Source organism: Myotis yumanensis, unplaced genomic scaffold (genome assembly GCF_028538775.1).
Source record: "Myotis yumanensis isolate MYYU_CA2020_CCGP unplaced genomic scaffold, mMyoYum1.0.hap1 SCAF_2, whole genome shotgun sequence".
NCBI classification, from domain to species: domain Eukaryota; kingdom Metazoa; phylum Chordata; class Mammalia; order Chiroptera; family Vespertilionidae; genus Myotis; species Myotis yumanensis.
In genome coordinates, this window is record NW_027223753.1 from 216645677 (window position 1) to 216716273 (window position 70597).

General features: G+C 49.9%; 4 protein-coding genes across 4 annotated transcripts; 3 read left to right on the plus strand and 1 right to left on the minus strand.

Annotated features, from left to right (window-relative positions):
* The first annotated feature begins 3853 nt into the window (after positions 1–3853).
* Positions 3854–10274, plus strand: LOC139002729 (keratin-associated protein 19-8-like). The gene is made up of 2 exons (XM_070403801.1): positions 3854–3959; positions 10039–10274. Exons 1-2 carry the CDS (start codon positions 3854–3856, stop codon positions 10272–10274), a joined length of 342 nt encoding a protein of 113 aa, XP_070259902.1.
* A 10075-nt stretch (positions 10275–20349) lies between these two features.
* Positions 20350–24865, plus strand: LOC139002730 (keratin-associated protein 16-3-like). The gene is made up of 3 exons (XM_070403802.1): positions 20350–20491; positions 21385–21407; positions 24647–24865. The coding sequence occupies exons 1-3, from the start codon at positions 20350–20352 to the stop codon at positions 24863–24865; spliced, it is 384 nt and encodes a 127-aa protein (XP_070259903.1).
* Positions 24866–40612: 15747 nt separating this feature from the next.
* Positions 40613–45790, plus strand: LOC139002731 (keratin-associated protein 19-3-like). The gene is made up of 2 exons (XM_070403803.1): positions 40613–40766; positions 45564–45790. The coding sequence occupies exons 1-2, from the start codon at positions 40613–40615 to the stop codon at positions 45788–45790; spliced, it is 381 nt and encodes a 126-aa protein (XP_070259904.1).
* Positions 45791–64454: 18664 nt separating this feature from the next.
* LOC139002362 (keratin-associated protein 13-1-like) lies at positions 64455–65012 on the minus strand. Its single transcript, XM_070403702.1, has 2 exons — positions 64892–65012; positions 64455–64786 (listed from the first exon to the last, which is right to left on the minus strand). Exons 1-2 carry the CDS (start codon positions 65010–65012, stop codon positions 64455–64457), a joined length of 453 nt encoding a protein of 150 aa, XP_070259803.1.
* Positions 65013–70597: the final 5585 nt, after the last annotated feature.

Here is a 70597-nt window from a genome sequence, read left to right on the forward strand (position 1 = left end):
GTGGCGTGTCTGCGCGGACACAGCTGCCGTGGAGTTCAGTGACCGCCGCCCATGCACCCCCTCGGGTGGTTCTGATTGTTAAATGTCCTGCTGGAGGCTCCTGAGCGGCCCTTTCCTGATTGGGCTGCACTTTGTAGAAATAACTAGTGAACAGCGCTAAACCCAAACCCTATTAGAAGTTACGATGCGTAGGAAAGTCTCTGGTTCACTGAGCACAGGCACTGACTTGCTGAACGGGATCTTAGTACCATGCCTCTCAGTGCCTTGGGAGGGAGAGGGGCTCGAGCCTCATAGTGACAAACGAGAGAGTGCAGGGCCCTGGCCGGTGTGGTTCAGTGGATAGAGCATCGGCCTGCAGACTGAAGGGTCCCAAGTTCGATTTCGGACAGTACCTGGGTTGCGGGCTCGATTCCCAGTAGGGGGCATGCAGGAGGCAGCCGATCAATGATTCTCTCTCATCATTGATGTTTCTCTCTCTCTCCCTTCCTCTCTGAAATCAATAAAAACATATTTAAAAATAAAAAAATACAATCAATGGGGAAAACCCTTGGGTGAGGATTAACAAAACAAAAAGGAAGTGCGGCCCCTTTCTGTGCCCCCCGGGGCGGGGGGGCTGCACCCCAGGGCGCCTCAGAGACGTGTGCACACAACGCCTCCGCCCGCCAACCGTCTCCTGAAGGGCCTGGGGGACCTCCTGGGGGACCTCCTGGGGGCGGGTCTCCGTGCAAATGCGTCCCATGGTGGCTGGTTGGTTTTCCATCCTGGACTTGCTTGGAAACAGACGGTGCACCGAGAGCATCCCTCTGTATCCATGGAAACCTGTCCGTGTGGGGTCCGTGGGTTCAAGCTTCCCAGGAGCGGGCTGAGCTCTGCAGGCGCCTGTGCTGAGCCCGCTGAGCCCCTTCCCGGGGCCTCCCTCCCTCCCCAAGGGCTCTGTGTCCCTGTCTCAGGCCGGCCCCTCAGGGCCAGCTCCTCAGGGACAGGCTCCGGCCCCTCCTCCTGTCCTCCCTGCCCACCCGCCTGCCCGGGGCTGCCTCTCAGCCACAGCCTCGCCGATGCCCCTGACTCCTCTCCTGGCACCTTCTTTGAAGTCACGGGCAGAGCCTCGCAGGCCTTCGTCTGAGCCACCTGTGCACGCGTGGTGACATCACCCGAGCCCAGCAGCGTCCCGATACCGTCCCACACGCCGTGTCTCTCGGAGTCGTCCTCGCTGCAGCCACAGCCTGGCCCTGGCCTCCCGGCTAGTGGGCCTTAAAGCGCAGGAGCTCCCGAGGCCGTGGCCGTGGCTGGGCCAGGGAGGCGGGGCTAGAGGAGAAGCCTTGCTTTCATATAACGAGGAGGAGCCCCAACGCCAGGAGGGAGCCTGGGAGCACGAGCAACAGCAAGCAACATCTTTGTTTTCTTTTTACTATTTTTATGGATTTGAGAGAGAGAGAGAGAGAGAGAGAGAGAGAGAGAGAATGAAGGGGAATCATTGATCAGCTGCCTCCTGCACACCCCCCACTGGGGATGGAGCCTGCAACCCAGGCCTGTGCCCTGACCGGGAATCGAACCGTGACCTCCTGGCTCACAGGTCGCCGCTCACCCACTGAGCCGCGCCGGCCGGGCGGAGTGATGGCTCCTTAACCGCCTCAGCTGCCCAAGGCCAGCAGTAGGTCCCGCACGGCCGTGGGGGTCAGGCTGTCCTCTCAGCCTCACAGACGAGGGGTGCTGTGGCCGCGGCCGTCATGGAGCCGGGAGGGATGCGTGTAGGGTCTGGTGATGCCGGCCCTTCTCGCATCTCTGTCAGCCTCACGGCTTCCTCGCGGCAGGTCCTTCCACAGCCTCCGCCCTGGTCCTCATTCAGGACGCCCGCTGTGGGGGCAGGGCCGGGCCCGCCCGCCGAGCAAGAGCATCACCGACGTCCGACCTTCCTGCCCTTGGTCCCTTTCCGTTTGGCTTCCGGGTCCATCACTCGGGGGGCGGGGGGGAGGGGGGGGTCTCTTACCGGCACCGTGAGCAGCGGGTTCTGCACGCTCAGCGGACGTGAGGAGAAAACAAGACGAGATGAAAGGAGGCTCAGGAGAGATGACGCGATGGAGGGATGCAGTGACAGAGGTGTCCGACCCAGGCCGCTGCCCGCGCCTCACGGCGGACTGAACGTAACCACCGAAGAGCCGGGGGAGGATTAGTGCTGGCAGGAGTTTGGGGGCAGAGGGAAGAGCAGGTGGAGGATAGGGGGTTTTTAGGGCAGTGAGATTATTCTGCATGACATGTTTTCGTGGTCACATGACACGCATTTGCCCAAACCCACAGAACAGGACAACACAAGAGCGAGCTCCCATGTACACCGTGGGCTTTGATTCCTAACAGTGTGTCCAAGTGGGCTCATTCATTATGACTCCTGTGCCGTACGTGTTTCATACGCTCAACAACAGGGGAAAGGTGCCTATGTGTGGGTGTGCAGGAACTCCCTACTTCCTGCTAATTTTCTCTGTGATCTTTAAACTGCTCTAAAAATGAAACCTATTTATGTAAAAGAGGAGACCGCATAGCATGTGAGAGACACGGTGGAGAAGGGGAGGAGTGGTGAGTGGAGGGACAGAGGAGGGTGTAACGGCCTTTAGGAAGCACCTTGGAGCGACTCATCCCAGAGGAGAGGAGCCGATGAGAGAGGATGAGCTTTGATCAGCCTTTAAAGCCCTCGGGAGGCAGGCCTTGGTGGCTGTCATTCTCTCTGAGTTTCAGACCAATGTTATCCCACACTCGCCAACGCCCACAGGACAACACAAAGACTAAAGAGTACACAACCGCCTGGCTGGTGTGGCTCAGTGGTTGAGCACTGACCTATGAACCAGGAGGTCAGGGTCCAATTCCGGTCAGGGCACAGGCCTGGGATGCAGGCTCCATCCCCAGTGGGGGGCGTGCAGGAGGCAGCCATTCAGTGATTCTCTCTCATCATTGATGCTTCTATCTCTCTCTCCTTCTCCTTTCCTCACTGAAATCAATAAAAATATATTTAAAAGAAATAATAAACAACGGATTTACTTAATAATTATATACCAATATTGGCTATCAATTGTAACAAGCAATAACGGTTTCCATGTGGCACAGTAGAATGAAAGGTGGGAAGTGAGCCCGTTCCAACGGTCACTGTTCTCAGAGGAAAGGAAGCAGATCTTTGGATCCTTCCTCGCGCTCCGCATGGTGCTCACGGGAGCTGGTTCTCCCGGCCTCTCCAGCGTCTGCTCCCCTCTATCTGGACGAGATGTAACTCACTTTACAAAAGGCGGGGAAGACACTATAAAAGGAGCTGGTAACGTGCAGAGCCCTGCATTCGACCTGTTTCTTTGAAATAATTTGTAAGCGAACTACAGCAACTAGAGAAAGTACAGCAACGAAGGCAACCAGGTTGAAGAAGCATTTAATGAGGAACGCGATCCGATGGGGTTGGTATGCGGGGCGTGAAGAATGTCGCTGGCGTCTGGCACGCCCGGATTTGAAAACATGGATTCCTTCTCGGGCCCTGAAGCAACGGCTTCCCCACGGCTCCCCGGAGGCGCGAGGGACACTAAGGTCACATGTATGTGAAGTGCGGGCCGTGATGCGCTGATAAAGTGATAAAACGGCCTTGAAGGCCACTCCCCCTAAACCACAAAGACATTTCGGGCATTTTAATGAGTGGGCGGGCCTCTCCCTGAGTCAGGGAACGAAGAATTAATGACGTAGTTATGTAGATGCAATAATAATAAAAATAACACAAAATGGGCTACACGTGATTGAGCACCTGCTGGCCCAGGTATATAAGCTCCCTCCCCACTCGCTGACACACTCAGGATCTCCTCTTGAACAGAAACACACTCCCCCTGACACCATGAGCTACTATGGCAGCTACTACGGAGGCCGCGGCTACGGCTGGGGCGGCTTCGGGGGCCTGGGCTGTGGCTATGGCTACAGAAGCTATGGCTGTGGCTGCTGGCGCCCGTCCTGCTGGGGGGGATACGGATACTCTGGCTTCTACTGAAATCCTGCCCAGCAGCTCAGCCTCTGAACTTACAAGGGACTTCCTTCCACATTTGATCTAAGTAACCGGACAGCAAACCTCATGCTGGGTTATTGGCAGAAAAGCCTTTAGCTCCTCAGGATTATGGGTAGATTTTCAACTGTGCCTGCATCTCCCTCATAGACCAGGATCCTCTACGTTTGCTGTCAGAACTGATTGGATCATCTGTTCACCTTCCAATAAAGCATTGAATTTGAAAATAAAGTTTGGTTGTTGGTTTGTTCATGAAACGCAATTATGAGGAGGTGGTTCTGGGCACGTCTACTATCTTCTTGGCTAACAGTCATTTTTCTTTCACACACTCACAAGCATGCACAGAGGTAGAAAAATAGATATAAAATTAATAATTCTACTCTGAAATTAAAAACATTGTTTTGAAATGTTAGTGGTTTTATATTTATCAATATCTTGCTTCTATTTGGATAGTATTCAGATTTAAGTCAACAAGAAAAAGCAACGACAATGTAACATATCAATATATTTTCTTATCCAATATGTGTTTTATTTAACTACTATTTCTCAACTCGCTCCTTCCATTTGTTCGAGTGGTAACGGACCGGAGTGCATCATGGGCTGATGGTGGAAGTCAGCCATCTGCACACGACTCTGATTCTACACAGTCTCACCCGGTGTGTCGGGCTCCGAGCACATGATCTAGTCAACTTTGTCATCGAGCAGCTGACCCAGCAGCCAGCCATGGATTGGGGGAAATTCCTTTCATATGAGGCCATTGAACTCAAACATTTCAACTGAACGTTTCTGTTCACTTTCCTCTGCTCTCACGGTACCTCACATACATCCTTCCTCACCACCATCACCACACCGAGGAATTAGCTTCCATCCAATCAGGGAAAGAAACAAGGCATAATTGTGAGCTTGTTTATGGCTTAGCTGAGACTGATGACAAACGCAGCTAAGTCCAAAAAAGTCTCTTAGAAATCTGGATTCCAGTGAAATCTGAATCCCCCTGATAAAATGGGCAGGAACAGACATTTATTGATACAATCTATATATATAAAAGGCTAATATGCTAAGTGTCCCCTTGGGAGTGCGACCGGGAGACCAGGAGTTCGATTGCTCGCTATGATGTGTGCTGACCACTAGGGGGCGGCACTGAATGAAGGAAGGCCCTGATTGCTGGCCAGGCCTAGGGACCCGACCCGTGCACAAATTTCATGCACCAGGCCTCTAGTTTTTTATAAATGTAAAGAAATACCAATGGTGTTTTTTAAAAATCAAATGATATATTCAGGTAATAATATAAAATTAAGATATTTTGTCTAAGTTGGTGAAACTTGGTCAAATACGTTGATTGATTGCGATGTCCGATCACAGACGCGGCGCGGGAGGCGCGGAGCAGCGGTGCCTGCGGCTCACTCCGCAGAAAGGCCCAGGGTCTGGCCTCTGTGGCCTGCGTTGGCCGTGGTGACAGGGTGAGAAGCGGAGCCTGACTTTGACTCTCAGGGTGTTTTCTCGCTTCGTGCAGCCAAACAGAGAGCCTGTCTCCGAAGTCCGCTCAGCTCCCGGACGTAACTGATCCCGGGAGACACGGCAGGACTTCCTCTCCCAGGTGGAACCGCCGCGTCCCTGACCTTTCCTGGGGGATGCATGTCATCACATCGTACTTCATGGTTTTATTCGTTTTTGTCTCAGTAAAGAAGGGAAACGATGAATTTATAGCAGAAGTGCCCTCATTCCACAAAAAGCTGTCATTGGGCCAAAAGAAAAATATATGTTCATTAGTTCACGCACCAACAGAGGATCTGAATGCCATCAGCAACTTACTATTTTCTTGTAGAAAGCGCTCAAAAACAGAATGACAAAGAAAGAATTGTCGAAATCTTTCAGCTCATTGAATTAAGAGTAAAAAGAAATATTCATTTCTTAGTTTCCAAAAATAAGGAGTATCTAAAAGATATTACAGCCCTAACCGGTTTGGCTCAGTGGACTGAGCGTCAGCCTGCGGACTGAAGGGGCCCAGGTCCGATTCCGGCCAAGGGCATGTACCTTGGCTGGGGGCACATTCCCAGTAGGGAGTGTGCAGGAGGCAGCTGGTCGATGTTTCTCTCTCATCGATGTTTCTGGCTCTCTGTCCCTCTCCCTTCCTCTCTGTAAAAAACCAATAAGATATATATATATAAAAAGAGAGAATGCTGTGGCTGGTTTGATCTTCTATCCAGACCCTAAAAACTTAAAAAAATAATAAAATAAATAAAAGATATTACAATTGTTTTAATTTTTGATGAAAAAATAATAAAAATATTAAGTTCGTATTTTTGACAACTTTTTGTTCTTAATCTCATATATCTGTTTATTTTCTATGCAGGTATATGTGTATATGTATGTTTCTATATGTGGATTTATATCAGAGTGATATGTATGTATTTGTGTGTGTATATATCTCACTGTGATACATAGATTACTATTTTTTGTCTTTGAAAATACATACATAATCATGGTATATTTCACTATTGGGCTTCAAAAATTATTTTTAATCTGTTGGTTTCTGTTTCACGTGGACACAGCTATTTGCATCAGAAACAATAATATAAATCATCACAGTCAAGCAATCTAGCAAATTGACTGAACTGCTTATGAGATTCTTAAATTTGTTAGACTTATTTGTGATCGATTAGCTCCAAAGTGACTCATTGGGAATGAAAGCTTTTGCCTTGTTTTTCTTTTGCCGAATGAGAAGTGAAGATGGGCTACATTTTCATGAGGGAGAATTGAGATTTAACAAAGGATTAAATATTCTTTACGCCTTGAGAGCCTTTTAGCCCCAAATCTACCTTAGAGACTTCCTACACGTTGGGGAAGAATTCACTTTTTCTTTCATTCAACAAATACGTTTTGGGCAGAGGAACGTGAACACATTCAGATGGGAAATGTATCATCAAAAACACATTATGTATAAACCTCGAAACAAAACAAACCGCCCTCAACAAGCAAACAGAACCTCAGCTCCACGTGAACGTCACGGAACTGAACAAAAGGGTGAAGGGCCAGGGCAGCTGCCAGCACGGTCCAGCCGGGCTCACTCGGGGTCTCCTTACTCTCCCCGCAGAGCGAGCGGAGGGGATTCGCAGGGCTGAGCGCCGGCCTCCTGCCCTCTCCCGCCTGCGTCTCCGCGCATTTATTTGTGAGGCTGTTAAGGCAGGAGGAAGCCCTGAGACTGTCACAGACATAGCGCCTTAGGCGTGTGGAGATATTTTAAAATGTAAACCTTGGTAAGTAAGTAACAGCTTATTAAAAATGTTTGCTGGGTGCCTGAGAGGAAATAGGGGGTAGAATACACAGAATTGGAAAAGAACAGAAGGGCAAAGCTATCCGGCTACAATTTCACAACCTGATGGTATCGAAAACCATGAGTAGTGGGATGAGATACGGACTGGAAGGTGGGTGAGAGCCAGTCCTGGGGGGGAGACAGTGGGGGGATGATGCGGAGGGGAGGCGCAGGGAGGTGGGGGCGCACAGGGAGGTGGGGGCACAGGGAGGTGGGGGCGCACAGGGAGGTGGGGGCACAGGGAGGTGGGGGCGCACAGGGAGGTGGGGGCACACAGGGAGGTGGGGCGCACAGGGAGGTGGGGCGCACAGGGAGGTGAGGGCGCACAGGGAGGTGGGGCGCACAGGGAGGTGAGGGCGCACAGGGAGGTGGGGCGCACAGGGAGGTGGGGGCGCACAGGGAGGTGAGGGCGCACAGGGAGGTGGGGCGCACAGGGAGGTGAGGGCGCACAGGGAGGTGGGGCGCACAGGGAGGTGGGGGCGCACAGGGAGGTGGGGGCACAGGGAGGTGAGGGCGCACAGGGAGGTGAGGGCGCACAGGGAGGTGGGGCGCACAGGGAGGTGGAGGTACAGGGAGGTGAGGGCGCACAGGGAGGTGAGGGCGCACAGGGAGGTGGGGCGCACAGGGAGGTGGGGCGCACAGGGAGGTGGAGGTACAGGGAGGTGAGGGCGCACAGGGAGGTGAGGGCGCACAGGGAGGTGGGGCGCACAGGGAGGTGGGGGCGCACAGGGAGGTGAGGGCGCACAGGGAGGTGGGGCGCACAGGGAGGTGGGGCCGCACAGGGAGGTGGGGGCGCACAGGGAGGTGAGGGCGCACAGGGAGGTGGGGCGCACAGGGAGGTGAGGGCGCACAGGGAGGTGAGGGCGCACAGGGAGGTGGAGGTACAGGGAGGTGGGGCGCACAGGGAGATGGGGCGCACAGGGAGGTGGGGGCGCACAGGGAGGTGGGGCGCACAGGGAGGTGGGGGCGCACAGGGAGGTGAGGGCGCACAGGGAGGTGGGGCGCACAGGGAGGTGGGGGCGCACAGGGAGGTGGGGCCGCACAGGGAGGTGGGGGCGCACAGGGAGGTGAGGGCGCACAGGGAGGTGGGGCGCACAGGGAGGTGAGGGCGCACAGGGAGGTGAGGGCGCACAGGGAGGTGGAGGTACAGGGAGGTGGGGCGCACAGGGAGATGGGGCGCACAGGGAGGTGGGGGCGCACAGGGAGGTGGGGGCGCACAGGGAGGTGAGGGCGCACAGGGAGGTGGAGGTACAGGGAGGTGGGGGCGCACAGGGAGATGGGGCGCACAGGGAGGTGGGGGCGCACAGGGAGGTGGGGGCACACAGGGAGGTGGGGCGCACAGGGAGGTGGGGGCGCACAGGGAGGTGAGGGCGCACAGGGAGGTGGAGGTACGGGGAGGTGGGGGCGCACAGGGAGATGGGGCGCACAGGGAGGTGGGGGCGCACAGGGAGGTGGGGCGCACAGGGAGGTGGGGCGCACAGGGAGGTGGGGGCACAGGGAGGTGGGGGCGCACTGGGAGGTGGGGGCGCACAGGGAGGTGGGGGCACACGGAGGTGGGGGCGCACTGGGAGGTGGGGGCGCACAGGGAGGTGGGGTGCACAGGGAGGTGGGGCGCACAGAATCCTAGAAGAAGACAAGGCGGCAAGATCCCCGACGCCTCTTGCAGCCGCGCTTGCCGATGCGCCTCCTGGGGCCGGAAACGTAGGAAAAAACAGAACCAACAGGGACGACATCAAACTGAAAAGCTCCGCGGCAAAGGGAGCCGCCGGCCAACGGAGACGGGACCCACTGAGGGGAGACGTCCGCCAAAGACGCGTCTGATCAGGGTCTGAGTCCCAAAACCTATAAAGAGCTCATACACTCAGCGCCAGGAAGACGGGTTACAACCCAGCTAAGGGGATGGCGGGGGGCCTGCCTGGACGCTTCTCCAGAGAGGACGTGCGGACGCCGGGGGACGGATGGAAGAGGCTCAGGGTCACCAGCCATCGGACATGCCACTCACCACAGGGAGGGACCGCCTCCCCTGCCGGGGCTGCCCTCACCTGTGCTTTTAGATTAGGCTCTTATTCTGGAAGAGGTGGGATCAGCACAAAGAAAACATGTTTCAGATGTGTTCAGGCTGGCGTACATGCTGGAGCTTGTTCTCTGGTTAGAGCCTCCGCTTCTGAGATAACTTTTACTACGTTGTAAACCAAAAGGGCATTTCACAAGAGGATACATCACACTGAATAGTTTACGTGCGTGTGTGTGTGTGTTTTCTACTTGAGAAGTAAATTTGACACAGAACTGGACACAGTAAAGAATGTGAAACTTGATTGGTGGATGTGACCCCAGAAGGAGTCAGACACAATCATCCAAAGAACGGCATGCAAACGAGAAATGACAGCACCCTCACACCACCCGGTTGTGATGATGCGATCGCTTCCCAATGAAAAATCCTATTTAGGGAATTTTTATTCTGTGACGTGGAAGGCAGATATGCTTCTCCTTAGAAACAGAGACTGTCATGGGTCCCAGGGGCCCTAACCAGGCAGCTGTGCCGGCTCCCATTTTTGATAAATATGAGCATCTCTGGCGTCAGCAACCAGATTAACGAGCTGCCTCAGGGCCATGAATCTTTGGGAATGACACCCAGGAATGGTCACGTGACTCAGCACCTGCTGGCTCAGGTATATAAGCTCCCTCCCCACTCGCTGACACTCACTCTCAGGACCTCGTCTTGAACAGAAACACACTCCCCCTGACACCATGAGCTACTATGGCAGCTACTACGGAGGCCGCGGCTACGGCTGGGGCGGCTTCGGGGGCCTGGGCTGTGGCTATGGCTCCGGCTGGGGCTGGGGAGGCCTTGGGGGCCTGGGCTGTGGCTATGGCTACAGAAGCTATGGCTGTGGCTGCTGGCGGCCGTCCTGCTGGGGGGGATACGGATACTCTGGCTTCTACTGAAATCCTGCCCAGCAGCTCAGCCTCTGAACTTACAAGGGACTTCCTTCCACGTTTGATCTAAGTAATTGGACAGCAAACCTCATGCTGGGTTATTGGCACAAAAGCCTTTAGCTCCTCAGGATTATGGGTAGATTTTCAACTGTGCCTGCATCTCCCTCATAGACCAGGATCCTCCACGTTTGCTGTCAGAACTGATTGGATGTCTGTTCACCTTCCAATAAAGCATTGACCTTGGACACAGAGAACGGTTTTGTTTTGTTCATGAAGCGCATTATGAGGAGGTGGTTCTGGCACATCCACTCCACTGTCCAAGGGGAGGCGATCGGGACCATCCAGTTTCCGGGCTTCGTCTCCTGCGAGGCCGACTCATCGAGAAAGGCCCCCCCTCCCCCCCCATGCTCCGTCCTCCTGCCTCAGCGCCCAGCCTGCTCTGTGGGCGCCTGGTCCTGACCGTGATGTGGAGGGAACTCGGGGGGCTGAGTGGGTGATGGGAGGGGGCTCTGCAGGGACCCACGTCCGTGTGGGAGGGACGCTCATCGCCTCCCGCACAGCCGGGCTCTCAGCTCTGGGTCTAAGATAAACTCTCTCTGACACAGTGAATGGGTGTGAGCCTCACTCCTCCCTCACGGTCTTCGCTGTGAAGCGTGGATCCATCAGCAGCCGCAGTGCGTTCTCCCATGTCTAAGACATGTACCCACACGTCTATTCCATGGGCCTGTCGTCCTCCTCCCCCTCACTTTCTTCTCTCCTTTCCCTTCTTCCTCCCCCCTCTCTCCCCTTCATCTACCTCCCCCTCCCTCCTCCTCCTCCTCCTCCTCCTCCCCCTTCTTCCCCTCCTCTTCCTCCTCCTCCTCCTCCTCCTCCTCCTTCTTCCCCTCCTCTTCCTCCTCCTACTCCTCCCCCTTCTTCCCCTCCTCCTCCTCCTCACTGATATCTCTCCTTTCTTCCCACCCAGACACAGGGATCCTAGGTCTGAAGAGTATGGGCTCTGTGATGAAATCAATCTTCAGAACGTGTTATTCCTTGGAAATCATATTGTTAATTTCAAAGTAAGAAGAAGAAACTTTAAATTATTTTCGAACACTCAAGAAAATAAATATGAAAGAATTATATAAAAATATTAACAATTATGAATTCTAGGGAATAGGTGTGCGATGTTCACTGTAATATTTAGTCTTTCTTTGTTTGGATGTGTTTAAAATATCTCATGAAATGAAAATCCTATATAATAAAGATGTAATATGCAAATGGTTGTTACGTAATGATCAACCATGTAACGAGTGGATCATGGATCAGCAGGAGGGTGGGGCAGTGAGCTACAAGCGGGTGGCTGAGCTACAGGGGGGGCCAGGGCAGCAAGCTATTCGGGAGGTGGAGGGTAGGGGGGCCAGGGGAGCTACAGGAGGGCGCTGCAGCAGGTGGAGAGATACAGAAAGGTGGCAGTGAGCTACTGGGGCACAGATTCATGCACAGAGCTACTAGTATCTAAAATAAAAGCAAAAACTATGTATCCTGTCCTCAAACATATATTATCACTAGTGGCCCAGTGCATGGATTCATGCACATTGAAAGGAAATTAATTAGAAGGTGGCCGGTGTGGCGGGACTGGGTGAGATGTGCCAGATACGCCCTGGAGCCAACCTCCCTTGGTCCCTCCCCGGTGTCTGTGGAGTGAGTGGGGTTCCTCTGTCAGGTGGGGTCCCTCGATCTGCTCTGTGGGGATCAGGCTGAAACCGGCTCTCCGACATCCCCCGAGGGGTCCTGGAGTGCGGGGGCACTCTGCAAATTTGCTGTCGTACAGGGAGTGGAACGCAAACACAAGTGAGCAGTAACCAGATTCGGGGCTGACAGCGCCCCAGCAACAACATAACCCACGGCCGAAGGTGGAATCACATAGCCCCGCAAGGAATCAGGCTCCCTTCTCTTTGGTTTCGGGGTGCGTCACCCGAGAACCACCGCTGCCGTGCGCTCACTCCTGCGGTGAGCGTCTGCCCCCTGGTGGTATGTGAGCATCATAGCAACCAGTCGTATGGTCATACACTTAGCACATTAGCCTTTTATATATATAGATATTGCATTTATGACACCTGCCCCGAGAAGAAAACATCGAAATAGTTTTGTATCTCATATAGAAATTAAATCCATGATAAAAAATCTCACCAAAAATACCCGTTTAAGGACAGATGGTTTCACTGGTGAATTCTAAACACATTCTGCTCCAGAGAATAATAGGATCACTTCTATATTACTTTGCAATATCTCAGAAAAAAAATATAATGTCATCAGCAGGAAGATTTACACGCCAGTGTGCCTCATGAACATGCACATGCAAGATTCCTAAGAACATCTGAACACATTCCATCTAGCCATGTCCGATACAGATCTTACATCATGACCGAGGGAGCTTTATTTGAGGAGTGCAAGAAAAGCTCACCATCAGGAAACCTTAAACGTGAGTCAACATATTAACTGAGTAGATGCAGCAAATAGAACATGTCCCACGTGATCTCCAGTTCTCAGCCTGCTGACTCCCGGTCCTCGTCCTCCCCGAGGCCGGCTCTGACGTGTGTGTCCGAGTGCTTTCTCATGCCTTTGGCACGTCCTGCACGTATGGGTAGGGCAGCTGTTGCAGGTCAGGTAAGTCTTTTCATTGGGTCCTGGGGGCTGAGGCAGGAGCCTGCGCGAGAGTTTCTGCTCATCTTGTCAGGAGAGCTGGGGGGGTGGGGGGGTGGATTCCGTGGCTTCTACTGAAACGCGCTCCCGGGGCCCATCATTGGGGGCTGGGTGACGAGGAGCCAAGTCATCCAAAGAGTGAACCAAACAAGACCAGCGGACAAGCCCAGATCAGAGGGTTAGCCTCTCGGGTTTAAGGGTCCCCAGCATCTACATGGCCTGGCAAGGCCTCCCCGTGCCCGCCCTGTCCTCTCACCACTGTGAGTTCCCTCTTCTGCGCCATGGATTATCCTTGTGTGAAACGGCTCACGTGGCTCTCACTGCGTCTCATTCAGGGACATTGTGACTGTCCCTTTCACGGTATTTCCCTCTGGAGCTCTTCCCAGGAAACTGTCCTGCCATCCTGGCTGTATGTCCCGCACGGACAGCAACAAGGACACAGAGTCACAGCCACTGGCCCACTTTCCACACCCGTCACCCCTTCCGCTCACTCACACTGTTCATATATGTACACACACATATATACAAATATGTTCTAATTGACTTCAGAGTGGAAGGGAGAGAGACCTAGAAACATCCATGATGAGAGAGAATCATTGACCAGCTGCCTCCTGCACCCCCCACACTGGGGATCAAGCCTGCAACCCCGGCATGTGCCCTGACAGGGAATTGAACTGTGACCTCCTAGTTCATAGGTCAACGCTCAACCACTGAGCCATGCCGGCCGGGGAGCAGTGTTAGTTTTGATTTAGAATCTTAATCTGTTAATTCCTAGTTTAGCTGGATCTGAAAACAGCAGATGAGTAAACCATATTCCAATTCACTGTCGCTGACATGGTGGGATGGATTGTGAAGACTTGGGCTTGTTGGCGAAACATGAGAACACATGTGCTCAGAGACGAGGAAGACCTGCCCTTGCGCCAATGTGGTCGCAGTAGCTTAGCTTTGCGATCACTTGGTCAGAGAGGTAAGAGCCCCCCTCCCCCCAACGGGACAGCGACAGGGGTGGCAGAGGGGCTTCCAGCTGTGAGCACGCGAGACGCAGCTTCCTCCCGCACCATCACTGACTCTCAGGGCGTCACTCATCCTCATCACCAACCTCCTGGGCCCACCCAGATTCAGACAGAACCCGACAGCACTCTTCTATTTTTAATAGTTAATAGCATTTCTCCACAATGTGAGGAAAGGCCCCAAGAAGAAGAATCGTGATAACCACCTGGGTCTGTGTTTGACGCGCCTCCTGTGAGGTGGGGTGACCGTAGCATGAGGAGGTGAAGGGACTGCGCTTTGCAGCGCTGCTGGGTACAGGGACCTGCTCATCATGTCTGCATCCCTGAGAAAGCTGTCTGCTGTCCTGGGGAGAGCACGTCCCAGCGGGCCCCCCCGGCCTCAGGTGCCCGCCCGGTGGGGGATTGGCGGAGGGGTGTCCTGGCACCGCCTGGCGAGGGAATTGCCTTACTTGCAATCGCCCGTCTGCAGCCAGACTCAGGAGACTAAACACTCAGAGGGTCACCTCTCCTGCTTTTAGATCGTGGCCCCTTCAAAGGGAACGAGTGCTGAAGAAAGGAGACCACCCCAAGTAAATGATAAAGGGGGGAGGCAGGAAAATATGTCTGAACCGGAACCAACGCTTACAGAAGGCGGAGGCGCGGAAGTCGGATGTCACATGACAACGTTCTCTTCACAGACGGACACCATTTCAAAGCAAAACATACCAAACCGAGCACCCGGGCAACTATTTTCATGACGTGAATCTGACCAAACACCAGCACCCAAACGCGCAGAGAGCTGCTGCCAGTCAACAACAACAACAATAATAATACCGATTAACAAGCCGGGTGAGCGGACAGCACAGTGGGCGGAACAGGCACTTCAGAAAGGAACGTCATAGGCTGAGCGTCAACCTATGAACCAGGAGGTCACAGTTCGATCCCGGTCTGGGCACAGGCCCAGGTTGCGGGCTCCATCCCCAGCGGGGGGCGTGCAGGAGGCAGCCGATCCATGATTCTCTCTGATCATCGGTGTCTCTCTCTCTCCCTCTCCCTTCCTCTCTGACATCAATAAGTATCATTTAAAAAGGGAAGGACATCTAAGGGGACTGTGAACATTGGGAAAGGTGCCCAATGCCACTGCCCAACCCCATCATCAGCCGTCAGGAGTCCCCGCAAGGGGACCGGGTCTGAGCGTGGCCGTGGGGGAGCACGAGGAGCCGCCACAGCCTCGGGGCTGCAGTGAGCAGGGGGCTGGACACTGCGTGGCGGGACCTGCTGAGGCTATAGCTGCCACTCACGCCCTAGGAGTCATGTACGACCACGAGAACGGATGTCCAGGTAAACAGAAAGGTCAGCATCGATAGGTACACATCAGCTTTATTCCGACATGTTAGCCAGGAAACAGAAAGAAAAAAAGGGAAGAAGAAATAAAGAAAGAAGAGAAACTGCCCCAAATCCAGTCTGAGTGGAGCAGCCTCCTTCTAGGCGATGGAAACGACACGGGCGCTCCGTGCCGCACGGGGGGCGCCTCCCGAGGCCACGGCGTGCAGCGGGGAGAGCGCGCTGGCCGCACAGGATCCGCGTGTGAGTCAGAACAGGGACCCTCCGAGGGAGCCACACTGGTTGGCGGCGTCAGGAGAAAAATGTGGGCGATCGGAGGGGGATGGCTCAAGGGGTCTGTGGACTCTTGCGCTTGAGATGTAGGCGTTTTCCAATATGCGCTGAACAACAAATACATGAAACCGTGGGGCATGGGCTCTGTTTTCCTAAAGCAGTAAGGCTCCTGGAGCGAGTTCCTCCTCGACACTCTCAGAGCATCCCGTCGTCATGGCCACGAGACCATCCTCATCCACTCGGCAGTGATGGACTGAGCGGCAGGGGCGAGCGCTCACCCGGGAGCAGCCAGCAAGTCCACCCGGGGGCCCGCCTCCCACCGTCTCTCAGAAACGCAACAGAAGGTGAACAGTGTGTGTGAGGTCATCGAAGGTGAACAGGAACTGAGCCGCTGGTGCAAGATGGGAGCCTGTCTTCAGAGTTCACCAGGGGAGGGGCAGCCGGGGTGGGGTTAGCCTGGTGGAAGCCGAAGGGCTTTTTGTCTCAGAAAGTACTTTTCCCCACCTTGCCTTTTTACATTATACGCACCTGGTGTTTATTATTATTATTAATTATTATTATTATTATTATTATTTAATCCCCCCCGAGGATATTTTCCCATTGATTGTAGGGAGAGTGGAAGAGAAGGAAAGACAGAGAGAAGCATCGATGTGAGAGAGACACATCGATGGGTTGCCTCCTGCACGTGCCCCAACCAGGGCCTGGGCTGGGGAGGAGCCTGCAACTGAGGTACGTGCCCTTGACCAGCATCGAACCCGGGACCATTTGGTCCGCAGGCCGACACTCTATCCAAATCGGCTAGGGCGACACATACGTGTTTTTATTATACTGAAAATATCTTCAGTGTTAACAGCCTCTTACTAAATTTTCCAGGTTCTTTGGAGATGGCATAGAATTCACTATCAAAGATATTCATGAATATTTAATTAGAGACTAATGAACACACAACTGGTAAAGAGAATACAAAACTGAAAAATATTGTGGTAAAAGGGAAGGCATATCTGAGAGTATTTAGGTGAGGATTGCACAGGAATGCATGGGGGCCAAGAGAAATGGTCTATATTTCACGGTTTAACCTGGTCCCAGACCCTGTGGGACTGGGAGGATCTGAGTGACAGGTGGGAGTGAGGCTGGAGAATAGCTTAAATGAGGGGGCAGGTGCATGGGTTCGAGGGGTAGGAACTGGGGTCTGGAACGACAGGCAGGCGGCTGGGAATGTGGTTCTGGTAGCGCTGGGAGTCAGGATGGGACGGGGGCTTTGAACAGATGGTTGGCTACTGTGATTCACCTCCTGGGTATGAACAATATTTCCCCGTGTTACTGATCCAAATGCTTTTTATTTTCCAAACTGGTATGCAAAGCAGAAAGGAGAATATGCTTCCTGAGAGCCAAGGTCATGAAACGACAGGGGGAGGGCGGCTCCCTCTCGACCCTTCTGTCTGAAGGTCCATGCGGTGCCCATGGCACAGGAACGGGATCCAGGCGTTCAGAGGTGTCCTAAGCCCGACCAGCGACCTCACTAGGAAGCACAGGATGCCTTTGAAAGCTCAGGGTTATTCTAGACCTGATTGGATAGATTTCTTCTAATCGTCAGCGAAGCATAATAATCCAGGGCGAGCCTGCTATGAAGCAACACTGAATTCTAAACATGCCGCCGTCCAACGAGTTACGCAACGTGCTCGCTCTGAAGGACTGTGCTCAGTCTGGTATGTCCCGGCTTTGAAGATGCAGCAATTTCTTCTCATAAAAGAGACGCGAGGTGTGTAAGGGGCACCTTGACTTGGCAACAAGGCAGGCGAGACACTTTGATGAGCAGGCGGCCCCTTCAGAGGTTGGCGTTGTGTCAACGAGGGGTGACACGATGACACAAAACAGGTGGCATGTGACTCAGCACCTGCTGGCCCAGGTATATAAGCTCCCTCCCCACTCGCTGACACTCACTCTCAGGACCTCGTCTTGAACAGAAACACACTCCCCCTGACACCATGAGCTACTATGGCAGCTACTACGGAGGCCGCGGCTACGGCTGGGGCAGCTTCGGGGGCCTGGGCTGTGGCTATGGCTCCGGCTGGGGCTGGGGAGGCCTTGGCGGCCTGGGCTGTGGCTATGGCTACAGAAGCTATGGCTGTGGCTGCTGGCGGCCGTCCTGCTGGGGGGGATACGGATACTCTGGCTTCTACTGAAATCCTGCCCAGCAGCTCAGCCTCTGAACTTACAAGGGACTTCCTTCCACGTTTGATCTAAGGAACTGGACAGCAAACCTCATGCTGGGTTATTGGCACAAAAGCCTTTAGCTCCTCAGGATTATGGGTAGATTTTCAACTGTGCCTGCGTCTCCATCATATTCCCAGGATCCTCTGCGTTTGCTGTCAGAACTGATTGGATGTCTGTTCACTTTCCAATAAAGCATTGACCTTGAAAATAAAGTATGGTTGTTGGTTTGTTCGTGAAACGCAATTATGAGGAAGTGGTTCTGGTCACGTCTACTCCACTGTCCAAGGGAGAAGCGATCTTCTTGGCTAACAACTTTCCTTTCATTCACACACCGCACACGCATGCAGAGGGGCAGGAAATAGATGTAAAGATTAATAACTCTACACTGAAATGAAAATTTTTTTTTGAAAATCCAGAGATTTAAATCTTTAAATCTGTTGATTTAATTCATAAAACATTCAGACTTAAGTCAACAACAAATAGCAATGAATATTGAACATATCTACCCATTTATTTATCAACATATGGATTTTACTTAACTAACATTTCCCAATTCAATCCTTCAGTTCATTCAAAATTGCTTTATGTTTTTAATTTTTCTTTTAATTCCAGAGAGCAAGGAGGAGGGCGAGGGAGATAGAAGCATCATGGATGAGAGAGAATCAATCATTGATTGGTTGCTTCCTGCATGCCCCCCTCTGGTGATTGAGCCTGCAACCTGGACATGTGCCTTTGGCCAGAATCAAACTCAGGACCCTTCAGTCCAAGACTGATCTTCTATCCACTGAGCCAAACAGGCAAAGGGAAACTCAAAACATTTTTAACTAAACGTGTCTGTTCCCTTTCCTCTGCTCTCACTGTATCTCACTTCATCCGTCTTCACCACCATCACCACACTGAGGATTTATCTTCAATCCAATCAGGGAAAGAAACGACAAGACATAATCGTGAACCAATTATTATTGAGCTGAAGCTGAAACCAAAGAGCTTTCTTGTAAATCTAAATTTTAGTAAAATCTGAATTTATCCTGATAAAAATGGGGCAACAGGGGGCATATATTTTTCATGAAACTAAAAAAACAACGGTTGGACTAAAACAGTGGTCGCCAAACTTTCGGACCTCACCGACCAGAGAGGTCCCTGAACCACCAGTTGGTGACCACGGGGCTGAAATACCAACGATTTCCTAGAATCCAATAATATAGTCAGAGAATAATATAAGATGACGATATTTTGTTTAAATTGGTATAACTTGGTCAAATATGTGTGCTTGAGCCTATGCTGTTGGATACTCCCTACAGCTGTGCAGTCAGAATTTAATCTTCCAGTCACTCAGCAACTATGTTTTGTTTGAAAATGAATTAATACATTCAGATGGGAGGGAAATGTATTATCAAAAATGTTACATATGCTCGGCTTGCATGCCTCAGTGGTTGAGCATCAACCTATGAACCAGGAGGTCACGGTTCAGTCTGATTCCTGGTCAGGGCACACGCCTGGTTGCAGGCTTGATCCCCAATGTGGGGAGTGCATGAGGCAGCCAATCAATGATTTTCCTCTCATTATAAATGTTCCTATCTCTCTCTCAATCTCCCTTCCTCTCTGAAATCAATACAAGCAAATAAATAAAAAAAGAACATAAGGAAAAACACAGGCTAAAAGTACAAACCTGAGTGGAGGGATGAAGTACTGATGGGAAAACCGGATCAGAGTGGAAGCCCTGGTGGTGTGAGCGTGTGGGACTGAGTGGGAATGACGACTTCAGGAGCGGCTGGAAGAGACAGAGGATGTGTGGGAACCAGGAGGAACAGAGAGAGGAAATAAAGAGCAACTGCAAACAGAAACACCGTCACCTATGTTTCCGGATGATCCGCTTCTATGTGAAAAAGAGGGTGATGTTTACAGAGAACTTTGTGACCAGGTGCTCAGCCTGGGGGGACACGTGTGAGATTGTTCTATGGTCAGATCCCCAGCTTCTGAAATGCATTTCACTGTGTGGAGAAGCCAAAAGGGTATTTCACAAGAGGATACATCACACTAAATAGTTTAAGTGCGTGTGTGTGTGTGTGCGTGTGTGTGTGTGTGTGTGTTTTCTACTTGAGAAGTAAATTTGACACAGAACTGTACACAGTAAAGAATGTGAAACTTGATTGGTGGATGTGACCCCAGAAGGAGTCAGACACAATCATCCAAAGAACGGCATGCAAATGAGAAATGACAGCACCCTCACACCACCCGGTTGTGATGATGTGATCGCTTCCCAATGAAAAATTCTATTCAGAGAATTTTTATTCTGTGACGTGGAAGACAGATATGCTTCTCATTAGAAACAAGAATGTCATGGGTTCCAGGGGCCCTAACCAGGCAGCTGTGCTGGCTCCACATTTTACTAAATATGAGCATCTCTGGCGTCAGCAACCAGATTAACGAGCTGCCTCAGGGCCATGAATCTTTGGGAATGACACCCAGGAATGGTCACGTGATTCAGCACCTGCTGGCTCAGGTATATAAGCTCCCTCCCCACTCGCTGACACTCACTCTCAGGACCTCGTCTTGAACAGAAACACACTCCCCCTGACACCATGAGCTACTATGGCAGCTACTACGGAGGCCGCGGCTACGGCTGGGGCGGCTTCGGGGGCCTGGGCTGTGGCTATGGCTCCGGCTGGGGCTGGGGAGGCCTTGGGGGCCTGGGCTGTGGCTATGGCTACAGAAGCTATGGCTGTGGCTGCTGGCGTCCATCCTGCTGGGGGGGATACGGATACTCTGGCTTCTACTGAAATCCTGCCCAGCAGCTCAGCCTCTGAACTTACAAGGGACTTCCTTCCACGTTTGATCTAAGTAACCGGACAGCAAACCTCATGCTGGGTTATTGGCACAAAAGCCTTTAGCTCCTCAGGATTATGGGTAGATTTTCAACTGTGCCTGCATCTCCATCATAACCCCAGGATCCTCTACTTTTGCTTTCATAACTGATTGGACTGTCTGTTCACCTTCCAATAAAGTATTAAATTCCAAAATAAAGTATGGTTGTTGGTTTGTTCATGAAACACAATTATGAGGAGGTGGTTCTGGGCACATCTACTCCACTGTCCAAGGGAGAAGCCATCTTCTTGGCTAACAATCTTTCTTTTCGTTCACATACTCTCAAGCATGCAGAGGGACAGGAAATAGATATAAATATTAATAATTCTACACTGAAATGAAAAACAATGTTTTAAAAGGGCTAGTGATTTAAATCTTTCAATCTCTTGATTTTATTTATAAAATACTCAGACTTAAGTCTACAACAAACAGCAATGAATATTTGAAAGCTCTATATTTATTTACCAACATATGGATTTTATTGAATTCAACTAACATTCCTCATTTTAATCCTTCGATTCATTCAACATTTGTTTATTTGGTTTTATTATTATTGTAAGCACAAGCAAATGGTAATAGATTGTGGCATAAAGATAGGGGGACTTATAATCTGATAGACTGAGCACCTGAATTAATCTGAGAAGTAATCATATTCTTTAAAATCTTAGAACACACATACATGTATGTGTGTAGGGGGTTAAGTTTCTCATATGTGAACAGGGGGTTAAGTTTGTCTTACGTTTCCTTTCAAGGCCTGTGCGAAGCGATGGAGGAGGTGACTCAGCTGTGAATCCAGCAAGAAGAACCCATAGGCAGCAAGAAGAACCCATAGGCCCACCCAACAGGAGTCAAACCATCATCTCATCCACCTCATCTCCTCACCATCATCTCCTCACCATCATCTCCTCACCATCATCTCATCAACTGAAGGCTAAGGACAATAGCTGACAACTGAGGGCCCCCAGGGCTGCATGTAGCTGCATTCAGTCCCCGGCCCCTTCTCCTTTATAGTCCTGTCCCCGGCACCTGCTCAAAGACAGGATTTGATGCCTGTAAGCGCCCGTCCTCTTGGTGCGCTGGCCTCCTCAATAACGCCTGATGGGATGCCACCTGCCTTCGTGATGGGACACAGTGACAGGCAGCCTGAGCCCACCCAGACGTTTCCTGGAAACAATATAACCGGCTTATGATGAAAGTAAATCAACTTAAAGACTCTTATTCTGTACAATCTCACCCGGTGTATCCGGCTCTGAGTACATGATCTCATTTGACACTGTCATCAAGCAGCCGGCCCAGCAGCCAGCCACGGATTGGGGTAAATTCCTTTCATATGAGGCCATTGAACTCAAACATTTCAACTGAACGATTCTGTTCGCCTTCCTCTGCTCTCACTGTGTCTCACATGCATCCTTCCTCACCACCATCACCACACCGAGGAATTAGCCTCAATCCAATCAGGGAAAGAAACAAAAGACATACTAGAAATTGTGAATGAACTTAGCTGAAGCTGAAACCAAAGAGCTCTCTTAAAAAATGAAATATCAGCAAAATCTGAAATTTTCCTCATAGAAATGGGCGACATGATGCATATATTTTTGATGGAATAAAAAACAGATGCAGTAAAATACCAACGTTTTCCTAGAATCAAATAATATAGCCAGATAACAATATAAAATGAATATATTTTGTTTAGGTTGGTCATATTTGGTCAAATATGTGTGATTGAGTCTATACACTATATTAGGTACTCCCTAAAGCTGTGGCAGGCAGAATTTATTCTTGGCAATATGTTTTGTTTGAAAGATCAGTGAATACAGTCAGATGGGAAATGTATTAACAAACATGTATTAACAAAAATGTATTACTTATGTAGGACTCTGTCTAGAGCACGCTGATGTGCAAGGCCACTCTGAGCGTGGGAATCTTAATCAAAGTGTTCAAGGTTGAGTTGTTATACGCAGGCGCAAGGCAAGGACACAGCCAGCCATACCCTGCTACCACGTGCCTTTCTGTAGCCAAAATACTGATGTTACTATTTGGGAAAAAGCCTCTTTTCTTGAGCGTGTTTGGGCATGTGTGTAAGGTGCCACTGACCGCCTGCGGTGGCTGCTGGTGTGTGTAACAAAGCAGGTCCCATCTGCCTGCTGGTACCCGTGTGTCCCTCTGATTCCCCTCACCCAGCGAGTCAAGTTCCTCATTGAGGAGCTTTCTTCTAACACTTACAAACCTCAAAATGGAACAAAAACCCCAGCACCACCTACAAACCAAAGCCCTGGTACATGTTAAAGTCTGTGAAGCACACACAATGGTAAAGACCAAGCCCCAGGCGCGGGCACTCCAGTAGGGCTTCACCTGGAACCGAGGGCTCACACTCGGGTTCCTTACGAGCCGAGGAAATTCGCTGAAGGCTGGCAGCTAACCTCTATGATATTTCTGTTTTTGTCTCAGTCACATTGTCACTGCACATTTATTTTTTGCAGCATTTCCAGGCATCAAGATTTCAGGAGACCTTGATTGAAATATTATATAATCTCAGGAGTACAGAAGTCTTTTTAATTTAAAACCATGAAGAATTAGAATATCTTATTGGAAAGGTTTGGGGGTTGAGTGACAAGGGAAAGGGGCATGGAGTCGGTGATGCTGTGACAAGTTTGCACAGTGACAGGTGATTGCAGGTCTTTACAGGGGGAGGCCATTGTGAGGTACAAACATGCTGAGTCATTCTATTGTGCATCTGGAACTAATACAACCAATGTAAGATGGCATGCCAAATATTCTAAAATAAAATAAAAAAAGTGTTACCTGGTTGCTGAAGGAAAAATAAGGGGCAAGACACAGAGAATTGGAAAAGAATATAAGGACACACCCATTAGGTATGACTCAGTACTTGTTCATCGACCTATGAACCAAGAGGTCATGGTTCAGTTTGATCCCAGGTCAGGGCACATGCCCGGGTTGCAGGCTTGACCCCCAGTATAGGAAGTGCAGAAGGCAACCAATTAATGATTTTTTATTTCATCATTGATGTTTCTATCTCTCTCTCCCTCCCCTTCCCCTATGAAATAAATAAAAACAAATTATAAAAAAGAAAATAAAACAACTGAGGAAGAAAAATTAGATTAAAATTCCAAACCTGAGTGGAGGGATGAAGTACTGATGGGAAAACCGGATCAGAGTGGAAGCCCTGGTGGTGTGAGCGTGTGGGACTGAGCGGGAATGACCACTTCAGGAGCGGCTGGAAGAGACAGAGGATGTGTGGGAACCAGGAAGAACAGAGAGAGAAAATAAAGAGCAACTGCAAACAGAAGACACCGTCACCTATGTTTCTGGATGATCCACTTCTATGTGAAAAAGAGGGTGATGTTTACAGAGAACTTTGTGACCAGGTGCTCAGCTTGGGGGGACACGTGTGAGATTGTTCTGTGGTCAGAGCCTCAGCTTCTGAAATGCATTTCACCGTGTGGAGAAGCCAAAAGGGTATTTTGCAAGAAGATACATAAGATTAACATGGTTTTCTCATGTGCGTGTTCAACTTGAGAGAAATAGATTTGACAATTAAGGAATTTCATAGCTGTAAGGATCTTACATTGGATAAGGGTATTTGAACTGAGATGAAAGTAAGATAGAAAAATCCAAAGAATGATATGCAAAATAAAATGACACAACATTTAATGAGAACACGCCAACAAATATGACGAATGCCACACGCTTAGGAATGGAAAATTGTGTTTAGTGAGGTTTTATTCTGTGACGTGGAAGACAGATATGCTTCTACTTAGAAACAAAGACTGTCATGGGTTCCAGGGGCCCTAACCAGGCAGCTGTGCCGGCTCCAAATTTTAATAAATATGAGCATCTCTGGCGTCAGCAACCAGATTAACGAGCTGCCTCAGGGCCATGAATCTTTGGGAATGACACCCAGGAATGGTCACGTGACTCAGCACCTGCTGGCTCAGGTATATAAGCTCCCTCCCCACTCGCTGACACTCACTCTCAGGATCTTGTCTTGAACAGAAACACACTCCCCCTGACACCATGAGCTACTATGGCAGCTACTACGGAGGCCGCGGCTACGGCTGGGGCGGCTTCGGGGGCCTGGGCTGTGGCTATGGCTCCGGCTGGGGCTGGGGAGGCCTTGGGGGCCTGGGCTGTGGCTATGGCTACAGAAGCTATGGCTGTGGCTGCTGGCGCCCGTCCTGCTGCGGGGGATACGGATACTCTGGCTTCTACTGAAATCCTGCCCAGCAGCTCAGCCTCTGAACTTACAACGGACTTCCTCCCACGTGTGATCTAAGTAACTGGACAGCAAACCTCATGCTGGGTTATTGGCAAAAAAGTCTTTAGCTTCTCAGAATTATTGGTATATTTTCAACTGTGCCTGCATCTCCCTCATAGACCAGGATGCTCTACGTTTGCTGTCATAACTGATTGGAGTATCTGTTCACCTTCCAATAAAGCATTGAATTTGAAAATAAAGTATGGTTTTTGGTTTGTTCTTGAAACGCAATTATGAGGAAGTGGTTCTGGGCACATCCTCTCCACTGTCCAAGGGAGAAGCCATCTTCTTGGCTAACAATCTTCCTTTTCGTGCACACACCGCACAAGCATGCAGAGGGGCAGGAATAGAGATAAAGATGAATAACTCTACACTGAAATGAAAAAAAATGTTTCAAAAAGGCCCGTGATTTAAATCTTTCAGTCTCTTGATTTTATTCATAAAATATTCAGACTTAAGTCAACAACAAAGAGCAATAATATTGAATATATCTATTTATTTATCAACAAATAGAATTTAATTAACTCAACTAACATTTTCCATTTCAATATTTCCATTCATTTAAAATTGGTTTATGTTTTTAATTTTTTTTTTTTTTAATTTCAGAGGGCAACGAGGAGGGAGAGAGAGATGGAAACATCACCAAAGAGAGAGTCATTCATTGATTAGTTGCCTCCTGCATGCCCTCCTCTGGTGGTTGAGCCTGCAACCTGGGCATGTGCCCTTGAAAGATTTAAATCACTAGCTCTTTTAAAACATTGTTTTTCATTTCAGTGTAGAATTATTAATCTTTTAAATCTATTTCCTGCCTCTCTGCATGCTTGAGAGTATGTGAAAGAAGAAAGATTGTTAGCCAGGAAGATAAGATGGCTTCTTCCTTGGACAAGCAGCTGACCCAGAAGCCAGCCATGGATTGGGGAAAAAGATCAGGAGACTTTGATTGAAATATTATATAATCTCAGGAGTACAAGAACTTGGGACCCTTCAGTCCACAGGCCGATCCTCTACCCACTTAGCCAAACCGGCCAGGGCAACTCAAAACATTCTTTTTTTTTTTTTTTTAAATATATTTTATTGAATTTTTACAGAGAGGAAGGGAGAGAGATAGAGAGTTAGAAACATCGATGAGAGAGAAACATCAATCAACTGCCTCCTGCACATCTCCCACTGGGGATGTGCCGGCAACCCAGGTACATGCCCTTGACCGGAAACGAACCTGGGACCCTTGAGTCTGCAGGCCGACGCTCTATCCACTGAGCCAAACCGGTTTTGGCAAAACATTCTTAACTAAACGTGTCTGTTCCCTTTCCTCTCCTCTCACTGTGTCTCACTGGCATCCGTCTTCACCACCATTACCACACCGAGGAATTAGCTTCCATCCGATCAGGGAAAGAAACAAGGCATCATTTTGAACCAATAAGTATTTAGCTGAAGCTGAAACCAAAGAGCTTTCTTATAAATCTAAATTTCAGCAAGATCTGAATTTCCCCTCATAAAAAAGGGCAACACAGGGCATACATTTTTGAGAAATATAAAAACGGAAGGACTGAAATACCAATGTTTTCAGGAATCAAATAATATGGTCAGATAATATTAAAAGATGAAGAATTTTTTTTAAATTGCTATAATTTGCTCAAAATGTGTGCTTGAGTCTATGCTGTTAAATACTCCCTACAGTTATGCAGTCAGAATTTAATCTTTCAGTCACTCAGCATATATATTTTGTTTGAAAAAGAGTGAATACGTTCAGATGGGAGAGAAATGTATTATCAAAACTATGACTTATGCCCAGCTTGTGGGCCTCAGTGGTTGAGCGTCGACCTATGACCCAGGATTCATCGTTTAGTGTGTTTCCTGGTCAGGGCACACACCCAGGTTGTAGGCATGAACCCCGGTGTGGGGCGTGCAGGAGGCAGCCGATCCATTATTTTTCGCTCATCCCTGATGTTTCTATCTCTCTCCCTCCCCCTTCCTCTCTGAAAACAATAAAAACATATTTAGAAAATACATATTAGGAAAGTAAATCAGGCTAAAAGGACAAACCTGAGTGGGGGGATGAAGTACTGATGGGAAAACCGGATCAGAGTGGAAGCCCTGGTGGTGTGAGCGTGTGGGACTGAGCGGGAATGACGACTTCAGGAGTGGCTGGAAGAGACAGAGGATGTGTGGGAACCAGGAGGAACAGAGAGAGAAAATAAAGAGCAACTGCAAACAGAAACACCGTCACCTATGTTTCCGGATGATCCGCTTCTATGTGAAAAAGAGGGTGATGTTTACAGAGAACTTTGTGACCAGGTGCTCAGCCTGGGGGGACACGTGTGAGATTGTTCTGTGGTCAGATCCCCAGCTTCTGAAATGCATTTCACCGTGTGGAGAAGCCAAAAGGGTATTTTGCAAGAAGACACATAAGATTAACATGGTTTTCTCATGTGCGTGTTCAACTTGAGAGAAATACGTTAGACAATTAAGGAATTTCATAGCTGTAAGGATCTTTCATTGGATCACTGTATTTGAACTGTGATGAAAGTAAGATAGGAAAATCCAAAGAATGATATGCAAATTAAAATGACACAATATTTAATGAGAACACGCCAACAAATATGACGAATGCCACAAGCTGAGGAATGGAGAATTGTGTTTAGTGAGTTTTTATTCTGTGACTAGGAAGACAGATATGCTTCTACTTAAAAACAAGAATGTCATGGGTCCCAGGGTGTTCTAACCAGGAAGCTGTGCCAGCTCCAAATGTTAATAAATATGAGCATCTCTGGCGTCAGCAACCAGATTAACGAGCTGCCTCAGAGCCATGAATCTTTGGGAATGAAACCCAGGATTGGTCACGTGATTCAGCACCTGCTGGCTCAGGTATATAAGCTCCCTCCCCACTCGCTGACACTCACTCTCAGGACCTCGTCTTGAACAGAAACACACTCCCCCTGACACCATGAGCTACTATGGCAGCTACTACGGAGGCCGCGGCTACGGCTGGGGCGGCTTCGGGGGCCTGGGCTGTGGCTATGGCTCCGGCTGGGGCTGGGGAGGCCTTGGGGGCCTGGGCTGTGGCTATGGCTACAGAAGCTATGGCTGTGGCTGCTGGCGGCCGTCCTGCTGGGGGGGATACGGATACTCTGGCTTCTACTGAAATCCTGCCCAGCAGCTCAGCCTCTGAACTTACAAGGGACTTCCTTCCACGTTTGATCTAAGGAACTGGACAGCAAACCTCATGCTGGGTTATTGGCACAAAAGCCTTTAGCTCCTCAGGATTATGGGTAGATTTTCAACTGTGCCTGCATCTCCCTCATAGACCAGGATGCTCTACGTTTGCTGTCAGAACTGATTGGACTGTCTGTTCACCTTCTAATAAAGCACTGAATTTGAAAATAAAGTTTGGTTGTTGGTTTGTTCATGAAACGCAATTATGAGGAAGTGGTTCTGGGCACATCCTCTCCACTGTCCAAGGGAGAAGCCATCTTCTTGGCTAACAATCTTTCCTTTCATTCACACACCGCACAAGCATGCAGAGGCGCAGGAAATAGATGTAAAGATTAATAACTCTACACTGAAATGAAAAAAAAAGTTGTGAAAGGTCCAGTGATTTAAATATTTTAATCTCTTGATTTTATTCATAAAATATTCAGACTTGTGAACTGCAAATCGCAATGAATATTTAACATACCTGTCTCTTTATTTATCAACATATAGATTTTACTTAACTCACATTTCCCCATTCAATCATTGCATTCATTCAATATTTGTTTATGTTTTTAATTTTTCTTTAATTTCAGAGATGAGGAGGAGGGAGAGAGATAGAATCATTAAGGATGAGAGAGAATCATTCATTGATTGGTTGCCTCCTGCATGCCCCCCTCTGGTGATTGAGCCTGCAACCTGGGCATGTGCCCTTGGCCAGAATCGAACTCAGGACCGTTCAGTCCACAAGCTGATGCTCTAGCCACTGAGCCAAACCGGCGAGGGCAACTCATAATATTCTTAACTCAATGTTTCTGTTCCCTTTCCTCTGCTCTCACTGTATCTCACTTCATCCGTCTTCACCACCATCACCACACCGAGGAATTAGCTTCAATCCAATCAGGGAAAGAAACAACAAGACATAATGTGAACCAATTATTATTTAGCTGAACCTGAAACCAAAGAGCTTTCTTAAAAATTTAAATTTCAGGAAAATCTGAATTTCTCCTGATAGAAAAGGACAAACGGGGCATAAATTTTTGATGAAATAAGAAAACGAATGGACTGAATTACCAATGTTTTCACAGAATCAAATAAATCATCAGAGAATAATATAAGATGAAGATATTTTGTTTAATTCGTGTAATTTGGTCCAAGATGTGTGCTTGAGTCTATACTGTTAGATACTCCCTACAGCTGTGCAGGCGGAATTTAATCTTTCAGTCACTCAGCAAATATGTCCTGTTTGAAAAACAGTGAATGCATTTAGATGGCAGGGAAATGTGTTATTAAAAATGTTACTTATGCCCGGCTTGCTTGCCTCAGTGGTTGAGCATCGACCTATGAACCAGCAGGTCATGGTTCAATTTCCAGTCAGAGCAGACACCTGGGTTGCAGGATACACCCCCAGTGTTGGACCTGCAGCGGACTGCTGATGAATGATTCCCTCTGATCATTGATGTTTTTATCTCTTTCTTCCTCTCCCTTCCTCATTGAATTAAAAAAAAAAAAAAGAGGAAAGAAAGGAAAATATATGTTACTTATTGTGGTGTCCTATCTAGAGCACGCTGGATGTGCAAGGCCACTCTGAATGTGGAAATCCTAATCAAAGTGTTCAAGGTTGAGTTGTTATATGCAGGCACAAGGCAAGGACACAGCCAGCCATACACTGCTACCACGTGCCTTTCTGTAGCCAAAATACTGATGTTACTATTTGGGAAAAAGCCTCTTTTCTTGAGCGTGTTTGGGCATGTGTGTAAGGTGCCACTGACCGCCTGCGGTGGCTGCTGTTGTGTGTAACAAAGCAGGTCCCATCTGCCTGCTGGTACCCGTGTGTCCTTCTGATTCCCCTCACCCAGGAGGGTCAATTCCTGTTTGAGGAGCTTGCCTCTGACACTTATAAACCTCAAAACAGAATAAAAACCCCTGCTTCACCTACAAAACAAAGCCCTGGTACATGTTAAAGTCTGTGAAGCACACACAATGGTAAAGACCAAGCTCCAGGCGTGGGCACTCCAGTAGGGCTTCACCTGGAACCGTGGGCTCACACTCGGGGTTCCTTCTGAGCCGAGGAAATTCGCTGAAGGCTGGCGGCTAACCTCTATGATATTTCTGTTTTTGTCTCAGTCACATCCTCCCTGCCATGTTTATTTTTTGTAGAATTTCCAGTCATCAAGATTTCAGGAGACTCTGACTAAAATATTATATAATATTAAGAGTACAGACGTCTTTTTAATTTAAAATCCTGAAGAATTAGAATATCTTATTGGAAAGGTTTGGGGGTTGAGTGACAAGGGAAAGGGTCATGGAGTCGGTGATGCTGTGACAAGTTTTCACAGTGACAGGTGATTGCCAGGTCATTACAGGGGGAGGCCATTGTGAGGTATAAACATGCTGAGTCATTGTATTGTGCACCTGAAACTAATATAACCAATGTAAGATTGCATGCCAACTTTCTATACTAATACTAGAGGAATGTGCAAATTGTCCAGGACGCCGTCACGTAAGGACCAATCAGGACCAGGGCAGGTCCATGGCAGAGAGCTCTCAGTTCACCTGTGCTGGGGGTCTGAAGGGCACAGAGAGGAAGAGAGAACAGATAGGCAGTTAGGTGGATCAGGCCAGGTGGTGAGCACAGATAGGCAATTAGAGGGATCAGGCCAGCAGGGGAGAGTAGTTAGGCAGTTAGGGTGATCAAGCTGGAAAGGGAGGGCAGTTAGGGGGATCAAGCCGGCAGGGGGGAGCAGTTAGGGAGATCAGGCCAGGAGGGGAGAGCAGTTAGGGGATTAGACCTATAGGGGAGTGCAGTTAGGGCCACCAGGATGGCAGGGAAGCAGTTAGGGGCATCAGGCAGGCAGGCAGGTGAGTGGTTAGGAGCCATTGGTCAGGAAGGTGAGAGGGATCCTGGATTGGAGAGGGTGTAGGCCGGGCTGAAATATCCCCTGAACCCTGCAGGAATTTCGTGCACCGAGCCTCTAGTTCTAAAATAAAATTCAAAATAAAAATGTTTGCGGATTGCCTAAGGGAAAATAAGGGGTAGGACACAGAGAAATGGTAAAGAATATAAGGACACACCCGGCAGGTATGTCTCAGTGGTTGAGCATCCACCTTTGAACCATGAGTTCATGGTTCAGTTTGATTCCTGGTCAGGGCACATGCCCGGGTTGCAGGCTTAATCAACAGTGTGGGCTCTGCAGGAAGCAGCTGATCAATGATTTTTCTCTCATCATTGATGATTCTATCTCTCTCTCCATCTCCCTTCCTCTCTGAAGTCAATAAAAGCAAATAAAAGAAAAAGAATACGAGGAGAAAAATACCATGCTAAAATTACAAACCTGAGTGGAGGGATGAAGTACTGATGGGAAAACCGGATCAGAGTGGAAGCCCTGGTGGTGTGAGCGTGTGGGACTGAGCGGGAATGATGACTTCAGGAGCGGCTGGAAGAGACAGAGGATGTGTGGGAACCAGGAGGAACAGAGAGAGAAAATAAAGAGCAACTGCAAACAGAAACACCGTCACCTATGTTTCCGGATGATCCGTTTCTATGTGAAAAAGAGGGTGATGTTTACAGAGAACTTTGTGACCAGGTGCTCAGCTGGGGGGACACGTGTGAGATTGTTCTGTGGTCAGATCCTCAGCTTCTGAAATGCATTTCACTGTGTGGAGAAGCCAAAAGGGTATTTTGCAAGAAGATACATAAGATTAACATGGTTTTCTCATGTGCATGATCAACTAGAGAGAAATACTTTAGACAATTAAGGAATTTCATAGGTATAAGAATCTACATTGGATAAGGGTATTTGAACTGAGATGAAAGTAAGATAGGAAAATCCAAAGAATGATATGCAAATTAAAATGACACAATATTTAATGAGAACATGCCAACAAATATGACGAATGCCACACGCTTAGGAATGGAAAATTGCATGTAGTGAATTTTTATTTTGTGACGTGGAAGACAGATATGCTTCTACTTAGAAACCAAGATTGTCATGGCTCCAGGGGCTCTAACCAGGCAGCAGTGCCGGCTCCAAATCTTAATAAATATGAGCATCTCTGGCGTCAGCAAACAGATTTACAAGCTGTCTCAGGGCCATGAATCTTTGGGAATGAAACCCAGGAATGGTCACGTGATTCAGCACCTGCTGGCTCAGGTATATAAGCTCCCTCCCCACTCGCTGACACTCTCAGGATCTCCTCTTGAACAGAAACACACTCCCCCTGACACCATGAGCTACTATGGCAGCTACTACGGAGGCCGCGGCTACGGCTGGGGCGGCTTCGGGGGCCTGGGCTGTGGTTATGGCTCCGGCTGGGGCTGGGGAGGCCTTGGGGGCCTGGGCTGTGGCTATGGCTACAGAAGCTATGGCTGTGGCTGCTGGCGGCCGTCCTGCTGGGGGGGATACGGATACTCTGGCTTCTACTGAAATCCTGCCCAGCAGCTCAGCCTCTGAACTTACAAGGGACTTCCTTCCACGTTTGATCTAAGGAACTGGACAGCAAACCTCATGCTGGGTTATTGGCACAAAAGCCTTTAGCTCCTCAGGATTATGGGTAGATTTTCAACTGTGCCTGTGTCTCTCTCATATTCCCAGGATCCTCTACGTTTGCTGTCAGAACTGATTGGACTATCTGTTCACCTTCTAATAAAGCATTAAATTCCAAAATAAAGTATGGTTGTTGGTTTGTTCATGAAACGCAATTATGAGGATGTGGTTCTGGGCACTTCTACTCCACTGTCCAAGGGAGAAGCCATCTTCTTGGCTAATAATCTTTCCTTTCATTCACACACCGCACACGCATGCAGAGGGGCAGGAAATAGATGTGAAGATTAATAACTCTACACTGAAATGAAAAAAAAATTGTTGTGAAAGGTCCAGTGATTTAAATATTTCAATCTTTTGATTTTATTCATAAAATATTCAGAGTTAAGTGAACAACAAATTGCAATGAATATTTAACATACCTGTCTCTTTATTTATCAACATATAGATTTTACTTAACTCAATTCACATTTCCCCATTCAATCATTGCATTCATCCAATATTTGTTTATGTTTTTAATTTTTCTTTAATTTCAGAGATAAGGAGGAGGGAGAGAGAGATAGAAACATCAAGGATGAGAGAGAATCATTCATTGATTGGTTGCCTCCTGCATCCCCCCCTCTGGTGATTGAGCCTGCAACCTGGGCATGTGCCTTTGGCCGGAATCGAACTCGGGACCCTTCAGTCCACAAGCTGATGCTCTAGCCACTGAGCCAAACCGGCCAGGGCAACTCAAAACATTCTTAACTAAACGTTTCTGTTCCCTTTCCTCTGCTCTCACTGTATCTCACTGGCATCCGTCTTCACCACCATCACCACACCGAGGAATTAGCTTCAATCCAATCAGGGAAAGAAACAGCAAGACATGATTATGAACCAATTATTATTGAGCTGAAGCTGAAACCAAAGAGCTTTCTTATAAATGCAAATTTCAGCAAGGTCTGAATTTCTCCTGATAAGTAAGGGACAACACGGGGCATACATTTTTGATGTAATAAGAAAACGGAAGGACTAATATAGCAGTCGCCAAACTGTCGGACCTCAGTGTCCACATTTCATTCTCAGACCACCCGTTGGTGACCACTGAACTGAAATACCAATGTTTTCCTAGAATCAAATAAAATCGTTGGAGAATAATATAAGATGAAGATATTTTGCTTAAATTGGTATAATTTGGTCAAATATGTGTGCTTGAGTCTATACTGTTGGATGCTCCCTACAGCTGTGCAGGTGGAATTTAATCTCTTAGTCACTCAGCAAATATGCTTTGTTTGAAAAAGAGTGATTACATTCTGATGGGAGGAAAATGTATTATTAAAAATGTTACTCATGCCCGGCCTGCATGCTTCAGTGGTTGAGCATCCACCTATGAAGGAGGAGGTCATGGTTCGATTCCTGATTAGGGCACATGCCTGGGTTGCAGGCTTGATCCCCAGTGGGGGATATGTAGGCGGCTGCTGATCAATGATTCCTTCTCATCATTGATGGTTCTATCTCTCTCTCCCTCTCCTTTTCTTTCTGTATTAAAAAAGAAAGAAAGGAAGGAAGGAAGGAAGGAAGGAAGGAAGGAAGAAAGAAAGAAAGAAAGAAAGAAAGAAAGAAAGAAAGAAAGAAAGAAAAGAAAAGAGAAAAATATATGTTTCTTATTGTGGGGAAATGTCTAGAGCACGCTGGATGTTTAAGGCCACTCTGAGTGTGGGAATCCTAATCAAAGCGTTCAAGGTTGAGTTGCTATACGCAGGTGCAAGGCAAGGACGCAGCAAGCCATACACTGTAACCACATGCTCCCCCGTGCCTTTCTGTAGCCAATACTGATGTTACTATCAGTTGTACTGGTTAATAATGCAAATTGAACATTTACCAGTTAATAATGCAGACTTTCTAATCATAGAAAACACAATTATTTCAAGAAAAACATCAAAAGTGCTTTATTCAAAGTAATTTCCATCATTAGCTACTCATTCCCCCACCTTTCAGGTAATTTGTGGATATTGTCCCAATAGAACTTTTCTTGTTTTGAGGCAAACCATTCAGAGACCCAATTTTCCACATCTTCATACATTTTCAAGTGCTGCTGAGAAAGTGCGTGTGCCATTGACTGGAACAAGTGGTCATCTGAAGGGGCAAGGTCTGGTCTGAATACAGGGGGTGGGTTAATACTTCCCAGGCAAGATCTTTTAATGTGTCTTTAGCTGGTTTTGATGTGTGTGTGATGGTGCATTATCATGAAGCAAAATTACTTTGCTGTGTCTTCTGGCACATTCTGGTCGTTTCACGACCAAAGCATGGTTCAAATTGATTATTTGTTGTCGGTAGCGATCAGTATTAATGGTTCCACCTGGTTTTAGAAGCTCAGGATACACCACACCTTCCTGATCCCACCAAATGCAGAGCATTGTCTTCTTTCCAAAGCGATTTGGTCTTGCAGTCGATGTTGATGGTTGACATGGATCAACCCATGATTTTGTGCGTTTGGGATTCTCAAAATAAATCCACTTTTCATCGCCAGTCACAATTTGGTGCAAGAAAGACTTTCTTTCGTGCTGTTGAAGCAACATTTTACTGATGACTTTTCGGTTTTCCATTTGTCTTTCATTCAGTTGATGTTGCACCCATTTTCCTTCCTTTAAAATCTTTCCCATTGTTTGTAAATGATCAGAAATTGTTAGCTGAACAACGTTAATTTTTCAGCAAGTTGTTTTTGAGTTTGACACGCATCTTCATCCAATATGCTTGTAATTGTTGGTCTTCAAACTTTTTCGGTTGACCTGGACGTTCTTTGTCTTTCACATTGAAATCATCACTTTTAAAGCATTTAAACCAGTCTTGAGATAGAGAATGTTCACCATAAGCTTCCTGAAGTATACGATAACTTCCAGCAGCACTTTTCTTCAAAATAAAGTAATGAATTAAAACTTCCTGCAAATGCTCTTTTTTTTGGCACGAAATTCATTATTTTTAAGTGTAAAAATATCTATGATGTTAACACCTTCAGAAAATTTGACATATGAAGTTTTGAAGCTTGCTGTCAATACAACAAAATAGCATACACATCTCATCGCATATATATGAACATACGTGTAACTCCATCTAGTGAAAAAGATCCACAATATTAACTGGTACATCTGGTATTTGGGAAAAAGCCTCTTTCCTTGAGCGTGTTTGGGCATGTGTGTAAGGTGCCACTGACCGCCTGCGGTGGCTGCTGTTGTGTGTAACAAAGCAGGTCCCATCTGCCTGCTGGTACCGGCGTGTCCCTCTGATTCCCCTCACCCAGAGGGTCAAATCCCTCATTGAGGAGCTTTCTTCTAACACTTACAAACCTCAAAATGGAACAAAAACCCCAGCACCACCTACAAAACAAAGCCCTGGTACATGTTAAAGTCTGTGAAGCACACACAATGGTAAAGACCAAACCCCAGGCGCGGGCACTCCAGTAGGGCTTCACCTGGAACCGAGGGCTCACACTCGGGTTCCTTACGAGCCGAGGAAATTCGCTGAAGGCTGGCGGCTACCCTCTGTGATATTTCTGTTTTTGTCTCAGTCACATCCTCCCTGCCATGTTTATTTTTTGCAGCATTTCCAGGCATCAAGATTTCAGGAGACTTTCATTAAAATATAATATAATCTCAGGAGTACAGAAATTTTTGTAATTTAAAACCATGAAGAATTAGAATATCTTATTGGAAAGGTTTGGGGGTTGAGTGACAAGGGAAAGGGGCATGGAGTCGGTGATGCTGTGACAAGTTTGCACAGTGACAGGTGATTGCAGGTCATTACAGGGGGAGGCCATTGTGAGGTACAAACATGCTGAGTCATTCTATTGTGCACCTGAAACTAATACAACCAATGTAAGATTGCATGCCAACTATTCTAAAATAAAACATAAAAGTGTTTGCTGATTGCCTAAGAGAAAATTAGGGGCAGGACACAGAGAATTGATAAAGAACATAAGGACACAGCCAACCGGCCAGTATGTCTCAGTGCTTAAGCATCAACCTATGAACCAGAAGGTCATGGTTCAGTTTGATTCCTGGTCAGGGCACATGCCCAGGTTGCAGGCTTGATCCCCAGTGTGGGGTGTGCAGGAGTCAGCTGATCAATGATTGTTCTTCATCACTGATGTTTCTATTTATCTCTCCCTCTCCCTTGCTCTCTGAAATCAATAAAAAGAAATTTTTTAGAAAAGAATATAAGGAGAGAAAATCAGGCTAAAATGACAAACGTGAGTGGAGGGATGAAGTACTGATGGGAAAACCGGATCAGAGTGGAAGCCCTGGCTGGTGTGAGCATGTGGGTCTGAGCGGGGAATGACCACTTCAGGAGCGGCTGGAAGAGACAGAGGATGTGTGGGAACCAGGAGGAACAGAGAGAGAAAATAAAGAGCAACTGCAAACAGAAGACACCGTCACCTATGTTTCCGGATGATCCCTTTCTATGTGAAAAAGAGGGTGATGTTTACAGAGAACTTTGTGACCAGGTGCTCAGCCTGGGGGGACACCTGTGAGATTGTTCTGTGGTCAGATCCCCAGCTTCTGAAATGCATTTCACCGTGTGGAGAAACCAAAAGGGTATTTTGCAAGAAGATACATAAGATTAACATGGTTTTCTCATGTGTGTGTTCAACTTGAGAGAAATACGTTTGACAATTAAGGAATTTCATAGCTGTAAGAATCTACATTGGATCACTGTATTTGAACTGAGATGAAAGTAAGATAGGAAAATCCAAAGAATGATATGCAAATTAAGATGACACAATATTTAATGAGAACATGCCAACAAATATGACGAATGCCACGCGCTTAGGAATGAAGAATTGTGTTTAGTGAGGTTTTATTTTGTGACGTGGAAGACAGATATGCTTCTACTTAGAAACAAGAATGTCATGGGTTCCAGGGTGTTCTAACCAGGCAGCTGTGCCGGCTCCAAATTTTAATAAATATGAGCATCTCTGGCGTCAGCAACCAGATTTACAAGCTGCCTCAGGGCCATGAATCTTTGGGAATGAAACCCAGGATTGGTCACGTGATTCAGCACCTGCTGGCTCAGGTATATAAGCTCCCTCCCCACTCGCTGACACTCACTCTCAGGACCTCGTCTTGAACAGAAACACACTCCCCCTGACACCATGAGCTACTATGGCAGCTACTACGGAGGCCGCAGCTACGGCTGGGGTGGCTTCGGGGGCCTGGGCTGTGGCTATGGCTCCGGCTGGGGCTGGGGAGGCCTTGGGGGCCTGGGCTGTGGCTATGGCTACAGAAGCTATGGCTGTGGCTGCTGGCGGCCATCCTGCTGGGGGGGATACGGATACTCTGGCTTCTACTGAAATCCTGCCCAGCAGCTCAGCCTCTGAACTTACAAGGGACTTCCTTCCACGTTTGATCTAAGGAACTGGACAGCAAACCTCATGCTGGGTTATTGGCACAAAAGCCTTTAGCTCCTCAGGATTATGGGTAGATTTTCAACTGTGCCTGCATCTCCCTCATAGACCAGGATCCTCTACATTTGCTGTCAGAACTGATTGGTCTATCTGTTAACTTTCCAATAAAGCATTGAACTTGAAAATAAAGTATGGTTGTTGGTTTGTTCATGAAACGCAATTATGAGGAGGTAGTTCTGGGCACATCCACTCCACCGTCCAAGGGAGAAGCCATCTTCTTGGCTAACAATCTTTCTTTTCGTTCACACACCTCACAAGCATGCAGAGGGGCAGGAAATAGATGTGAAGATTAAAAACTCTACACTGAAATGAAAAATAAATGTTTGTAAAGGGATAGTGATTTAAGTCTTTCAATCTCTTGATTTTATTCATAAAACATTCAGACTTAAGTCAACAACAAGTACCAATGAATATTTATCATATCTATGTATTTATCAACATATGGATTTTATTTAACACAACTAACATTTCCCAATTGAATCATTCCATTCATTCAAAATTGGTTTATGTTTTTTTTTTAATCTTTAAATTCTTTATTAGTTGAGGAATTACAAATGTGTCATTTTTCTTTTAATTTCAGAGAACAAGGAGGAGGGCGAGGGAGATAGAAGCACCATGGATGAGAGAGAATCATTCATTGATTGGTTGCCTCGTGCATGCCCCCCTCTGCTGATTTACCTCCAACCTGGGCACGTGCCCTTGACCTGATAAGATCCCGGGACCCTTCAATCCACAACTTGATGCTCAATCCACTGAGCCAAACCGGCGAGGGCAACTCAAAACATTTTTAACTAAACGTCTCTGTTCCCTTTCCTCTGCTCTCACTGTATCTCACTTCATCCGTCTTCACCACCATCACCACACCGAGGAATTAGCTTCAATCCAATCAGGGAAAGAAACAACAAGACATAATGTGAACCAATTATTATTTAGCTGAAGCTGAAACCAAAGAGCTTTCTTAAAAATCTAAATTTCATCAAAATTTGAATTTCTCCTGATAAAAATGGGGCAACAGGCGGCATAAATTTTTGATGAAATTAAGAAAAAGTTTGTAGTAAAACAGCATTTGCCAAACCTTTGGACGTACTGACCACCAGGGTCCGCAGAACACGAGTTGGTGACCACTGGACTGAAATGCCAACGATTTCCTAGAATCCAATAATATTGTCAGAGAATAATGTAAGATGAAGATATTTTGTTTAAATTCATATAATTTGGTCAAATATATGTGCTTGAGTCTATGCTGTTAGATACTCCCTACAGCTGTGCAGGTGGAATTTAATCTTCTAGTCACTCAGCAAATATGTTTTTTTGAAAAGGAATTAATAAATTCAGATGGGAGGGAAGTGTATTATCAAAAATGTTACATATGCTCGGCTTGCATGCCTCACTGGTTGAGCATCGACCTATGAACCAGGAGGTCGCGGTTCAGTTTGAGTCCTGGTCAGGGCACATGCCCAGGTTGCAGGCTTGATCCCCAGTGTGAGGTGTGCAGGAGGCAGCTGATTAATGATTTTTCTCTCATTATAAATATTTCCATCGCTCTCTCAATCTCCCTTCATATCTTCAATCAATAAAAGCAAATAAAAAAAAAGAACATAAGGAAAAACTCAGGGTAAAATGACAAACCTGAGTGGAGGGATGAAGTGCTGACAGGAAAACCGGATCAGAGTGGAAGCCCTGGCTGGTGTGAGCGTGTGGGACTGAGCGGGGAATGACCACTTCGGGAGCGGCTGGAAGAGACAGAGGATGTGTGGGAACCAGGAGGAATAGAGAGGGAAAATAAAGAGCAACTGCAAACAGAAGACACCGTCACCTATGTTTCCGGATGATCCATTTCTATGTGAAAAAGAGGGTGATGTTTACAGAGAACTTTGTGACCAGGTGCTCAGCCTTGGGGTACATGTGTGAGATTGTTCTGTGGTCAGATTCCCAGCTTCTGAAATGCATTTCACTGTGTGGAGAAACCAAAAGGGTATTTTGCAAGAAGATACATAAGATTAACATGGTTTTCCCATGTGCATGATCAACTAGAGAGAAATACGTTTGACAATTAAGGAATTTCATAGCTGTAAGGATCTTTCATTGGATCACTGTATTTGAATTGAGATGAAAGTAAGACAGGAAAATCCAAAGAATGATATGCAAATTAAAATGACACAACATTTAATGAGAACACGCCAACAAATATGACGAATGCCACGCGCTTAGGAATGAAGAATTGTATTAAGTGAGTCTTTATTCTGTGACGTGGAAGACAGATATGCTTCTACTTAAAAACAAGAATGTCATGGGTCCAGGGGCTCTAACCAGGCAGCAGTGCCGGCTCCAAATTTTAATAAATATGAGCATCTCTGGCGTCAGCAACCAGATTAACGAGCTGCCTCAGGGCCATGAATCTTTGGGAATGACACCCAGGAATGGTCACGTGATTCAGCACCTGCTGGCTCAGGTATATAAGCTCCCTCCCCACTCGCTGACACTCACTCTCAGGACCTCGTCTTGAACAGAAACACACTCCCCCTGACACCATGAGCTACTATGGCAGCTACTACGGAGGCCGCGGCTACGGCTGGGGCGGCTTCGGGGGCCTGGGCTGTGGCTATGGCTCCGGCTGGGGCTGGGGAGGCCTTGGGGGCCTGGGCTGTGGCTATGGCTACAGAAGCTATGGCTGTGGCTGCTGGCGCCCGTCCTGCTGCGGGGGATACGGATACTCTGGCTTCTACTGAAATCCTACCCAGCAGCTCAGCCTCTGAACTTACAAGGGACTTCCTTCCACATTTGATCTAAGGAACTGGACAGCAAACCTCATGCTGGGTTATTGGCACAAGAGTCTTTAGCTCCTCAGGATTATGGGGAGATTTTCAACTGTGCCTGCATCTCCCTCATAGACCAGGATCCTCTACGTTTGCTGTCAGAACTGATTGGACTGTCTGTTCACCTTCCAATAAAGCATTGAACTTGAAAATAAAGTTTGGTTGTTGGTTTGTTCATGAAACGCAATTATGAGGAAGTGGTTCTGGGCACATCTACTCCACTGTCCAAGGGAGAAGCCATCTTCTTGGCTAACAATCTTCCTTTTCGTTCACACTCCTCACAAGCATGCAGAGGGGCAGGAAATAGATGTGAAGATTAATAAGTCTACACCAAAATGAAAATAAATGTTTTCAAATGGCCAGCGATTTAAATCTTTCAATCTCTTGATTTTATTCATAAAGTATTCTGACTTAAGGTAACAACAAACAGCAATGAATATTTAACATATCTATGTATTTACTAATCAACCTAAGGATTTTACTTAACTAACATTTCCAAATACAATCCTTTAGTTCATTCAAAATTTATGTTATTAATTTTTCTTTTAATTTCAAAGAGCAAGGAACAGGGAGAGAGGGATAGAATCATCAAGGATTAGAGAGTTTCCTTCATTGATTGGTTGCCTCCTGCATGCCCCCTTTGGTGACTGAGCCTGCAACCTGGGCATTTGCCCTTGGCCGGGAATCGAACTTGGGATCCTTCTGTCCACAGCCCGATCCTCTATCCACTGAACTAAACCGGCAAGAGAAACTCAAAACATTTTAAACTCAATGTGTCTGTTCCCTTTCCTCTGCTCTCACTGTATCACGCTGGCATACGTCTTCACCACCATCACCACACCGAGGAATTAGCTTCCATCCAATCAGGGAAAGAAACAACAAGACATCATTGTGAACCAATTATTATTGAGCTGAAGCTGAAACCAAAGAGCTTTCTTATAAATCTAAATGTCAGAAAATCTGAATTTCTCTTGATGAAAATGAGGCAACACGGGGCATATATCTTTGATGAAATACAAAACGAAAGGACTAAAACAGCGGTTGCCAACCTTGTGGATCTCACGGACCACCAGTTGGTGACCACTGGACTGAAATATCAATGTTTTCCTAGAATCCAATAATATAGTCAGAGAATATTACATGATGAAGATATTTTGCTTAAATTGGTATAATTTGGTCGAATATGTGTGCTTGAGTCCATACTGTTAGGTACTCCCTACAGCTGTGCAGGCTGAATTTAATCTTTCAGTCACTGAGCAAATATGTTTTGTTTGAAAAACAGTGAATACATTTAGATGGCAGGAAAATGTGTTATTAAAAATGTTACTTTTGCCCGGCTTGTGTGCCTCAGTGGTTGAGCATCCCCTCTGAAATCAATAAAAGGAAAAAAAAAAAAAAAGGATACAAGGAGAAAAATACCATGCTAAAAGTACAAACCTGAGTGGAGGGATGAAGTACTGATGGGAAAACCGGATCAGAGTGGAAGCCCTGGTGGTGTGAGCGTGTGGGACTGAGCAGGGAATGACCACTTCAGGAGCGGCTGGAAGAGACAGAGGATGTGTGGGAACCAGGAGGAACAGAGAGAGAAAATAAAGAGCAACTGCAAACTGAAACACTGTCACCTATGTTTCCGGATAATCCGTTTCTGTGTGAAAAAGAGGGTGATGTTTAGAGAGAACTTTGTGACCAGGTGCTCAGCCTGGGGGGACACGTGTGAGATTGTTCTGTGGTCAGAGCCTCAGCTTCTGAAATGCATTTCACCGTGTGGAGAAGCCAAAAGGGTATTTTGCAAGAAGATACATAAGATTAACATGGTTTTCTCATGTGCGTGTTCAACTTGAGAGAAATACGTTTGACAATTAAGGAATTTCATAGGTGGAAGGATCTTAGAGGAGAACCAAGATGGTGGCATAGGTAAATGCCCGTACTTGCTGCCTCCCACTACCACATTAACACTACAAGTAAAAAACAAAACGAGTATCATCTAGAACCACGGGAAGGCTGGCTGAGTGGAAATTCTACAACTAGAAGGAATGAGAAAAGTGCACTGAGTCTGGTAGGAGGTGCAGAGGTGTGGAAGTGTGGAGGTACAGAGGCGCATGTGAAAGGGGCTGCCAGCTGGGTACGCTATTGTCTTTTTCAATTGGGAGGGAGATACAAGCTCCCAACTGCTCTGAACTCCAGTTCCTGGCGAGAATCTGGGAACCCAGACTCATACGGAGAGAAACTGGACTGTCTGGCATCGGGCTGGAACGTGAGGATGGCTTTCTCGCAGTGGTGCTTGCAGCGGTCATTGTTCCTGCATGGGGCCCGCAGGACACAGAGACCCAGGGACCTATTGGGGCAGGGCTGATGGGCAACCATTGCTGTTTGCTCCACCCTGGTGATTCCCTGAGACCCTGCCCCACCCAAGCTGTGCACAGAGGCTTTTGCATACAAGTTGCCTGGCCTTTTTCTGCCTAAAAACCCAACAAACTGCAGCTGGGTCAGAGAACCCCAGAGCTTTCAAAAGAAGGCCTAAGGCTCGTCAGTGGCCAGCATTGCTTCACAGCTGCACCTCATCTGGGCACCTCCAAACCCCAAACAAAGAGGGGAAATCTGCAGATCTCTCTGTAGCTCCTGCTGGGTAGCCTCAGGCAGTGGCTGACTTTGCACCTCCTTGGAGATCCAAGAGCCGGTGCACCCATTGGTCAGAGTGGGACCATCCAGATTACAACTCCTCAGATCCATAAGAGACACACTCAGGGGGCAGACTCAGTGAGCACCAAAGCCCCACTGAAGCAAGTCCTGCCCCATAAGCGTGTCTCCTGCACAGCAGCTCTTCCATTGTAGACACAGCTGGTCCTCAGCCAATTGGCCTGGAGGTAAATTCCTCCCAGTGATACCAATAGCAATTAAGGCTTAACTACAACAAGACTGTGTTCACAACCCACAAAGGGGTGCACCAAGAGTGTCGACCTCAGGTAATTAGGGAGGCTGAGCCACTGGGCCCTATAGGACACCTAGCACACAAAGCCACGCTACCAACACAGGGAGGCAGCCAAAATGCGGAGACAAAGAAACAGTTCACAAATGAAAGAAATGGAGGAAAGCAAACTCTTGGATATAGAGTTCAAAACCACGGTTATAAGGTTATTCAAGAATCTTCTAGAAACTTCCAAGAAATATAGTGAGACCCTGAAGAATATGGAAAAGGACCAACTAGAAATTAAGCATACACTGACTGAAATAAAGAATACTATACAGAGATCCAACAGCAGACTAGAGGACCCCAAGAATCAAGTCAAAGATTTGAAATACGAAGAAACAAAAAACACCCAACTGGAAAAGAAAAAAGAAAAAAGAATCCAAAAATATGAAGATAGTGTAAGGAGCCTCTGGGACAGCTTCAAGCGTACCAACATCCGAATTATGGGGGTTGCCAGAAGAAGAGAGAGCGCAAGTTATTGAAAACATATTTGAAGAAATAATGACAGAAAACTTCCCCTACCTGGTGAAAGAAATAGACTCACAAGTCCAGGAAGCGCAGAGAACCCCAAACAAAAGGAATCCAAAGAGGACCACACCAAGACACATCATAATTAAAATGCCAAGAGCAAAAGACAAAGAGAGAATCTTAAAAGCAGCAAGACAAAAATAGTTACCTACAAGGGAGTGCCCTTATGACTGTCAGCTGATTTCTCAACAGAAACTATGCAGGCCAGAAGTGAGTGGCAAGAAATATACAAAGTGATGAATAGCAAGAATCTACAACCAAGATTACTATACCCAGCAAAGCTATCATTCAGAATTGAAGGTCAGATGAAGAGCTTCACAGATAAGGAAAAGCTAAAGGAGTTCATCACCGCCAAACCAGTATTATATGAAATGCTGAAGGGTATCCTTTAAGAAGGGGAAGAAGAAGAAAAAGGTAAAGATAAAAATTATGAACAACAAAGTGATAACAAATACGTATCTATGAACAAGTGAATCTAAAAATCAAGTGAATAAAAAATCTGATGAACAGAATAAACTGGTGAATAGAATAGAATCAGGGGCATAGAAAGGGAGTGGACTGACAATTCTCGGGGGGGAAAGGGGTGTGGGGGGTGCGGTAAGAGACTGGAAAAAAATCGTACACCTATGGATGAGGACAGTGGGGGAGGGTAAGGGCAAGGGGTGGGTGGGAACTGGGTGGAGGGGAGCTATGGGGGGAAAAAGAGGAACAATTATAATAATCTGAACAATAAAGATTTATTTTTTTAAAAAAGAATCTTAAATTGGATCCATGCATTTGAACTGAGATGAAAGTAAGATAGGAAAATCCAAAGAATGATATGCAAATTAAGATGACACATTTAATGAGAACACGCCAACCAATATGACTAATGCCATGCGCTTAGGAATGGAGAATTGTGTTTAGTGAGGTTTTATTTTGTGACGTGGAAGGCAGATATGCTTCTCATTAGAAACAAAGAATGTCATGGGTTCCAGGGGCCCTAACCAGGCAGCAGTGCCGGCTCCAAATTTTAATAAATATGAGCATCTCTGGCGTCAGCAACCAGATTAACGAGCTGCCTCAGGGCCATGAATCTTTGGGAATGAAACCCAGGATTGGTCACGTGATTCAGCACCTGCTGGCTCAGGTATATAAGCTCCCTCCCCACTCGCTGACACTCACTCTCAGGACCTCGTCTTGAACAGAAACATACTCCCCCTGACACCATGAGCTACTATGGCAGCTACTACGGAGGCCGCGGCTACGGCTGGGGCGGCTTCGGGGGCCTGGGCTATGGCTATGGCTCCGGCTGGGGCTGGGGAGGCCTTGGTGGCCTGGGCTATGGCTGGGGAGGCCTTGGGGGCCTGGGCTATGGCTCTGGCTGGCAGGGGTACGGATACTCTGGCTTCTACTAAACTTCTGCCTTAGGAGCCAGCAGCGGGTACCAGGCGTGGATTGGCCAAACCGTTCCTCTGCCAGTGGCTGAGTGACCCTAGGCCTGTGGTCAAGAGAAATCTCCGAATGTCAGAGAACGTATTCGTTATGAGCGTGTCTGCACCAGGCCAGCCATGCGCAGCTTTGGGAACTCCCAATGATTTAGGCTGAATACCCAATAAATCAAGGAATTTGAAATGGAAAATGTGGTGTTTTGGGTTCATTTATCTCCATTATGTGTACAGACTTTCATGTAAATTTTACAATTTGTTGATTATACACTGAGTGGCCAGATTATTATGGCCACCCCATCAGTACTTCATTGACACTTCCAAAGTACTGAATATTGAAAACTTCCTAAGCAAATACTCTTTATTATTATTATTTGCATAACTAATTCACTTCACTGTACTGATGGGGTGGTCATCATAATCTGGCCACTCAGTATAAATACAATACACACATGGAGTTGTAAACCTATACACATTATAAAAACACAATTATGTTACATGTTTCATATTTTATCTATTTTTATTTCTTAATGGAGTTCAAAATCAGGGACTAATTCTCTACCTTTTTCAAATATTCATTATTGTCTTCTTATCCATATAATTTTACAGAAACAAGTGGTGGTGGATCTTCCCATTGCTAGTTGCCAGACACTGTCTCATTGAAACTGTAATCTTAGCAACTCTCGTTCCACAAATCTTAGCAGCCATATCTATGCACTTGCTGAGAAGGTCAGCTCTGTTTTCCTCTGAATCTTTGGATCATATAGAACCTTCCTTTGTTCATCATTTCCTGCTTCCATCTCATGTGTGAAGCGGATAAGAAGACTGTTCTAGAAGCTGTTGATAAACTGGACCCTGCAATGTGACCTTGGGTTACTCAACTCGCTGACCTCCTCCCCACCCGGTCCTGGGAGGACCCTCCTCCTCCTCCTCCTCCTCCTCCTCCTCCTCCTCCTCCTCCTCCTCGTTGTGTTGAGGAGCCTGCAGCTGAGTGAGGAGAATGCATATCTGGAGGTGTCATCATGGAGCAAAGCAGTGTGTGGCCTCAAGTGACTCAGCACCATTCACTACATTTTAAAAACACATATTTTTATTGATTTCAGACAGGAAGGGGGCGGGGGAGAGCGATAGCAACATCCATGATGAGAGAGAATCATTTGATTAGCTGCCTCCTGCATGCCTCCTACTGGGGACCGAGCCTGCAACCCAAGCATGTGCCCTGACCAGGAATCGAACCCAGGACCCTTCAGTCCACAGGCTGACGCTCTATCCACTGAGCCACACTGGGTAGGGCATTCAATACATTTTTAAAAGTCATATAAATATGAGTTTCAGGGATAAATAGCATCCCTTCAAAAAATGACCACTTTATTAGAATATAAGAGACAAGGAATAGGACACGTGAAATATCTACAAAAATATTGTTTCCCTAAAGCTGAAGACTACGCTCCGGCGGTGCTAGGCCCCAGTCCTGTTGGTGTAAGCCAGGCGGATGCCATAAAAGAAGCTGGAGATGGAAACACAGGATTAAACCCGAAAGGACAGGAAACGCTGCCCCCGTGGCCCAGGTTGCTGCAGGCGGGGCTCAGCCTGGGTGCTTCCCCGGGTGGTGGTGCAGGACGGGTCAGACCGGCGGCCTGAGCCCCCGTCTCTGACTGCACGACCCTGAGCCGCAGGCAGTTCCCCCTGGAACGTGGTCAGACAACCGCTGTGCACGTCGGGGGATGGACATGACAGTGAGTGAGCGCGCTGGGGCACGGAGGCCAGGCCTCTGCTCTTCTAACTTTTACCACTGAATAGCGAGAATTTCCTGTCACCTCTACTGTGTCTGAGTTTGAATGAAACTAAATCCTTTTCTTATTAAAACATTTTAATGTTAACGCCAACGCGGACGTCCCCATTTCCCCGCCTCCGCCTGGATAACGAGTCATGTGAAAACCGCACCCCACACGGGTCAAGTCTGTGGTGAGGGGGGAGGTTTGACTTGGGGCCGTGAAGTCACGACGCGTATACAGATGATGCATCATGGAAATGTACGCCCCAAACCTGTATGATTTCATTAACCGATGTCACCCCAATAAACTTAACTAAAAACTCAACTCTTGGTAAAAACAATAAACAGAGAAAGCCCAAACATACCAAACAAAACAACCATCACACACCCTTTTCGCTCAGGGCTCCCAGGGGCTGCAGGTCTCGTTCCCGTGGGGCGAGCAGGGTTACAGAGCCAAGCAACCACGGGGGGACCCGGCTACGCAGTTGGATCGAGAGGAATAGGATTTCTGTTTTCTCTCATTTGGCTAATTTCTCCAGGGACAGTTTCCACGGGGCTGACAAGCAGCAACCCATCTAATTATCACTGTGGTTGACATTCTTAGTATAATCAATATTATCATAATTTTGTTCTCCTTAAGGTTGTACCAATCTGTATCTAAAGTGAGAGAAGATTGTTTGAATTAATAACAAAAGATTTCCTTTCTTTCAGGGAAATGTGAGAATGTTGTTTAGCTCTCCATGTATCAATATGAATCAAAACTTGATTCATGATATAAAACTTCATTAAAAACTAGAGGCCCGGTGCACGAAATTCGTGCACTTGGGGGGGATTCCTCAGCCCGGATTGCGAGAGGGCGCAGGCCAGGCTGAGGGACCCCACTGGTGCACACTCGGGGCCTGGGAGGGACATGAGAGGCTGGCCAGCCAGGGAGGGCCCGGGGGAGGGCTCCAGGGCATGTCCAGTCTGTCCCGCTCAGTCCTGATTGGCCAGACCCCAGCAGCAAGCTAATCTACCAGTTGGAGCATCTGCCCCCCAGTGGTCAGTGCACATCATAGCAACTGGTCAACCGGTTGACTGTCTGCCCCCTGGTGGTCAGTTCATGTCATAGCGAGTGGTTCAGCGGCCTTAGCATATCATTAGCATATTATGCTTTGATTGGTTGAACGGCCGACCAGACACTTAGCATGTTAGGCTTTTATTATCTACTAGAGGCCCGATGCACGAAAATCATGCAAGAGCAGGCCTTCCTTCCACTGGCTACTGGCACCGGCTTCCCTCTGTCACCCGGGACCCGGGCTTCCCTCGCAGCCCTGGCTTCGTCCGGAAGGATGTCCGGTCTAATTAGCATATTACTCTTTCATTATAAACGTGGAGGGAAGCCCGGGTCCCGGGTGCCAGAGGGAAGCCAGTGCTGGCAGCTGGGGAGGGAAGGCCTACTCCTGCACGATTTTTGTGCACCGGGCCTCTAGTATAGAATAATGAAGACCTAAGTCTGCTCTTGATCTATAGAATGGACAGAAAAATAATCACCCCCCAAAGAAATTTCCAGGGTTACTTTTTCCCTGCTCATATAGAGAAAGAGTAACAGATTTGTTCCAGATTTTTCAAGCTATTTTTTCTTCTTTTTGCAGCTAAAGAGCATTTATAAGTTATGCATGTCGTCGTCCTGTGTTTTCTTATCTGGAAACAACAATTTTGTGTGGATTGTGTTATTGAAGTGTTTTACTTGTGTCCCATCCAGGAAGAGTCTTATGCTTTAAAAAGCAAAAAAAATAGCCCTTCATCACAGCCACATGCTCTGACTGAGCCACACAAAAAGTGTGAAATTCCTAGGGAATTGACCCATAATTCTAAATGATTCCTTTTAAAGGAAAATACTCATTTTATCAGTTGGCTGATCTTCTCAAATGAGAAATAGGAATGAGACGGAGTGGGGCTGGATTTGCAGGGAGATTAAAGGCCAATGTTGGGTTAAATGCCATGGAAACGAGGGAGCTGCTGGAATGGAGGCGCCTCCGGGCCCTGGTCCCACCTCGCACTGACCTGGTGAGTCAGGAGTCACGGAGGAGGCGCTGGGTGACCTCTGAAGTGCGATCTGAGAAGGATCTCACATGGGGCTGAAGGACGCGGGGGACAACGGGGAACGGCCTGTGGGGCGCGCCCACCTGCACCTCAGGCAGCAGTGGGGCCAGGGCTCCTGAGAAAGGGCCCGGGGTGTAGAGAGAAGATGGGGGGGGAGGGGTCCCCACAGGATGGGCTTTGGTCACCGGGAGGCTCACTCCACTTCTGACGCCGACTGTGCTGTTGTTTTAAAACCAAAACAAGAACGCCAGGGCGTGAAGCCAAACATAAACCCATGCCCTGAGCCCGGTACAGGTTCTGAAGCTGTGGGGTGAGGGGGTGGGGGTCGGGGGTGGGGTGGGGGGTGGGGGGGTGCGGGGGGCGCTGCTGTGGCTGTTGTTCTCCGCCTACTCTACGCAGCAGGTGGGCTGAGCCTGTCCAACCTGTAGGGTTTATCGCGTCATCTCCTGGACAGAGGGGCGCCCTCTGCTTCTCAAGCTGCCAACTGTGGGCGTTTTTATTTTAAAAAAATATTTTTATTGATTTCAGAGATGAAGGGAGAGGGAGAGAGATGGTGAAACATCCATGATGAGAGAATCATCGACCGGCTGCCTCCTGCACGCCCCACACCGGGGATCGAGCCTGTGACCCAGACAGGTGCCCTGGCCTCCTGGTTCGTAGGTCAACGCTCAACCACTGGGCCGCCCGGCCGGGTCGAAACGTGTGCTTTGATACGTTTAAGAGTTTCGACTTTGCTTCTTGGTAGTTAGTAGAATCAATTACAATTCCCCAAAATGCCTGTGAGGAGAAGACGTTTAATTAGAAACCGGCAACGTTTAATGAGACCCAGGTCACATGACTGTTAATAGAGAATTCCACGGGGCTTGGCATGTCTTTACTTTGAAGATGCAGCAAGTCCTCGTAACGAAAATAAAGCAACAAGCTCAGGAGGCACCGCGGTCGGCAGCCCAGCACCACCAGACATTCTCAGCACGTGTGGTCAGGGGACCAGAGATTTAACGAGTTGTCTCAGGCCAGGACCATTCATGGAATGACACCCAGGAATGGTCACGTGATTCAGCACCTGCTGGCTCAGGTATATAAGCTCCCTCCCCACTCGCTGACACTCACTCTCAGGACCTCGTCTTGAACAGAAACACACTCCCCCTGACACCATGAGCTACTATGGCAGCTACTACGGAGGCCGCGGCTACGGCTGGGGCGGCTTCGGGGGCCTGGGCTGTGGCTATGGCTCCGGCTGGGGCTGGGGAGGCCTTGGGGGCCTGGGCTGTGGCTATGGCTACAGAAGCTATGGCTGTGGCTGCTGGCGCCCGTCCTGCTGGGGGGGATACGGATACTCTGGCTTCTACTGAAATCCTGCCCAGCAGCTCAGCCTCTGAACTTACAAGGGACTTCCTCCCACGTTTGATCTAAGTAACCGGACAGCAAACCTCATGCTGGGTTATTGGCAGAAAAGTCTTTAGCTCCTCAGGATTATGGGTAGATTTTCAACTGTGCCTGCATCTCCCTCATAGACCAGGATCCTCTACGTTTGCTGTCAGAACTGATTGGACTGTCTGTTCACCTTCCAATAAAGCACTGAATTTGAAAATAAAGTTTGGTTGTTGGTTTGTTCTTGAAACGCAATTATGAGGAGGTGGTTCTGGGCCCGTCCACTCCACCGTCCAAGGGGAAGCGACCTTCTTGGCTAACAATCTTCCTTTTCGTTCACACACCTCACAAGCATGCAGAGGGGCAGGAAATAGAAAGGTTAATAACTCTACACCAAAATGTTGTGAAAGGTCCAGGGATTTAAATATTTCCAAACCCTGAAGTACAGCACCAGGACGAGCCCTACGGCAAACTGTTCCCTGTGCTGATGGGTCTCACTGTAGGCCCAGTCCCTCCGGAGGCTGCCCCGCGCTTGGCCACGGGCAGGGACCCGGCACGGTGCTCGCTTGCGGGGACGGTGCGGGTCCCCCTGGCTTCTCTCTGCCTGAGAGGCCTCCTGCACCTGCGGTGCTCAGACGGGAGCCCCACGTCCAGCCCAGCAGCACGGACGCTGGACAGGGAGCCGCTCGTGGGGTGTCAGCCCCCAGGTCGGAGCGGCCCTTCTCCTGGACTCCATTCCCTCCAGAGAGCTCGTCTGTGCCCAAAGGGGCCTCTGCCAGGCTCCCCGCTGTCCCCCGAAACTGCCTCCCGGGATCGGGAGGCCCAGGGAACCTGCTACAGAGGCCAGGGTGGTTTCCTTAATTCCTCACCTGAGGGTGTTTTCCAGAGAGTGGAAGCAGGGGGGGAGACAGGCAAGGAAGGAGAGGGAGGAAGAGAGAGAGGAAGGGAGAGTGAGAGGAAGAGAGAGGGGGAGGGAGAGAGAGAGGGAGGGAGAGAGAGAGGGGGAGAGAGAGAGAGGGAGGGAGAGGGAGAGAGAGAGGGAGGGAGGGAGACAGAGAGAGGGAGGGAGAGAGAGGGAGACGCTGATGTGAGAGAGACACATGGACTGGTTGCCTCTTGAATGCACCCAGCTGGGGGCGGGGAGCAAGAATCTACCCCAGACCCTTTGCTGCACAGACTGGCGCTCTGACCGCTGAGCCACACCGGCCAGGCATAGAACACTCATGGCCGCCTGTGCGTCTCAGAACAGCCTGTCTCACCAGTTTGTCTGACGTGACCAGGCAGGTCCGCACCCTGCACCTTCCTGCTGGGACCCCGACTGCTTATCTCCGGGAGCCTTTCATCCTCCCATGAACCCAGGGGAGCAGGACTGTGTGAGCCGCGGCCCACAGGGGAGTGGCCCCCTCCCCCCACGCACAGTCACATTTCAGACCAGGACCCGGAGCCGGGGAGCAGGGGGGAAAGAGGAAACGGAAGACGCACAGTCCAGGGCCCGGCCCACGGGGGACACGCCTCGCGATGCCGGGGATGGAGGACAGAGCGGGTGCGTGCGTGCACTGACCCGGCCCCGCGGACCCTGCACGGGCCTCATGGCGCCGGGATCCTGACACGGGAAGCTCAGCGCGTTCTAGGCCCCGGGATGAGACCAGAGTCCGCCACCTTGTTGTTCGGCGCTGCCACCAAAAGGCGCAGGGGGAGGACCCACGGGCTAACTGTAAGGACCACTTTTTAAAATATATTTTTATTGTTGATAATATTTTATTGTTGATAATAGTTCTTTGGTTTATGTCTCCTCGGCCCCCACCCCACAGGGAGGTGCGTCAGTCTGGCCCGTGCTCCAGGCTCCCGTCTGCTCTCACTTATGTGTGGAATCTAATGAGCAGATGAATTGACCAACAAAATAAGTCCCGAAGCCTGTAAGTAGGACCCTCTGTGATTTATATCTCGGATTTTTTTATTTTTCACCGTTTAAATGTTAACAATGTGTGAACCGGCTTGCTCCCTGAGGGGCATGCGTACGGGTAAAGGTGGCGTGTTTGAAGGTGGCCCTGTTAACACAGAGCACGGGGGGCGTCCGGGGGACCAGGACAGGGGATGTGTGATGGGGGTTGCTCAGCACCGCTTTCCGCAGACGGACAGACGGACAGACGGACAGACGGACAGACGGGCCCCGCGCGCGTCCGGTGTAAATGGGGTCTGGTCTGAAGGCCTCTTTCATGATCTGAACCGTCTGGCAGCCGTGGGCTTGGGTTTGCCCCCACACATGATCCGTGACCCTCCGGGAGGCCTGGCTCTTAGAGGCGGAGGCGAGAGCCACGTGTCTGTCTTGGCCTGATTGTTAAAGGATCGGAGGCTGGGAACATAAAATATTTCTCTAAATTGCAATCACTGAATAGTTCTGTCGGAGAGTTTTTAAGTGTGTGTCACACCAGGAAAGCATTTGAACTTATGTTCCTTCGCAATGCAAGTAGCGGGAGAGAGCTCCTGATTAAAAATAGAGGCCTTCGTTTTGACGACGGCATCACAATGCGCCGTGTACCCTGGTGGGCTAGCGAACGGAGGCGGCATAGTTTAGGATCCGGTGTTAATGTTAAAGAATAGAATTGGCGGGGGGGGTGGGGGGGGGGGGCGGGGGAGAATGTCATGGAACACAGACACAAAAGTAAAAATTCTCACCCTCACTGAGAAGGGTTGTGCAACCACAACCATCACCATCAGCTCTCATCACTGAGCTCAAACTGGTTGCAGGCATCGAATGATGAGAATCAACATAAAAACCCTTTAAACAATGAAAAATTGCTCTATTACTATGAAAGGGAAGTTTAGTGAATATTGTATCATATGTGTGTATAGAATGAAAATTCAGGCTCCCTGACCAATTTTCCAAGTTAGAATAAAATCCTATATAGTAAAAGGCTAATATGCAACTTGACTGAACAGCAGAACGACTGGTTGCTATGACGCACACTGACCACCAGGGGGCAGACGCTCAATGCAGGAGCTGTTCCCTGGTGGTCTCTTAGAGGCGGAGGCAAGAGCCACGTGTCTGTCTTGGCCTGATTGTTAAAGGGTTTGGGAGACCAGTTGCCCGTTGAGATGGGAAGGCTGCAGGCTGCCCCCCCTTCTGCCCCCCTACTTCTGACCAGGGCCACCTTGGCCTTTAACAATCAGTCCGCCACCTGATTGTTCCCTGGTGGTGCACTCCCACAGGGGGAGCTCCGCTCAGCCACAAGCCAGGCTGACGGCTGCCATTACAACTGTGGCGGAAGCCTCTCCTGCCTCCATGGCAGTCGGACATCTCCTGGGGGCTCTCGTACTACAAGAGGGCACAGGCCAGGCTGAGGGACCCCACGGGTGCAGGATCAGGCCTGGGAGAGACCCGGCAGGTTGGCCAGCTGGGGAGGGACTGGGGGAGGGCTCCAGGGTGTGTCTGCCCCCTCTCGCTCAGTCCCTATCAGCTGGACCCCAGCAGCAAGCTAACCTACTGGTTGGAGCGTCTGCCCCCTAGTGGTCAGTGCATGTCATAGTGAACAGTTGAGTGGCCTTAGTATATCATTAGCATGTTACGCTTTGATTGGTTGAACAGCCAGCCGGTCGACTGGCCACTTAGCATATTAGGCTTTTATTATATAGGATCTCCTTATAACAACCTTTTTTCTCAGTTTCATTTCATAGAAACAACCTCCTCATCTTTTAAGGCTCAGCACATAAAAACCGCTTTCATCGTTCAGGAAAAAAAAGCCAGTCTGGGCACAGCTGTGCCCTTTCCACAGGTTTCACTTCCCACAACCACCCCCTCATCGTCTAACGTGACGTCTGCTTCTCTCTCCCCTGCTCACGGGTGGCTCCTGCACTGGGATCTGCATTTACTCGCCCTGACGCCTGCCCCGAGTCCCCGCCCCGAGTCCCCGCCCCACTCCGCGGTGGACGTCGTTCCTTCCTACTTCACTCCTGGAGGGATTGCTCGACGGTATCACACGGGGTGTGTGCCCATTAGGTGTTGTATTTATCTTGATGCTACATTTTATGGTAAAATTACACTAAAATAATTTGCTAACGTTTCTCAAACAGCTCGTGTAGAACACCAGCTTGCCTCCCGGCAGACAGGAAACGCATGGCCAGGGCCGTAAATGACCAGAAGCCCGTCCAATAGCCATTGTGCCCAGCAAGAGGCCCGGACGCAGCTCCTCTCCCCCATCCGTCAGTCTACTCGGGGCTCTGCCTCCGGGCGGCAGAGGCGTGAGCGGACAGTGGCCGCCATCTCCACCATCGTCACAGGTTGACAGTTATTTACGTGACACGCACTGTGCGTGTACTGCTGGTCACCTCATCTGCAGACCCGAGGGGAACACTGACCAGCAGACACTTGTTTCCAGTAGACGAGTGATTTCCTGCTCAGGGTGCGGCTAGCATTGTTACTGTCAAACATGTCACCCCCCATTTACCCAGGGTCACCCCCTCTTCTCCCTGAGACTGTCACATTTGAAAATGACAACAGCCAACATCATAGTAGCTATCCGGTGTGAAGGAACCAAATTAGACCTGTTGCTTCCCCAGATCGGCAAAAAATACACTATTTGTTGGTGTGCTGCAGAGCTTTAGTAATTAGCTTATGTGCCTGGGATGAAAACGGTTGAAAATCGCTGCTATGGAGGACAAAAATTCCCCTAAATCAAATCAAATCAAATCAAGTTAACACATAGGGTCCTGGCCTAATATGGTAAGAGCTAGAAACATATGTCCTGGGTTCTGAGAGGCGGACGGACAGTACGTTACTCACAGCCTCTCCCTGGCCGGGCGGACACACACGTGTTGGGAGGAAAAGGGGAAGGAGGAGGAGAGAATGAGGGACCCGCGTGCATGGGCAGGTGGTGTCAGGGGACAGGCTCCCGTGGAGGACAGGGAGGGATCCAGAGCCCCTGGGGAGTGAGCTCCTACCAGCAGGTGTGTGTGTGGGGGGCGGGGAGGGGAGGGTGGGTAACGGGCCAAGAGCAAAAGGAAATGGGAGAGGAGGAGCCAAGATCCGCCCCCTACATAAACACGGTGCCCGAGCTTTGAGTGGATCTGAGCGTGTGGTGAAAACCATCGTAAGGAAGTGTCCGCCTCGTTCCCCTTCTGGAACTCTCTCTAAACCAGCAGCGCAGGCAAAACATTGGTCTCAAGTCTGTTCTCCTACATTCAGATCCCCCGTGTGCCCCTAACTATAGCCGGTGCCTCTGGGCGAGCTGGTGCGTAAGCGCCCTCAGCCTTCTGTGACACGTGGGTAGTAAGGTCAGTTCCCTCGCAGGATGACGGCATTAAGTGAATGATGCACGTGAAGGTCATGTTACGTAATGTGTCTGAATAAACACTGTTCTCGCCATGGTTATTGCCAAGTTCAGGGACTGTCTGTCCCGGACGCGGTGGAAGTGGTCAGCCCTGTCACGGAGCTGGTTTTGAGGATGGTGGTCGCATCCTGGCGTCTCCTCAGCGCGCCTCCTTCCGGAGAACAGCAGAGGCACCGCGTGTAGTTAGTGAAAGAGGCACCGCGTGTAGTTAGTGAAGCGAAATGGTCTTTGGAAATACAGGTGGGGTATTACGTCATGTCACGGACGAGTTTATGGGACTCTGAACCCGAGTCAGATACAAGCACAGCTTTGAAGATGGGGTCATCTCTAATGGGCACCACATTGATTAAAGGAACCCCAATTAGCACATGTGGACGCACGGACATGCAGCACTCGGACACGCAGACACGCAGACATGCGGCAGGCCCGCCCTGCGGGGATCGGGGAGCAGTAAAGGGCTTGGGAGACCAGTTGCCCGTTGAGATGGGAAGGCTGCAGGCTGCCCTCCCCTTCTGCCCCCCCACTTCTGAGGATTTGTAGTCACCATGCCGAGTGACGTTTGAGCTCAGGTACTGGGGTGTTTATTACCCAACTGATCTCATTCCTGCAGCAGTGGGGGCTCTGGTCACAGCCTCCCCGCAGCAGCGCGGCGATGGGTATCGCGGCCTCAGTGGCCTAAGTCCCTGCTTGTACGCGGAGATGAGGACTGGCTCCGGCCGGCCAGCGGGGTGTCTGTGCTCAATGCAACACCCAGGAGCCGGTGCCAACGCGTCGCATTCACTGAGCTAACACCATGGTTGTCCCGTCACTGGGCGCTGTGTGGCATTCGTAGGCCAGGATCCTTAAAGATACATGTTTTTTCCCCAAATGACCTTAGTGTGACTCGTCCAGCATTTAGTTGTAGAATAAACTTCACTTCGCTACCTTTCCAACCACACTGCAGCCCTCCGGCTGCCTGGTTCCCCCTCAGATGGATCATAAGGTGGGAAGTTTCTGTGAAGAAGAGATGAGCTCGCGAGGGCCCTGGGGCCTGAGGTGAACATGGGAGTTGCTCAAAGGACGTGACCCAACGGGGGCCCTTTCGCAGGAACGTTGTGCCCAACGGGGCACTTGGCTGCTACGGGCCTTCCATCGTCACCCCGAGGCATAGGGATACAGATATTTAAAACCACAAAAAGCAAACGTGCAATTAATACTTCGGAGTAACGCAGGACGCCAGAGAAAAACTAAGTCTGCAGCAATTAAAACAAGTCAGCCCCAGCAAACCTTCAATAAGAGGCAATTTTGCAACACACAGAGCAATACTGTTGCTCTTTCCCTCTAATATTTTTGATGCATTAGATAGATATTCAGCGTCTGGGCCCAATAAAATCTGCATTTATGACAAAAGTCTTATAAGAAGAAATAGCAACCTCATCTCAATAAAGACGTATCAGCAAGATTATGGCATCACGTGCAGCCCATTGCCCTGTGTGGTCGTCCGGATTCTCCAGTTCAGAAGCGTCTTCACTGTGGCTCCTTGGCGGGGGGGCGACACGTGTACAGTGACTTTTAAACATGTGCTGACCTTGACCCCGATGTTCAGTTTCTATCCTTCACAGCGGCTGCGGGAGGCATGCTTTTCTCTTGGTGTTTTCACATTGAGTCTATGATGGTTGCAAAAAGCAGTGATTTCTGAGTGCTATGCGACTAGTCTCTTTTTTAAAATACAAATGAATCCATATAGCATTAGAGTTAACAAGGCAGTCAGCTGTAAGGTTTTTGTTGTTGTTTTATATTTGTATTGATTTCAGAGAAGAAGGGACAGGGAGAGAGAGAGAGAATCATCAGTGATGAGAGAGAATCATTGATTGGCTGCCTCCTGCACGGCCCACACTGGAGATCGAGCCCACAACCCAAGCATGGTCCCTTGACCGGAATTGAACCCGGGACCCTTCAGTCCGCAGGCCGACACTCTATCCGCTGAGCCAAACCAGCCAGGGCTGAGTACTATGCCACCTTTGCATTGATTGGACCTTCTAAGTGAGCAAGGCTTTCTATTTTCCCGTAATAATATATGCTGTTCCCACAGACACTGATTATAATGACAGGGTAGACACAATTGTTTTTCAAAGCCAATTTCAATGATGTAGCTGATATAATAATCTTTTAACTCTTAACAGAAACATGTCCTTTAGCTCCTTATAGAAACACCAATAGATGATCTGTGGTGAATAGTCTTTAGTTAGGACTTTGTCTATGGAGTTAATTTTTTTCAACTTTTATTCCAAAGAGTAGCATAGTGCAAACATCATCTGTCATTTCCACTTCATGCCCATACCGTGCACATGCCTCTTTTAAAAAAAAATATTTTATTGATTTTTTACAGAGAGGAAGGGAGAGGGATGGAGAGTTAGAAACATCGATGAGAAAGAAACATCAATCAGCTGCTTCCTGCACACCCCCTACTGGGGATGTGCCCGCAACCAAGGTACATGCCCTTGACCGGAATCGAACCTGGGACCCTTGAGTCTACAGGCTGAAGCTCTATCTACTGAGCCACACCAGTCAGGGCAGTGCACACGCCTCTTACAGTTACCTCCCCTCACGTCCCACATCTGTAAAGTAAGGGTGTGACCAAGGGGTTTTTCCCATCTATACTCCTGTTGTTGACATAACTACTAAGCACAGTTTCTTTAGAAAATAAAGCCAAATACCTTAAAAATAAGTCTTTTTGGATGAATGGCTGAGAAATCTTATTGCGACTACAAACTATTACAGAATATGTAGGCTTTTCCAGTTTTTTATTTTACCTTATGAAACATTTCTTAAAAGCTGATTACCTGTCGCTATTGGTTGTCTGATTATCTGATTGGCCGCCTATGAAATCAGTGAGGAAAGTGCTACAATTTCAAGCCAATTATGCGTCTCCAGCTTTGCCCACAGCACAACGCCGTGGAAGTGCTATTCATCGGTGTTCGTTCGCTGAAGAGCCGCGAGGACTCACATTCATGACGCACAGTGACCGGGACTAACAAACTTCTGTTTTCGGGCCATTTTCTTTCCTCCTGAGAATTGCCGTTTGTTGCTAAAAATAACACAAGTGAGCATATGGCCGTGATGAGCTCGTTCACAGTGCCGAGCAGTCAGGCTGCGGCTCCGGCTCTGATCGCCTGGGTGAATTTCTTTGAATTTAAATAAAGACTCTACCATTTAAGACGGAATAATTTACAACATGGATGAACTGGGAGAACGTTATGCCGAGTGGAATAAGCCAGACACGGACAGACAAATACTTCATAATATCACTCAAATATGACACCTAAAACCTCAAACCCAGGGGCAGAGAAGGGAAGGGTGACCGGGCGCTGGAGGCTGCGGGGACGGGAAGGCGCTGGGCAGAGGCACACGCGTGCAGTTATGAGATGAATGTGTCCTGCAGAGCCTCACAGTCACGCCGAATGAGGGTGCACTGTGCACGCGAACGTGGCAGAGAGAGCAAACCTCGGGTGTGCTGGCCGGAAGGAAGTCAGGCATCGCACGTGCTTGTGAGCTGCAGTGTGGGAGTCATTTCACAGTATACATGCATGTTACCCTCTCATACTGGGCACCTAAGTATGTGCAATGCTTACGTGTCAGTCGCGTCTCAATAACGCTGTAAAAAGCTCCCCATCTAGCCCTGGCCGGTTTGGCCTAGTGACTGCAGTGATGGCGAACCTATCACACACGTGTCCGAGGTGACACGTGAATTCATTTTTTTGATTGATTTTTCTTTGTTAAATGGCATTTAAATATATAAAATAAATATCAAATATATAAATATTTGTTTTATTATGGTTGCAAATACCAAAAAATTTCTATATGTGACACGGCACCAGAGTTAAGTTAGGGTTTTTCAAAATGCTGACACGCTGAGCTCAAAGGGTTCGCCGTCACTGGACTAGAGTGTCAGCCTGTGGACTGAAGGGTCCTTGGTTCGATTCCGGTCAAGGGCACGTGCCTGGGCTGTGGGCTCCATCCCCAGTAGGGGGTGAGCAGGAGGCAGCTGATCCATGATTCTCTCTCATCATTGATGCTTCTCTCTCTCTCCCCCTCTCCCTTCTCTGAAATAAATAAAAATATATTAAAAAAGAACAGCCTCCCTCACAGACGACGGCTGTCAGGAACACTCCTGGCCTCACCAACTGGTGTCTGTTCGTCCCTTTCCTTCCTCCCTTACATCCGCTTCCCGTCACGTTGTCTTATCGCTTTTGCCCACGATTCCCGTTCTTTCCTCTAACACTTCAATCAAACGTGTCCCTTCCTGAAACAGAGAGAACAGAATTCCTTTCCGACCAGGCCGCCTCCTCGGACCTTGGACGGCGCCGCCTCTCAGTTATGGGAAACGATAGAGACACTCAGCGCCCGCGGAACCCTCTTTGGTGGGACAGACGGAGACTGCGTGTCTAAACCAGTTCCCTCTCGTTCTGTCGAGTGGGCGTCTGCGTTTGGACACATGCCCGTGTGTGTTCCTATTTGATTGTGAATCCTGTGAGGGAGGCCCCTGGCCAGGCAGTGCCCTGTGAAATGTTATCAATCCTCCTCCGTCTCAGTCTGAGGAGGAACGTGCCCCATCCTAGGGGCCTGCGAGGCTTTGAGAACTGAATCTAACAGCAGGAGAAAGGAAGGGAAAGCGCTTTTCGCAGGAGCTGATACAGGCTTCCACTGGATGTTTCAGCTGGAGCGTCCGTCAGCCAGGGCCATGACGCTGTGGAGACATGGTTCTAAGCTCGTCCCCGGCGGGTGTTCGCCCGGAGCCTCTGCAGGAAGAGACCTGAGCCTCACAAGTCCCCGTGAGAAGGCGGAGAAAGTGGGGGGGGGGGGCGGGTGCTCGGCGACATGCTGCCCCTCCAGACGGACGCTGGAAACGGTCGGGAGGAAGCAGTGGGCCGGCTTCTCACCCGCAGCTGAGGGCTCCCCGGGAACTGACCAAACCTTCGCCTTTCGTCTAAAACCCAGCTTCTGGGGAGTTTCATAAACGCCTGTTATTCACACGATGTTCCTCTGGCACAGGGGTTGGCACGTGTAGACCCTCTAGACCGAAGGAAAACCTGTGTCCCTGCTCGCCCTTGTGTGTGCGATTCTTCGCTGCCCTGATGTTGCTTTTCTCTCTTTTTAAGCCCTCACGCTGTCCGTGTTTGACGTGTGCGACTTGATGAGTCTGCACATACGTGTCCATCCATGAAACCTTCCCCACAATCTGTGTCACGAACATATTCACGCCTTCAAGGGTCTCCGCCTTCCCCTTCACCACGACGGTGACGGCCCGTCTCACAGGTCTGCCCTCTGAGCAGATGCTGAGCGACAGCGCGACACTGGTGACGGCAGCGCCACCCACGCAGGCCCACAGGGTTTACGCAGGTTTCATGGCCGACACCCGGACGGAGACCTGACTCCCTGCCTCCCAGCCCCGACCCCTGCTCCTCTGTCTCCGTGAGTCCGAGCCGCCAGCCGCCCCCCAGGTGCCCACGCGGTGTTCGCCTTCGTGTCTGGCTCATTTCACGTACATGACGCCCTCCAGGCTCAGCCGTGGGCCACCAGTGGCGGGATTTCCTTCTTGATGTAATTTTCCTTTATCCTCTCTCAAGGGTATCTTTTTCCACTGAGAGTGGAAAGGAGGTGGGGAGGAGAGAGAGAGAGAGAGAGAGAGAGAGAGAGAGAGAGAGAGAGAGAAGAGAGAGAGAGATCGAAGTGAGAGAGACACATGGTCTGGTTGCCTCCCACGTGCACCCCAACTGGGGCTGGGGATCAAACCTGCAACCCAGGTACATGCCCGTGAGTGGGAATCAAACCCATGACCTTCCCGTGGGAGGCCCGACACTCTAACACTGAGAGACCAGCCAGGGCGTGAGTTCCTTCCGTGTAAAGGCTGGACAACCTCCCGCTGTGCGTGCAGCCCCTGTTCTCTCCGGGGGGCGGGGACCTGCGGCTGCTGCTGTGTCCAGCTCATTGTCAGTGACGCTCCACAGACGTGACAGCAGAGGGCGCCGTTCCCGTGCGGAGTGGGAGGTGCTGAGCCTGCTGCCTCCCAGGACAGGGGCGCCCTTTCCTCCCCTGTTCACTGCCCTATTGGTGACAGCCCGGCAGGGGGAGCCGCAGCCATTGGCCTGGTCCTCAGCCGTCCTGCAGTCCACGGTGGGCAATGCCACGGATGTCGCGTGCCCGGGCTGAGCCAGGTGAACAGGAACTCTGCTCACCGAGTGGGAGCCCAGGGGCTGTGACCTGAGGGAAGGAGCCGCTTCGAGACGAGGTGAAGCTGGGGACCTGGAGCAGCTGCTGGAGAGTACCGGCGTCTGAGGGCGCGTATGGCATCGTCAGGGGGTCCCCAGACCTACGGGTAGATGGGCCTTCAGCGCTTCCTTTAACAGGAAGCATCAGGATGGAATGTAACATTTCAGTCATTTAACGCATTTGAAATGTTTTTGAAAGTTTGGTTCTTCAGAGAAAGAGAGAGAGAGAGAACACCAGGCTCTGAATTTTATTTGTAGTGATTCTCACCCTTGGTTGCCTCTCACACAAGCCCTGACTGGGGGCCAGGGATCAAACCCACAACCAACTCTCGCCCTTGACCAGGAATTGAACCCGAGACCCTTCGGTCCGAGGACCATCGCTCCAACCACTGAGCCACCGGGCCAGGGCGGGAGAAGCAGGCTGTGGGGTGAGACGCGCGTCTCCTGTGGGTCCGCAAATGGCCAGCCCCTCCCTCCTCGCCGCGTGGCGGGGCCCTGGGTCAGGGGCTGTGGCTCTTCTGCCAGCGGAGCTGCTCCGGGGCAGTTTCGAGGCTCACGCACAACAAAGGAGGAAGTGAACTCCCCGTGGGCCCCTGGCCTTTCAGCCCCTGCGAGCACCTTCTCCTCGGATTCCATGGAGCCCGGAGCCCGCGCTGCTGAGGCACCACCACGCGGGCCCCCTTCTCCTGCGATGCCTTCACCCCACGTCCGTGTCTGGGAGGAGGAGCTAGGCCTTTTCAGCTTCCTGCACCCAAGGCTGCAAAGTGTCAGCTCCCACAGCGACAGGCAGCGAGTGTTTGCTGGCGACCCACCCCAGACGGCTCTGCGTTTGCGACAAATTAAACCGCGTGAAGCTGACGGCGGGTCAGACAGGGTCAGCTGCTTCCATTAGAAAACAAGTTCCGTTGAAAATAAAACCCCTCGTCCAGTCCCTGGACCAGTCCCGCCAAGTGCACGATTTTACCCAATTGTAGGAATGAAAACCTCCCTGAGCTCAGACCCGTGTGGGGTCTCATGGCTCCCAGATTCCTCCAGCGACCTGGCCTCCCATCGTCCCTGACACGCGTTTTCACAAACGTCCTGCGTGTCCAGGCCCACCTGGCGGCTCGCTCCCGAAGGACCGCACTCGCTCACCCACCAGGTCCCCGACCGCGGTTTCCTGTGGGTGAGACGCAGCTTCTGCGCCAACCGTGAGCTTCCCCCGCTCCCACGCGGCTCCGGGCCCGTGGCTTGCGCTCCCGAGACGCGCGGCCTGGCCCCGTCCCTGCCCTTGTTGCCGCCCACGTGGGCGACAGCGCGAGCTGCCAGCGCCTGGCCGGAGGCAGGGAGTCCCGTCTCGCCGGCTCCGCAGTCGGAGCTCCAAGCATGTGGTTCCCAGGAAGCCAACAGCATCCCCGAAGCCACAGGGGGACCAGCACCGAGGAGGGGCCGTGGTCTCTCCTCCCCCCCCCCCCCCCTGCTTCCCGCCCGCAAACACCAATGGCCCAGGGGACACGGAGACACCCCCCCCCCCCCCCCGCCTCCCGGCAGCGGCGGAGGCGCAGCTTCCTCTCCCTAAACGCAGCGCCTGCACAAACAACACAGCACCAGCACCGCAGCTCATCGCAGACAGCTTTTATTTCAATGCCACGTCCACGCGGACAGTGACGGGAGGAGAGGGAGAGCCTCAGAAGCCGCCGAGCTCCGGCTCCCAGGCCGGCAGAGAAGGTCCCGGGGGCTGGGCCCCAGGAAGCGGGGTTCAGGAGGCTGCGAGGCGGGTCCAGCCGAGGCCGAGGCCGGACGTCCTGGGGTGCCGCTCAGGTGCAGGCGTCCCCGGGGGTCAGAGGCTGTCAGTAAGTCTGTCCATAGCAGCCCGAGCCGCAGGCCGGCTGGAAAGAGGGGCCCTGGTAGGTCCTGGACGAGGAGACGTAGGTGGGACGGCAGTAGCCGGCCCCACAGCCCGGGGACTGGGCAGGGGAGCCTCCGTAACCGAAAGGCCCGAGGCCGGTGCTGCCGCAGCCCAGGGAGCCCGGGCAGGTGGCCTGGTAGGACCGGCGGAGCGAGGAGGACCTGCGGCCGTAGGAGGGCGCCTGGTAGCCGGCGGGCTCCCAGCAGGTCTCCTGGCAGCCGTAGGGCGGGGAGTCCTCCTGGCAGGTGCCCTGGGTGTAGGCCACGTTGCCGGAGTAGATGTTGCCGGAGCAGGTGTTGCCGGGGTAGACGTTACTGGAGCAGGTGTTGCCGGGGTAGACGTTACTGGAGCAGGTGTTGCCGGGGTAGACGTTGCCAGGGTAGACGTTGCCGGAGCAGGTGTTGCCGGGGTAGAAAGAGCCGCAGGAGGAGGCCGGGTACCGCAGGCGGCCGCCCAGGGAACGGGAGGAGAGGGTCCGGGAGCTGAGGCTGTAGGACATGCTGTCGGGTTCTGTTCTGGTTCTGGTTCTGGGCTGAGCGGAGGTGCAGGGAGGACCTGTGACTGTGGCGATGGCTCCTGCGCCGGCACTTTTATACCCGGCTGGGGTCCGGCAGGGCCTCTCCTCACAAGATGCTCAATTAGGCTCCAGCCGAGAGCCATGCGCTCACCTTCAAAGGCCTCTTTATGGAGGCGGCGGGTAATGAGGGGGCGCGAGGCTTTCAAAGCAGCTGTTCGCGAGGCACACACGTCTCCCCATTCATCTCGCTTGGGCGGGGGGAGGTAATTGCGCCGTAATTGTACCCGCAGCCCTGGCTTTGTTCCTCCCTCTGTGAATGGGCGGCGGCGCGTGGGCACCGTGGTGATCACTGGGAGCTTCAGGCTCTGAAAGTGCTTGGGAGTCTGGAGGGGCCTTTAACTTGTTCCGGTTTAGGAACCCCAACCGAGAACAGGAAAAATTCACCCTCGGTGTCTGTTCCAACTCCCCAGTCGGTGCCCCTGGTGGAGAAATGACCCGGCACAGCCCTGGTGGGAGAGATGCTACGTGAGCGTCTGACACGTTCGGTTTTGAGTTTTCTTAAGCCCAACTGCCCCAGCCACTCCTGTGTATGTGGATTTATTTTTAATATTTTAATTATTATTATTATTATTGGCAGTTACAGTTCACACTCCATGTAGCTTGTATTCGTCTCAGATGTAGAGCAGAGTGAATATCCAATCGTAGACTATGCAGAGTGACCCCCTGACATTTCCCGCACCCCCTGGCACCACACCTAGTTCTTCATTATTATTTACTAGAGGCCCCGGTGCACGAAATTCGTGTGCGGATAGGGTCCCTGGGCCTGGCTGATGATCAGGGCCAATCTGTGGGGTGACCAGCGGGGCGATCAGGGGGCCCCCACTGGCACCTGCCTTGGCTGGCCTGGGGCCTGTGGGCCGGGGGCAGCTCCTGTGTACAGCATCTGCCCCCTGGTGGTCAGTGCGTGTCATAGCGAGTGGTCGTTCCACCGTTGGGTCTATTTGCATATTAGGCTTTTGTTATATAGGATGACAGTCCCTGTGCTGTGCTGTATGCCCCATGGCTGTTTTGCAGCCACCAATCTGCACTTCTCAGTCCCTTCACCCAGCCCTGTCCCCCTCCCGTCTGGCCACCACCCGGCTGTTCTCTGTGTCTGTGAGTCTGTTTCCGTTCTGCTTGTTCATTTATTTTTCTCTTTAGATTCCAAGAGAATATAAGTGGAATCACATGGTCCTTGTCTTTCTCTGATGGGCTTATTTCACCCGGCGCAGTGCCCTCTGGGGCCATCTGTCACAAATGGTGAGGTTTCGTTTTCCATGGCCGAGCAACACTCCACAGACGCACACACGCACCCCAGCCGTGTGATTGATTGTTTATTGATGAGCACATGGGTGGCTCCCATGCCTTGGCTGTTGTAAGTGATGCTGCAGTGAGCATAGGGGTGCGTATATCTTTTGGGATTAGGGTTTCAGATTTCTTCAGCTGTAGACTCAGAACCCAGAACCAGGATTGCTCGGTCATAAGCTAGTTCTAGTTGTCATTTTTGATTTGAAACTAAGACTAAAGGGTCTGACATTTGCAGGAGGGTTTTTAAAAATTACATTGTAAAAATACTCAAGTGAAGGGACAATTGCTCTGAAGTCGACTTGCCTCCTGATAGACGTCATCAATGGATTAAATGATCAAAAATCCCCCAACCCCACACACTTTAAGCCATTTTTGGTCACGTTGGTGCCGCTGAGAACAAAGTAACAAGCAATCCACCTGAAAGACAGGCCTCGCCCTTGGCTTCACAGGGCGGGTGTTTCCTAACAGAAGGTGAAGAAAAACAAGAAACCAGAGAGTATCTGCCCCGTGCAGACGTCACAGAAAGGCCAAGTTCGGAAGAACTTACAGTCACAAGTGACCTTCACAAACGGGGGTGGGGAGGGCATTAGAGCGAGTGATAGGGACACAGAACGAATGTCTTTGGGCGTCCGCATTGGTGCCTGAATCGGTCCCGTGCACTCTGCCTAGAGGACAGGACCCCCGTATCCTCCCAGATGCCCCCTAAGTTCCTCAGGCAGCTGTCAATGGGGCCGCCCAGGTCAGGAAATGGCTTAAAAAACCTGGGGGGAGGGGCCTCCCCTTAAGACACCCGCCTCCCTGGCTGATACGCTGCTCAGTGGCATGAGCTGGGGCTGCTCTAGAGGGACTGAGACCCTGGGTGGGGTTTTAAGGGAAACCTTAGCTAAACATGTAACAGGAACCACAACTGCTCTGACCACTGGCTTAGAGGTCAGAGCACTGGCAGGTGTGATTCCCGGTCAAGGGCATGACCGGGGTTGCAGGACCCTCGAGATCAATGTTTCTCTCTCTCTCTCCCTCCCTCCCTCGTTCCCTTCCACTCTAACAAAATCGATGGAAAATAATATCCTCGGGTGAGGGTTAACAACAACAACAAAGGAGCAGCCACGCTTGTGGGTGATGAGATTTCACCCCGAGGGCCCGGGAGTCCTGTCAGGATCCTGTGATGGGTTCCAAGGCTCCAACCCGAGATCGTTGCTAAAGCGAGTTCAGATCACAGACGTTAGAGTCTTCTGATAGGCAAGTTGGCCTTCAGCCAAGTTTCATTCACCAGTTAACACAGTCCACCCTCAGTTTATACAGTAAACATTCCTCACTTATTAGGCTCCCTAATTATGAACAGCAAGAAGCATTCCACTAGCTTCTAAGCCTTCCTGTTTCGTTTATCAAAACAATTGAACATTAAAACATCCATATGAATATTGAGTTCCCCTAATTGAAGTTGCTTACTTGCTTCAGTGTCATCCTCTCTTACGTAGCCTACTAGAGGCCCAGTGCATGAAATCCGTGCACTGATGGGGGGGGGGTGTCCCTCAGCCTAGCCTGCACCCTCTCTCAGTCCAGGAGCCCTTGGGGGATGTCCGACTGATGGCTTAGGCCTGCTCCCTGCCTAAGCCATCAGTGGGCCATCCTAGCGCTGCCACGGAGGTGAGAGAGGCTCCTGCCATCATCGCTGTGCTCGCCAGCCGTGAGCCCGGCCTCTGACTGAGTGGAGCTCCCCCTGTGGGAGCGCACTGACCATCAGGGGGCAGCTCCTGCATTGAGCGTCTGCCCCCTGGTGGTCAGTGGGCATCATAGAGATCAGTCGTTCTGCTGTTCAGTCGATATGCATATTAGCCTTTTATTATATAGGACTAGAAGCCTGGTGCATGAAATTCGTGCATGGGAGGGTGTCCCTCAGCCCAGCCTGCACCCTCTCCAATCAGAGACTGCTGGCTTCTAACCCCTTGCCTGCCTACCAGCTTGATCACCACCTAACCACTCCCCTGCCAGCCTGATGGCTCCCAACTGCTCTCCCCAGCCGGCCTCCTGGCCCCCAACTGCCCCCCCTTGCTGGCCTGATTGCCCCTAACTGCCTCTGCCTCGGCCCCCACCACCATGGCTTTGTCCGGAAGGAAGTCAGACAGTAGGAAGATGTCTGGTCTCCCAGTCTAATTAGCATATTACCCTTTTATTATTATAGATTTCTGTGAGAGAATATTGTGCGATCTGATATTAAGGAACATTGAACATTTTCTCCTCAACACAATGGAGGTTTCGCACCCAAACACTGCTGTTGGGAAGTGCAAGGGGAAGGATTTTCTATAACAGATACACCAGACGGCCAGCGGGCCGGCCAGTGAAGGTGCCGATCTCTTCGATCTCTCCCCCGGGCACCATCTTCATCTCCCCGCTGCACGGAGCTGGGCACAGATGCGCACCTGGAAGCACACGCCACGACCCTGAAAACCGTGCAACACGTGCCAGAACCACCGAGCAGTTCATGCGAAGGGCAGTCTGCTGCCTCTGAAGCGAAGGAATCCGCGAGAGGCCCCTTCGCTCCATGACGAAGGCCACACCCCCATCGACCTTCTTCAGAGTAAGACAGCGTCCCAAGCGGGAGCCAGGTCAGTGCGAGCACTGCCTCTCGCCAGAGGAAAACACAGCTGGCATTTGCCACTTGGTTTGTGCTTCTTTCTGTTAGTTTGTTTTTCAGGTTATTTTGCTGTTGTTTCTGCTAATCCTCACCTGAGGATCTTGTTTGCATTGATTTTTTAGAAAGAGTGGAAGGGAGGGAGGGAGGGGAGAGGATGAGAGAGACATCAATGTGACAGGGACACATCAGTTGGTTGCCTCCAGCCAGACTGGGGCTGAGGATGGGACCTGAAACCCAGGGACGTGCCCTTGACTAGAAATCGAACCCATGACTCTTCAGTCCACAGTCTGACCCTCTAACCACTGAGCCAGATTGGCCAGGGCTGTAGGGCTATGCTGCTTCTTCTTTTTTAAAAAATGTATTTTTTATTGATTTCAGAGAGGAAGGGAGAGGGGGAGAGAGAATCATTGACCGGCTGCCTCCTGAACCAATCCCAGGACCCTTCAGTCTGCGGACAGACGCTCTAACCACTGAGCAACCGGCTGGGCTGCCTTGTTGTCAATGCTCCTTCAGCATCTCCGATGAATGACCTCTGACCTTCCAGAGCAGCAGAAAGCAGGTCATACACTGAACTCGCACCCAGTGAACACAGCCGCGAGGAGCCGAGAGCGAGGATGCTCACGGTCTGCGTGGCTCCTGGCCGGAGCGTGGGAGACACGGGAGAGCGGGGTCAGAGGTCACTGAGGCGATTCGCAGTGAGACCTGCGTGACAGCCTCCCGCCTCCCGCGCCCGCCGAGGCTCCGGGGACCCTTCCCTCAGGACCTCGCCCCCGGCAGCAGCCAGCGCTCGCTCCCGCGGCAACGACACGGCCACGCACAGACCGGCCAGCTGGTTGCTGTCCAGATGGGACAATGTGGAGACGGACCGCGGAAGGCGTGTCCGTCATTTCTAATTCCGCCGGCTTCCCTGGGCCCAGCCACGTCCACCTCTAACAGGGACCGTCGGCCACTCAGAGTGACCTTTCTGGTGACCTTCAGGAGAGGGTGAGTGAGAGCTTTGAGGACCTGACATCCCGGCACCCCACCCCCCCACCCCCCCAGCATGTTCCAGCCGTAAAACCGCAAACGCTGCCTATGCATGACTCTGACTTTACAACCCAGTTAAAGCAGAAGGAGCCTGTTTACGCTGCGGCACACCCAGCGAGGGGGTGCGAATCCCGGTCCCAGACGTGGCTTTCAAACTCAGGAACTTCTTCTTTTTAAAATATGTTTTTATTGGTTTCAGAGAGGAAGGGAGAGAGAGAGAGAGAAACATCAGTGATGAGAGAGAATCATGGATTGCCGCCTCCTGCACGCCCCACACTGGGGACGGAGCCCACAACCCGGGCATGTGCCCCGACCAGGAATTGAACCCTGAACTCCCGGTTCAGAGGTCGACGCTCACCCACTGAGCCACACGGCCAGGACTCAGAGCCTTCTCACTGTGAGTCACGTCTGTACACGTCCCCCAGCGGCTGCTCCAGGACCTCCTCCGCTCCCTCGGGGGCCACTGCACCCCCCACCCCCCCGCTCTTCCCACCCCAGCACCCTGGTCTGCAGCCCGGCCCTCTGCGCCCCCAGCCCCTGCCCACAGGGGGCCCTCTCT

What these genes read in the sequence shown, in the direction of transcription:
- LOC139002729 (XM_070403801.1), top strand. Translation starts at nt 3,854, where the DNA reads ATGAGCTACTATGGCAGCTACTACGGAGGCCGCGGCTACGGCTGGGGC. An exon ending in CTATGGCTGTGGCTGCTGGC is followed by an intron (nt 3,960 to 10,038) that starts GCCCGTCCTGCT and finishes ACTCACTCTCAG; the next exon opens with GACCTCGTCTTGAACAGAAA.
- LOC139002730 (XM_070403802.1), top strand. Translation starts at nt 20,350, where the DNA reads ATGAGCTACTATGGCAGCTACTACGGAGGCCGCGGCTACGGCTGGGGC. An exon ending in TGGCTACAGAAGCTATGGCT is followed by an intron (nt 20,492 to 21,384) that starts GTGGCTGCTGGC and finishes TTTCCTTTCAAG; the next exon opens with GCCTGTGCGAAGCGATGGAG. An exon ending in TGTGCGAAGCGATGGAGGAG is followed by an intron (nt 21,408 to 24,646) that starts GTGACTCAGCTG and finishes TGTCTTGAACAG; the next exon opens with AAACACACTCCCCCTGACAC.
- LOC139002731 (XM_070403803.1), top strand. Translation starts at nt 40,613, where the DNA reads ATGAGCTACTATGGCAGCTACTACGGAGGCCGCGGCTACGGCTGGGGC. An exon ending in CTATGGCTGTGGCTGCTGGC is followed by an intron (nt 40,767 to 45,563) that starts GCCCGTCCTGCT and finishes ACTCACTCTCAG; the next exon opens with GACCTCGTCTTGAACAGAAA.
- LOC139002362 (XM_070403702.1), bottom strand. Translation starts at nt 65,012, where the DNA reads ATGTCCTACAGCCTCAGCTCCCGGACCCTCTCCTCCCGTTCCCTGGGC. An exon ending in CTGCTCCGGCAACGTCTACC is followed by an intron (nt 64,787 to 64,891) that starts CTGGCAACGTCT and finishes GCAACATCTACT; the next exon opens with CCGGCAACGTGGCCTACACC.